The 72089-nt window shown below is 41.6% G+C and overlaps 1 protein-coding gene across 1 annotated transcript; it reads left to right on the top strand.

Moving 5' to 3' along the window:
• Positions 1-34776: 34776 nt before the first annotated feature.
• Positions 34777-67496, top strand: LOC149454127 (lymphoid-specific helicase-like). The gene is made up of 21 exons (XM_089687731.1): positions 34777-34900; positions 41192-41310; positions 44444-44566; positions 44726-44786; positions 51558-51616; positions 51711-51752; positions 51854-52075; positions 53804-53986; positions 54474-54617; positions 54764-54960; positions 55050-55146; positions 55315-55476; positions 55574-55722; positions 55812-55950; positions 56128-56211; positions 56332-56451; positions 56543-56659; positions 57489-57648; positions 64553-64649; positions 66726-66802; positions 67137-67496. The coding sequence occupies exons 1-21, from the start codon at positions 34867-34869 to the stop codon at positions 67217-67219; spliced, it is 2469 nt and encodes an 822-aa protein (XP_089543857.1). The 5' UTR covers positions 34777-34866; the 3' UTR covers positions 67220-67496.
• The last annotated feature ends 4593 nt before the right edge of the window (positions 67497-72089 follow it).

Here is a 72089-nt window from a genome sequence, read left to right as displayed (position 1 = left end):
AAGACCGGCCCAGGTTAGGTGAGTGACAATAGAATTCCTGGCAGAATGTTATTGTGCATCCCAACATAGAACAGGATCCTATAATGACGATATAAGTGAAAAGAAGAGTGCAAAAAAGGTGGAAAGGAGAAGAAGTAGAAAAAGAAGAAGACAAAAAAGGGAGAAGGGTGGGAAGATTGTTAGGCCTCAAAGCATGCCATGCCAACACTCCCACGACCCTACACTGTGCACAGGAACGTGCTATAGTCCAGTGGTTGAAAAACTAACCAGTTAAACCAAGTTTTGCGGAACTGCTCCTCAGTATGATTAGCTTCTGCCATCAGGTTTTCCATGGTTCTGATTTCATTGACTTTGCTTATCCAGAGGCTAGGAGAAGGATGCACTTGATGCACTGCAACACAATCAGCAGTGTGAACACGCACTAATAGCTGGCACTGTGCATTGTGATTATACAAAGTGATTAAGAAGTAAGCCATATTTATTTTGGATAGATTAGCAGATTACACTAATGTTAGGTAAAAGGTAACAGGCAGACATTTACATATTCCTCAAATGTAGCCTCTCCCCTTTCATCTATGGAGTACATTTGGCTATATGCAGTTTGAAACTGTATTTCCCTGTTTAATTCAGTTTTAAGTATAGGTAAACCCATTCACAAAAATGTAATTAATGCTTTAATGTTTTAATGTAACTTCAAAGGTAATTTTAAATATCTTAAAATCTTCAGCTTTCATTAAAATAATATCTCTGATCCTGCCAAGAAAGTCATTTTTAAGGCACCTGTTACATGGTGATAGTGCTCTGTTTCTGTCTCCCAATTGTGCACCTGCATTGTCATGCTGTAATGTGCTGCCCCAGTGGAAACTACAATCGTTTATGCTGGCACACATTACACTGGAATATTCCATCAGAAAAAATGGCAATTGTTTATTGTATACAGTATTTTAGTAAACTAAATGTCATTCAGTTAGGGTTTACATCACTGGCATAGCTATAGGAGATGTAGGGGCTGCAGGGGTCGCAATTGCAAACCAACCCCACATTCCAGGGGGCCCATGCAGCTCCCCTGTAACATTTGGTTCTATTGCATAGGAGGGGTGGCATATAGAGGAATCAATGCCCTCCATTTTCCTCCAACAGCCGCTGAATGCCAGCAGGAGAGAGAGGAGGAAAAGCTTGCATTCAGTGGCTGCAGGAGGAAAATGGAGGGAAATGGTTCCTCTATTTGCTGCCCCTGCCCTCCTATCCAGGTTATTTTTTACCTGCTGCCCCAGGGCTCCTGTGTGACACAGTTTGTGAATAAACGGGAAGCTGTAAACAGAATTATTCCTGTCCATTCGTTCTGTGCAGCTGAAGCTGCAAAGATGGAGACTGAGGGCTGTGTCTTCAATCTCCTTTCTCTGTCTCAAAAATAAAACATCAGAGGTTTGTTTAAACCCCTGATATCTCACCAAGGTCCCCCCAACAGGGCTGCTTAAAATTTGTAAAAATATTAATAAATACAATTGTGGAAAAAAAATAGTAAAAAAATAAATAAATAAAATAACAAAAACATAACAAAACAAAATTATTGACACTGTCCATTGCCCTACTGACCCCCTCCACTGTCATACTGACAATGTGCACTGCTCTACTGACACCATTCACTGACCTACTGACACTAACCACTGCCCTACTGACATCATAAACTGCTCTACTGACTGACTTTGTCCAATGCCCTATTAATACTGTTCACTGCTCTATTGACTGACACCGTCCACTGCCCTTACTGCTCTACTAACATATCCACTGCTTTACTGACACCATCCACTGCTCTGCTTACACTGTCCACTGCCCAATTGACACTGTCCACTGCCCTACTGACTTACACTGTCCACGTTTAAGGTATTCTAAGTTCATATTTTTACAGTGACATTTGTTTTATTATATTTTCCTTACTTATAGTTTTCCTTATTATCTAGTTAGGCCTTAATTTCTTTAAATAAAAAAGGGTGTGGCAGCCCATCTTTCATGTTGTTCAGATAGATCTCCACCTCTTGCTTGCCTACCCCTGCTCTAAGGTATTCAAATTGGAGAAGTATGTCAGAATGTGGACAGTTTCTTCAAAATCTTTTGAAATGCCCTCTCATTATGTAAATAAACATCTGAAATAGCTCTTTAGGCTCTTAGAGTATCTTGGCGCATGGTGGGAGTAATCTGGCGCACTGTGGAAATGGCGGGTGGTAGTGGGAAGACCCTAGGTCAACTTTTGCATCAGGGCCCACAAGCATCAAGGTATGCCTCTGGTTTACATGTACTTTAATGGCATATGGGGGTGACTATATGTACTTTATAATACGGCAAATAAAATTCAAGGGCAAAAGTATAGGATACGCTGCTCCAAAGCCCTGAATCATCATGAAAAACTGAGTGCTGAATGCCAGCAGGGGCTTGTACTATGTCCCATAGAATTGCAAAAATCCTAAGGAAAAGACCGCCTGCAAAAATTCAAACACTGGTAACTTTATTCATTCAAAGAACATGAACAGTCACCGCATAGAACCTTCTTCTCTGATGACCCATGATTAAGCCCAGCCTTGTGGGTGAAAGGCATCATGAGGAAGAGGTAGTCCTAGGCAGGGACAATGTTCATGTTGTCCAGATGAATGAAGTTACCAGTGTTAAAATTCTATTTGGAGTGTAGCCAGTCTTTTCATTTAAATAGAATTCAAATGTTTACATGTTGCATCACTTCTAATTTGGCTTGTGACATACAAAGGGGTCTATGTATACAAATTCTGCCATGTGGATGTCTTAAACATTCACAATGAATGATCCCAGAATATTGATAGTATCATTATCTCATATGAGAATCAGCTCCATATAGTGGCCATAATGTATTTTTTTTTATTGAGGTATTTCAGAAAATACTGTATTATGGCCCCTAGATATAGCTGATGTTCATAGGAGAGAATCATATTAAAAACAATACTGGGGATCATTTATTGTTCCTGAGCAAATGCTTAAAGAATAAGTTCACCTTTTGGAATATGTTACATGTTCCACCCGTTTTTAGGGTGGAACATGTAACATGTTCCCAATGCTGCAGCTGCTGCCCGTTGCCCCTCCCCCCACCCCGACAGCAGCACAGGGAGAATTTTCCCGTACTAGCTGTCAGTATTTAAAAACAGCACAGCTGGGGCCAGGGCTCTGCCCACACAGCCGTGTCATTCATTCACAGTGTTCCCAATAGTCTTAGCTGCTGTCTGCTTGTAGTTCTCAATGTACTACCACGGTGCTGTGCAGCGGCAGTTCATTGATTCTTCCGATCAGTATATCTGCTTGCCCATACATCCCATACGGGCAAGAAAATATACTGACAGATTTGCAGGAGACCTGCATGGCACCAGCAATCTGCTGATACATATTCCCCAAAGGAACACCTATATAAATGAGCCTAAATATTTTCATGACATGACAACATATACAGTGAATACAAAATGGTTACAGAGTTATTGTTTGGCACTTGATGTTCCCACTACAAGCACTAGACATCTGGAATATGAAATATATCTTTGAATGATCTCATCAGCATATTTCAGGCTATTTTTGGTGCTCTAACCTAATGTTCTCCAGTTCTACAAAAACTGCAACTTGTTGGTTGCCAAACTGATGAATAACAAAAGAACTGGGAACAATGGTTTTAATGTATATTTTACTTCTTGTTTTTACATTCAACAGATGTACAGTAAATGCGAAAAACAAGTCAACTGACCGGGACAACTCAATAGTTTGTAAAATGTCACAGATAAACCAAGGCAGAAGATAATGACAGTCTACGTCTCCCATTTCTGCAAGTCTTTAAGCTAATATGCTGATTCAGTACTATTTGAATAACAGCTTTGCATGCATATGTGGAAGTAATGTGGTAAAAAATGTAATTTGCCTGAATATGCAGGTGAAGCCCCCAAAGGCATTTACGAAGAGTACTAAAAAATGAAGGCAAGAAAGTCTTATCAAATAATGATTTGTTTTTCTGTGTTATAAATACATCAGAATGGTCTTACTTTCTTACTCCTTATCTAGACAAGGGTGATATAGCCTAGAGGGCTGCAGGGCCACAGGTGCCACTGCCAAAATGTTGCAAAGATAACAGGAGACATCTACAGGTCTTGGATCTGTGCCTCAGGTGCTCAAACTCTGCCTGTGATTTTTTATAGGTTGCAATGGCTTCAGTAAAGAGATTGGGGGTTATTTAGTAAAACTGGAGAGTACAAAATCTGGTGCAAATCTGCATAGAATCCAATCAGCTTCAAGGTTTTGTAGTCAAAGTTTAACTGAACAAATTGAAGTAAGAAGCTTGGCTACCATGCACAGTTGCACCAGATTCTGAGTGCTCCTCAATTGTCTGGTAATGTAATACCATACATCGCTGCGACCAGGGCAATGTATAATCAAAAATACATCTCACAAGATCTCCTAAGACCCATGTGTGAAATCATTGGTGAACCATCCTCAAGAAGCAGGAGAAGAAGCCAGTTAATAATGGAAAAAAATGGTGGCACCAGATGGTGGAGCACGTAGTACTATGGGTGGGAAAGGGGCGCACCAGAAGTGAGCAATATATGTTCTTGGTTACAAGGAAATTAATATGAAATGTACTATTATAGATAGCTGTCTGTCAGGGAATTAACTATTTGCATTATATATAATATACTGTATAATATCTATTAGGGATGATGCACAATTTACTTCTTTTTTTCTTGGTACTATCTGAAGGTAAGCAGGCTCTCTTGATGTTAGTCTGACCATAGGACAGACTTTCAGAAAATGGGGGCTATAGACTTCTGGAACACTATATACTAATCTGCATAAAAGTGTTATTAAGCCCAGACTATGAAAAACTCTCATTATATAATATACACTGCTTAAAAAAATTAAAGGAACACTTTTTAATCAGAATATAGCATCGAGTCAATTAAACTCCTGGGATACTGATATGGTCAGTTAAGTAGCAGAGGGGGTTGTTAATCAGATTCAGCTGCTTTGGTGTTAATGAAATGCACTAATTGGGCAACAATGAGACAACCCCCAAAACAGGAATGGTTTTGCAGGTGGAGGCCACTGACATTTTTTTCCCTACTCATCTTTTCTGACTGTTTTTCACTAGTTCTGTATTTGGCTAGGGTCAGTGTCACTACTGGAGGCATGTGGCGATACCTGGATCCTACAGAGGTTGCACAGGCAGTCCAACTCCTCCAGGATGGCACATCAATACATGCTATAGCCAGAAGGTTTGCTGTGTCTCCCAGAACAGTCTCAAAAGCATAGAGGAGATTGCAGGAGACAGGCAGTTACTCCAGGAAAGCTGGATAGGGCCATAGAAGATCTTTAACCCATCAGCAGGATCGGTATCTGCTCCTTTGTGCAGTAAGGAACAGGATAAGCATTGCCAGAGCCCTACAAAATGACCTCCAGCAGGTAACCGGTGTGAATGTCTCTGAGCCTCACTACCCAGGACCATAGAGCTCGATTGGCATTTGCCATTGCACACCATAATTGGCAGGTCTGCCACTGGCGCCCTGTGCTTTTCACAGATGAGAGCAGGTTCACCCTGAGCACATGTTACAGACATGAAAGGGTCTGGAGAAGCCACGGAGAACATTATGCTGCCTGTAACATCGTTCAGCATGACCATTTTGGTGGTGGGTCAGTGATGGCCTGGGGAGGCATATCCATGGAGAGACACAGACCTCTACAGGCTAGAGAATGGCACCCTGACTGCCATTAGGTATCGGGATAAAATCCTTGGACCCATTGTCAGACCCTACGCTGGTGCAGTGGGTCATGGGTTCCTACTGGTGCACGTCAGTGCCCGACCCATTGTGGCGAGAGTATGCAGGCAGTTCCTGGAGGATGAAGGAATTGATACCATTGAATGGCCCCCACGCTCGCCTGACGTAAATCCAATAGAACACCTCTGGGATATCATGTTTCGGTCCATCCAACGCCACCAGGTTGCACCTCAGACTGTCCAGCAGCTCAGTGATGCCCTGGTCCAGATCTGGGAGAAAATACCACAAGACACCATTCGGCATCTCATTCATTAGGAGCATGCCCCGATATTATCATGCATGCATACAAGCACGTGGGGGCCATACAAATTACTGAGTACCATTTTGAGTTGCTGCAATGAAATTTCAGCGAAATGGACTAGCCTGCTGCATTATTTTTTCACTTTGATTTTTGGGGTGTCTTTGAATTCAGTCCTCTGTAGGTTGATAACTTTCATTTCCATCAAATGATGGGGCATCCTTACTTTCCAAACACATTACCCAGTCCATATCAGTATAGATATCCAGCATGATATTTTTCCCCATTGAGATCTGATGTGTTTTCAAAGTGTTCCTTTCATTTTTTTGAGCAGTGTATATCCTCATCACTGGCTGTGATTGACAGCCTGCAGTTCCTGTTGTTGTGTCTGAGCCAAAGGGGAGGGAGAGAGCCGAAAGAGCCTCTGCTCTCCTACACATCACTGGATCGAGATCAGTCTCAGGTAAGAATAAGGGGGGTTAAGGGGGGAGCTATATGCATTATATGCATGCAGGTAAGAAACCTGCTGCATTGCAATGTGAATGGGACACATAGGAAACAATTGTTTCCTGTGTGTCCCTGCGGTGACAGCCGTTTTACCATGCAGTAAAATGTCTGTTACTGCCATAGTGTGAACTGCCCATAAAAGCAGTGGGGAGGCAATGTTTTAAACATGGGTCATTTTAGGCTTTACGTCTACTTTAAAACTAAGAAATAAAGTAACAAAAATATAATAAAGAAAGTAAGCATTGTCAAACTTTCCAGGAATTTGATGGAGCCAATGAAAAGTTCTTCTCCCACAACTTATCAAATAAAAAATAATGGTATAACTGAATGTACTTCCTGACTTTCAGGAATCAGTGATTATTACAAGGTTATATAGACATTTTTGTTGGCAGCATCCAAGTAAAGTGAACTTGTTTTTTCCAGAGTTCGTGTAGAATCCAAAATCTAATGACAAAGTCTTTTACTGGTTTCCCCTTAAAGTAGAACTATAGGCAAAACCTTTTTTTTTTCTCATTTTAGATTAAGTAAGGGTAAGGTTGGGTAATAACCCCTCACACAAATGCGGTTAACCTGACAATAATCACTCCAAATATTCCTAAAAATCCCTATAGGCAAAAGTTCCACTTTCTTCCCCGAAAGTTCCAAAAATCAGTATAATAATCTTTCAGTGTCTGTGATATCCTCAAAAAAATATTACACGTGCTCCCAGATTTAATCCACCTTCATGAAGATATTTCTTTTTTTTTTTAATTTAAATATTTATTCATTTTTCATTTAAAAAACAATACACATTTCCATATATTGAAAATATAATATTACAATTTCTCATAAACCATTGGTTTCGTATCATTTTCATTTTCTCCCCATAGCTCCCTTAACCCATTACCCGCCCACCTCCCACCCCGCTACTATATACCCCTGACATCTGACTGATTGGCTTGTATCTCATATTCTCTGGAAGCCTAGGTTTGAGAACCGAAGAGAAAGACTAAGAAAGAGAGAGATGCTAACTACTATATTCTCTCCCTTTTCCTAATCCTTTCCCCACCTCTTTTCTCTTCGTTTCTTCTTGTCCTCTCTTTCCCTTTTCTTTATACTTACTTACTCAGTACCTTTCTTTACCTTTACTTTGAACTCCTCCCATTTCTCCCATTTCGCATGGTACATCACCATCCTATCTTCCTGTAGATAATAGAGTTTCTCCAATCTAGCAATCTGATCTACTCTATTCATCCAATCTTCTTCACTCGGTGCCTCGACCTTACGCCAAAACCTAGGAATCAGACTTTTTGCTGCGTTTAGGTAGCCCAGTATACCCAGTTCTTTATATTTATTTCCAGATATCATTGAGTTATGGAAAAGACAGATTTCAGGATCCAATCCTATCTCCACTCCAGTGAGAATTTTGATTTGGTTTGTAACTTTTTCCCAGTATATGTGTATTTTTGGACATTCCCACCAAATGTGATACATCGTGCCCAACCCTCCACATCCTCGCCAACACCAGGGTTGCTTCTCCTCACTCATCTTGTGCTCTATCACCAGTGTGACATACCACCTTGTCAAACATTTAAAATTCATTTCCACTTCACGCATACTAATATTTTCATGTACCATTCTATATATTTTCCTCTGTGTGTGTTCTTCCCACTCCACACCTAAATCCTTTTCCCATTTTTCTATATACTTTAATTTAAACTTACTATCTAAATCCGTGAGAGCTTTATATGCTTTGGCAGTGCTGTGTTTCCCATCACCTCTATCTTCTAAATATTTCTCGAGTTCATTCCATTCTTTCCTAGTTCTAAGGGGCTTCGTTAATTTCTCCACAAATTGTTTTAATTGATTATATCTCCATTTATCTATCCCAGTGAAAATCCTTCCCTCTTCCTTTTTCAAATCCTCCAGTGTTCTTAAGTTTACCCCCTCCATTACATCTCTCAACTGAGCGTCTTCCTTCATAATCCATCTACCTGAGATTTCCTCTTTACCTGGGGGAAAAAAATCTGAATTTCTTAGTGACATTAATAATGAATTAAAATCCCATTTCCTCTGTTTGTGCATTTTATCCCATTCTCTTATTACAATCCTCGTGTATACACTCGTGCTCTCCTCTAATTCTCTAAATTGTGGTGGCACCCATACGCTCCTACCCAAATCCTTTCTACTAAGTGTATTTTCTATTGTGACCCAATGTTTACTCTTTAAGTTGTGTGTCCAGTCAAAAATTCTCGCTAGGATGGCTGCCCTGTGGTATCTTTTGAAATCCGGGACTCCCAACCCTCCTTTTTCTTTATTTCTGCTTAGCACTTCATATGATATCCTAGGTTTTTTATTTTTCCATATATATTTAGTAACCATTCGCTTGATTGTCCTAAAATACACCCCTGGAAGATTAATGGGAATCATCTGGAATTTATACAGTATCTTAGGGAGAATTACCATTTTTATCAGATTAATACGGCCCAGCCAGGAGGGATTTCCTCCACCCATTTTCCTCAATTCCTCTCTGATTTCATTTAACATTGGGATATAATTAGCTTTATAGAGAGTCTTCTGTGAGGGAGTGAGTTTTACTCCCAGGTAATTTATTTCTCTATTTTTCCATATAAAGGGAAATTCTCTCTGTATATTTTCTTTTTCACTTTTTGGAAGATTTATATTTAATATCTCTGTTTTGCTCGGGTTAATTTTTAAATTTGACATTTCCCCATATTCCTTCAGTGTTTTCATTAAGTTAGGAAGTGTTATCCTTGGGTTTCCAACATAGAATAATAAATCGTCCGCAAATGCGGCTATCTTATGTTCTATCCTTCCAACATTTATTCCCTTTATATCTATATTTTTCCTAATTGTTGATAACAGGGGTTCCAGTGATAAAACAAACAACAGTGGGGACAGTGGGCATCCCTGTCTGGTTCCATTTGACATTGGAAAGGTCTCTGATCTCTCTCCGTTTACCATTACCATCGCAGACGGTCCTTCATACAATCTTCCAATCCACTTTCTCATCCTACTACCCAGTCCCAGGACCTCCAGTGTATCCATCATAAAACTCCAGTTAACCCTATCAAACGCCTTCTCCGCATCTATCGAGAGCAGCACTACTGGATTTTTTTCCATTTTACTCTTCTGTATAAGCATCAGGGACCTCAACCCATTATCTCGACCCTCTCTTCCTCTAACAAAGCCTACCTGGTCTCCATGAATCCAATCTGGCATCAGATCCCTTAACCTATTCGCCAATACTTTTGCATACAACTTCGTATCTACGTTCTATAGCGATATCGGTCTATAACTTGCACAATGGGTGATATCTTTACCTTCCTTATGTATTAGGACCACCTGTGCCAGAAGGGATTCCTCTCTTATTTCCATCTCTCCCCCCAACGCCTCCATATATCTCTTTAATTTAGGTAGCAGTAAATCACTGTATTTTTTATAATACCTCACAGTATATCCATCTGGGCCTGGGCTTTTTCCCGTCTTAAAGCTTTTTAATGCTATTTTTAGTTCTTCCTGCGTGATTTCGGATTCTAAGGAGTTTAATAGTTCTTCACTCAATTTTGGTAATCCTGCATTTCTTAAATAATCCCTTCTTTTATCAATATTTGTCATTTTATCTTTATTTATAACATCCTTAGGGGCAATATTATATAATTTACTGTAGTAATTTTTAAATACCTTTGCAATATCTTTAGTTGAATGGACTAACTCTCCCTTGGAGTTTTTTATTTTATCTATATAATTCCTATTCTTCTTTCTCCTCAAGGCTCTCATCAGATATTTTCCTGGTCTGTCTCCCCATCTATATCTTTCACCAATGATCTTATTAAAAGTTCTCATTTTTTCTTCCTCCATTACTTTCTCTAGTTCTTCTCTCTTTTTTATCACTCTTTGCTCTATCTCTCCCCTTATGTTATTTTTATGTAGGAGTTCCATCTCAGCTATTTCCTTCAAAAGCCCGCTGATCTTCTCGCGTCTTTCCCTTTTTTTCTTTGCCCCAATCGCAATAAGGATTCCTCTTACATATGCTTTATGTGCCTCCCACCCTGTAGCTAGTGATACATCCTCTGTTTCATTTTCCTCAAAGAACCTCTCTATCTCCTCCCTGATCTTCCGGTCGGTATCTGGATCTGTGAGGAGTGTCTCATTCAACCTCCATGATAAACCACCTGACCTTTTCCCTCCCCATTTTAATTCCATTACTACAGGTGCATGGTCCGAGATAGTTTTTGCTTCTATTTCTGCTTTAACCAAATCCTCAACAAGTCGATGGTCCAGCAAAATATAGTCCAATCTAGAGTATGTCCTATGTACACTAGAGAAGAAAGTGTAATCTCTCTCTCTCATGTGGACAATTCTCCAGCTATCCACCAGTTGGCACTCTTTCATCACCCTTTTCAATGGTCCCATGGACCTATTTCCCCCTCTCTGTGCTCCAGATGTTGTATCTATTTGTGGATCCATACATATATTAAAGTCACCCGCCACTATTAGATATCCCTTTCCAAAATCCATCAATCTTCTCATAACCCCTTTCAAAAACATCTCTGGCTTCTTATTAGGGCAATATATGTTAACAAGCGTACATTCTATGTCATGTAATTTACCCTTCAAAAACAAATACCTCCCCTCCGGGTCTGTCTTTCTCTCTTCCAGTTCAAACCTGATGTTTTTTGCAAATCCTATAGCTACTCCCTTAGTTCTCTTATCTGGGGAATCTGCATAATACCATGTCGGGTGTTGTCTAGAGTATAACTTAATATTTTTTTTTAACTCTAGATGTGTTTCCTGCAAAAAAACAACTGAGGCCTCTCTATGTTGTAGTTCTCTATATAGTCGAAATCTTTTACCTGGGCAGTTTAATCCATTTACATTATGGGTCACGAAGCGTATTTCCTCCATATTTTATTTACCTTCTTCCTATTTTACCATTTCCTTTCCTCTTTCCCTTCCCTATACCTCTTCTCTCATACCAGATGTCAGTTTTGAAACTCCCTATCCCCAATCCCCTCCCCCTTCTCTCCCTCCCCCTCTCCCCCCCCCTCCATCCCCCCCACCTCCCCCTCCCCCCCCTCCCTCCAACACCACGAACCCCTCCCCCCTTCCCCCTCCCCCCTAATAGGTTTTTTATTTGCCTATAAATCATCTGTGGAAAGAGTCCCACTTTTGATTCCTATCTGGGGGCTCAGCTCCGTCCATGTGCCGCTCACCTTCCCCCCCTCCTCCCCGTTGTCCCTCTATCTATTTGTTCTCTGTTTTCTCTTCTAACTAGCTGCCATTCTTCTTTTCCCAACATAAATAACTCTCTCTCCTCCTCTTCCCATCCCGGTATCTCTATTCTCTGCAGTTCAAATTTATTACAAAAGTCCTTCATATCTTCAGAGGATCGCAAAAAAGCTGTGACTCCATCTTTCCATCCAATTAAGCATGCTGATCGACCCCATCTATATTGCACATTCTGATTCTTCAACAGTTCCAATAATGGTTTCAACGATCTCTTTCTTCTCAATGTCTCGGCTGCTATGTCTGCAAAAATTTGAATATTTTTCCCTCCATAATTGATATTCGTTCTTCCTTTAATCTTCCTCCATATCTCGTCCTTATCTCTATAATTATGGAACCGAACGATTATATCTCTTGATTTTTCTGGGCCTTTTTCTTGTTGAAGCTTTCCTATCCTGTATATACCGTCTAGTTTATACATTTCCGCACCAGGTCTGTCCATTATGGCATTCAAAATTTTTCCTGTGATCTCCTTTAGATCTTCCCCCTGTTGCAGCTCTGGGACTCCTCTTATTCTAATGTTATTTCTCCTGTCCCTATTTTCTTGATCCTCCATCATATAAAGCAGTCTTTTTTGTTCCTTCCGAGTATCTAATATCAGTTTTTCTAATTTTGGGATAATTTGGGTATGGGATTTAACTGTTTCCTCCGTTTCTTCCACTCTAGATAGCAACTGTCCCATTTCTTTCCGAATTATCCCCATCTCTTGCTTTATAGATTTTTCTAAATTTCCAAACATCTCCGCCATTTCCTTTTTATTTGGCACTTGCAGTTCTCTTTCAGTTTCTCCTAACTCCATACTTTCCAGTGTTTGTTGGCTATTGTTAGCTGGTCCCAGGGAAGATCTTAAGCTATTGTCTAAGCTTATTTCCAGTTCACTTCTATCACTTATTTCCTGGATTTTTACTGGAGTTAGTTTTCCCTGCGACGTGTATTTTTTTATTGTTCCAGTTTGGGAGTTCTTAGGCATATTTCCTTTGCTATTTTTCCCTTTCATGTCGCATATAAGATTATTAGAACTTTTTCAAGATTCTGGGGTATATACTTAAAGCTGTCACTGCGTTCTTCAGACCCTCTCTGGGAATTCCCTTCTTATTCTTTATGTTGGATGTCAGTTGGTCAGTAGCACAGCTTGAAAAACTAACACTAACACTTGGGGGAGACCCACAGCTCTCACTCACCCTTCTGTAGTAGCTTCCGAGTTGCAGTCCTGGGATGCCCTTTCTCCTGCTGCCTTGTCCTCCTCTTCCAGGGAATTCCCTTGGGTCTCTTTGTCCTCCTCTGCATATACCCCGAGATATCCCTGGAGACAGCTCTGCTGTGAATGTCGGCTCTTCCCCTGCCTCCTAGGATGCCGGCCGGTCTCTTTCTCTCCCAGCTGTACACCTCGGCAGCCCACGTGGTATCGCCACTTCTCCTTGTCTCCTGGCAACCTCACACTCTCTCCCCAGGATCACCGCTTGCAGAGTTCATAGGGGAAGGACACGCTCCTTCTCTACTCTCCGGTCAACAGCCGCATCACCGCCGGGATCTCCCCTCTGCTCAGGTCAGTCTCCAGCCGCCCTCCGACTCAGCTAGTCAGTCTCTCGGGACAAATTAGGGAGGATAGGTGGGGGAGGCTATCAGAGAGTTCCTATACTCCGCTCTCCTGTGCCGCCATGTTCGGGCTCCGCCTCATGAAGATATTTCTTTTAACCCTTTGTGAAGAAGTCAGAAGTGACGAAACGCGTCAAGGAAGTGACGTTGGACGTAGACGTAAAGACCGGAAGTTGCAGAGCAGCCATCTTGACTGAGGTTTTTTATTCACTAATTGACATTTTACAGAGGATTCATTTTTCCCTATAAAAGGAAGAGTAAAATTTTTTTCTATTTTTTATTGTAAGCATAACTTTATTAAATTACATCCCTTTGAATATGACATACTACACCATAAAGATTTTGCTTTGACCCTCGTTATGCTACCACATGGAGAGTGAACTGAGCAGGGATGGTTGGATGAGGAGAGCTTTTCACGCTTAAGAAAGTGTTTAATCTGGTAAGGTGCATGGTGTGTAAGGTGACGGGAAGTGTAATTCACATTTACACGTGTACCGTGAATATTAGGGAAGCACTTTTTTTGTATCCAAAAGGATATTGCACTATTATTGGTTTTCTTTGAGGAAATATTGAAGAAAGAAAGAGACGGATTGGAGCACAGTTTTTGGAGTATATGATATTGAGAGCTAGAGACAAGTTTTGTTAGGGTAAGGGTGTTTAATACAGCCATTTAGATGTAGACACTAAGTGGGGTGACAAGTCAGTAACCACAGGGTGATTATATGATATTTTGTATATTTGTGTGGGATAATGCACTATAATGAGTTTTCTTTTTTTTTGAGGTTTTCACGGATTAAAAGAAATGAAGGTGGATTAAATCTGGGAGCACGTGTAATACTGGGTTATAACCCCTGTCAGAATTTGTTTGCCATCTGTGTTCCATTGCAGAGATTTTCCTTTACTTCCTGTCCCATAGCTAAGTGACAGAAAATCACTGCAAATTAAGAGAATTCCTTGGGGACCCCCAGGTCACCAGAACTAGTGATCCCATTGGAAGATTTCCTCCCTATTACTTCTCTAGGGACAACCCAAAATGTGGTATTTTCTTTTACTTTAACTTTCAATGATAATGATAAACAGGACAAACAGAGAGGGGGAATCTTCCTAATGGGAAAAGTTTGGCCTTTAGTTATACGTTAAAGGGACAATAGAGTGAATTTCAGGGAGTACAGATTCTGTTATTCCATAGGTAGATGTGTAAATGCTCCCCCTTTTGGCTATTTGTATGTCAGTGTTTCCAATTTGCTACATTAGGTTCCCTGTACAGGGCTGTGTTGTGATGCACTGTGGGTACATTGTGTGTTCAGACATGCTGTGTGCGCATTTTAAAAAGTTACCATCAATCCTTATATAATGTACGTTACTGAAAACTGCACCAAATATGCAGCTAACAGGACATCTTTCAACATGGCACACCTGCGATCAGGGGCGAACTGGCAACTCATGGGGCCCCCAGGCAGTAGGGGATCACAGGGCCCCTGTGTCCTCACACACACTGAAACCACACCCAAAAAATCCTATGAAAGGTACCAGGGGCATCTCATGGAGCCCCCTACTGATTGCGGACCCTCGAGCAGTGCCCGAGTGCTGGAATGGTCAGTCTGCCCCTGCCTGCGATGTACCTTCACCCTAAAAAGGTCATATATTGCAGCTCATCAGTCCTTTTTCTCTTCATTTTCACCCGTGAATAACTTCCTGTAACAAGGTACCTACACTCACTCCTTCAGTGTATCAATGGAGGGAGCCATGATTGCCATCCAGGTTATATCTATTTGCCTTTATTCATCTCTATTACATGGAGGACAATGGGATTAGTCATTTACAAACTAAGGTAAATCCAGCCATAGACTAATTGAAATTGGGACAGTTCAGCAGGAACAGGACTAATTTTGATCCATCTATGGGTAGGTTGGTTGTACTGAAGTCAATCTATGGACAATAGTTCAATATTTCCAAACTTTTCATCACAATTGTATAGCATTGGAGAGCCATAATTGAATAGTAGGCAGTGATTCCTGTCTGCAGAGAATACAAGCCCTGGCTTTGTTTACCAGGTGAAATAGGAAAGATGGAATTAAACATTAAACAGGCTGTATTGTCTCCATGATCAATGTTGGTGAATTTGTACAATATTCCCCACATTTGACTCCAGAAGGGCCTTATTTTTGGAGGACCAAATGACACAGAGGAGGGCCCCCTCCTGCTGTTTTCATCGCCTGCAGAGCTTGGAGGTCTGATGGTAAAATTTATGGAAGACTATTGGTACCATTGGGTCATTATCCTATAACCCAACTCTTGAAATTTGTTAGAAATTTTATAAATATAAGATAGTTACATTGTTCCAGGGTGAACTGGGTATTTTGGTCTCTCTCCCATATCCAAAAGAAAGGGAGGGGGTGTTATGGTGTTCTGTTGAAGTTGTATGATCATGATACTGAGTGATGCAGTATCCCCACTATAATACATATATTTTCAAAAGGAGTACGTGTATCATGTGGATTGAAGGTTTTCTCTAAGGAATTCAAAATGAGTAACTCATTTAACCAGGAGCATAGTTACCACAAGGCAAACAAGGCATTTGCCTAGGGCGGCATTTTTTAGAAGAAGGAACATATGCAGCATGGGGACCAGGTGGGACTAAGAGAGGCTGCGGGCTGCTTGATGGTTTATCAGAGCCCGCCTGTCATTCTTGAGGATGTCCAGAGCTGTGAAGGGGAGTGTCTTTCTCTCTGTTGCCAGGGGTGGGGATGGCGCAGTGTGTGTGTGTGTGTGTGTGTGTGTTTGTGTGTGTGTCCCAGTTTGGGTTACCAATTACTGGGCTCAAACCAGTGATGTTTTTGACAGTAAGAAAAAAGTTGGAGGCAGTCGCCACCTGTAAGGTTGTTCCTATGATGGGGTGTAATTCTTTTCAACCTTTAAAGTGATATTAAAGGCAATTAATCACTTGCCCTCCAGAGGATTTGCCCGCCGTCCTGACCAGGCCATTTTTTTGTGATATGGTGCTGCGTTTCTTTAACTGACAATTGTGCGGTCATGCAATGCTGTACATAAATTAAATGTATGTACTTTTTTCCCACAACTAGAGCTTTCTTTTGGTGGTATTTGATGACCTGTGCGTTTTTTATTTTTTGTGCTATAAAACATATCCAGTAAAAAAATTTAAAAAATCAAATTTCTTCATAAATTAACACCAAAATGTATTCTGCTACATGTCTTTGCTAAAAAAAAATTCCAATACATGTAAATTTATTGGTTTACATGAAAATGATAGCGTCTACAAATGGCGATAGTTATTCTGGAATTTGTTTTTTTTTTTATAGTAGTAATGGTGGCAAACAGCGACTTATAGCAGGACTGCGAGACTGTGGCACTGGGCAAAAACTGACTAACTGCCACTGACATCCCAATGACCCTAATACAGTGACCAGTGCTAATAAAAAGCACTGACACTGTACTAATGACACTGGGCAGAAAAGGGTTAACATCTGGGGTGATCAAATGGTTAACTGTGTGTTGTGTTGTGCTGTGTTGTGTTTTACTAGAGAAACATGCTGCTGTGTATTTCTTTGCTGTGCAGTGAAATACACAGCAGCATGTGCTTGCTGGCAGGAGAGAGACCTATGTTGTTTACACACAGGTCTCTCCTGTCAGTGTTACTCAGCGATCAACGGGTGCTGGCGGGGAATCTCTGGCCGAGACCCAGTGATTGACATGCCTAGCCGCCACTGACGGCGTGGGCAGGGTGGCGCAAGTGTGTGCACGCCCCCTACCGGAAATGCAAATCACGTCTATACAGTATATATATATATATATATATATATATACGTAATTTTGTGCAGCCCTGCTACCCTGTAGCAGTAGTTCTACTATAGGGCAGGGGAAGCAGTTAAAAAAAAAAAAATGTTATACTTACCTGCTTTCTGCAGTGGTTTTGCACAAAGCAGCTCCAAATCCTCCTCTTCTCGGGTTCCCCGCTGCTGCTTCTGGCCTCTCCCTCCTGCTGAGTGCCCCCAGAGCAAGCGGCTTGCTATGGGGTGCCCAAACAGGCTTGCTCCTGAGCCACTGCTCTGAGTGCCCATTCACACACAAAGCTGCTGCACAGCTTGGCTCTGCCCCCTCTCTCCTCATTGGCTCACTGACTGTGATTGACAGCAGAGGGAGCCAATGGCCGAGGCCCTTGTGCACATCTCTGGATCACAATGGGACTCAGGTAAGAATTGGGGGGGGCTTCTGAACCTATTTTTTGCCTTCATGAGGGTAAAAACCTTGAGACTTTACAAACACTTTAACACGTAAGGTTAGAAGCTGAAAGATATTCAAGCTAGACGTCAAGATTTACATAGAAATTCAATGGCCTATATATCTGCATCTGTTGATGAAATTTGACATATACTCTTTACTGAAGTTAATCTCTTCCTATGTTCTCATGCACACAGACTGAGTTTCTCAGCTTATACCAGGCCTATTTTTAACTCATAACAAAGCAGGGCAAGTGTGCATTTAGAGACAACCAACCTGCTCAAAAGGCATTGTAAGTAAAAAAAAAGCATAGACAGCTAAAGATAAACACAAAATGTTATTTTGTGTTCATTCAGGTGTTTCTGCTGGGAAAAGGAAGTTGTATTTTTTGCAGATCACATTTCTTAAGGTGAAAGGCACCGTGGAATGTTTAAATAATTAAAAGCCAGGGGAAAAAAATCTGCAGTGGTTTTGTCAGATAATTCTGGGGTACAGAAACAGATAAAAAAAAAAGCTTTACTATAGTGTACTGACCTAAGTCCAAAAACCTTTGCCCATAATTTGTCAGATTTGGGTGGGCGTTGATGTGCCAAATCACTTTCTTGTATCCCTCAGAGATGCCATTTGTGGTAGTTATAGTAGTTTTCCTTGCCTACTCATAAGGCCATGATGTAGGTGTCACTTTCCTGATCCTGCACTTCTCAGTTATTTATTTTACATTATGAGGGCGAGTTTGATTCTGTCATTTGATACTGTAATGGCTACTGTGTTTGCAAGGCGGTGGAATTTTTTTAGGAATATCACTGAGAGATAGAGAGGTCGGAACCACCCTGATTACAAGCCTAAACACATAAGTGTCAATTAAAGGTTTCTGTTAAAAAACTGAAGGTCCAATATCCAGCGGTGTAGATATGGGTGTGATAGGGGGTCCAAAACCCCCCCAAAGGATCCGCGGTGCAGAAGTTAGTGTTGACAGCCGTGGTGGGATCTGTGTGATATATACTCTGTGCCAGGGGCGGACTGATCATTTAGCAACTCGGGCACTGCCCGAGGGCCCGGGTCAGTAGGGGGCCCCATGAGATGCCCCTGGTACCTTTTTCATAGGCTTTTTTGAGTTTGGGAAGGACACAGGGGCCCCATGATCCCCTATTGCCCGGGGGCCCCATGAGTTGTCAGTCCGCCCCTGCTCTGTGCATTATGCATTCCTGTATACTGTGCGATATACACTCAAGATTTAGGCTCCTTCCACTGTTACCCATGATAAATGCTTAGTGGCCCCCGCTCAGACCAATAAGATCACTGACTAGTGAGGGTTCAGGCTGGGGATAGGTTCATCCAGCCCCAAAGCACGCTGTAGAAATAAGAGGAGATAGCCTTTGCTCGATTCATCCAAGGCAAGCCATGGCTTGGATAATTTGAGCTGACACTGCATACCTACTAACCTCTCGAGCTGGGCGAGGGGTGCGGCGACCGGACTATCTCCTCCTGTTTCTACAGCACCCTTCCATTGTTACTGCAACTCTTGACTGACATTCTAGATTGGCCTAATGTATGGCCAAGATAAGAGTTTCTTTGTCCAAAAAACTAGAAGAGGATAAAACTAACATGCATCTTAAAGCAAACCTGACATGGGAAAGTTACAGGGGAGCAGGAACAAGAATGCAAGTCAAAGAAAAAGAGTGAGCTTTCTATCTTCATGCTTGTTCTTAGCAGGTGTCTTAGTACCTAAATACAAGTACAAAGCATGAGGGCAGACAGCTAGCATTTCAGAAGTTGAGCAATAGCTGTTCCTGCTAAAAATTATGAGATAATATTTACTATCAATAATGTACAAACGTAAAATATTAACAAAAAAAGTAAACGGGAAGATCAGAGGCGAATATAAGCTATTACAGCAGGAAATTTATTATTGGTAATAATTGTAATAATGCATTTTTGGTAAACTTTTGATTGTTATTTGAAACTGAAAACATTTATTTAAAACTTTTAAGTTTCATTCATTCCTTACTCTTATGTATTTTTTTTCTTACAAGTCTATCTTCAGCTTTGAAGGGCTGTGAAAATGAATGACAATAATACGTAGGCTGCTTCCACCTCTACTTTTTTTTTTGTAACTATTTTTGTTTAGAAGTGTAGATGTGTTTCTAAATACACAACATATGAATGTAGCCATATAGTTACATAGTTCATCTGGTTGAAAAATAACATTAGTCCATCTAGTTCGGGTGTCGGCAACCCGCGGCTCTTTTTCACCTTTCCTGCGGCTCCGGAGCACACTGCCCACCAGGTGACAGGCAATAGGGTCGGCAAGCCGCGGCTCTTTTAATGCAGCTCTTCTGTGTGCCGGGCGCCCGCTGGCAAACATTGGCTGTCAGGATGTAGGGGGGGCAGCGTGACGAACTCCTCTCCTCTCACAGTCCGCCCTGAAGACCAGAACGGCGCGGGAACACAGCGAGAGGAACGCGCGGAGCAAAGGTAAGTGAATTGACACAATATGGGGAATGAATTACTATATGGGGGATGAATTACTATATGGGGGATGAATTACTATGGGGGATGAATTACTATATGGGGGATGTATTTTCAGTTTTAAAAATGTTTCTCTCAAAATAAATTTCAATCTTGGTTTTGGCGAGATTTGGCTCAGTTGAAAAAAAAGGTTGCCCACCACTGACCTAAGGCTATGATTGTGATTATGACGATACACTGTGGCCCTGATTAACCCTTTGCTTACTGGGCCCTTAAACCCCCTTCATGACCAGAGCGCTTTTTGCAATATATGCAGTGTCGGATTTGTTTTAAATGTTGCAATGGTTTTGCGGCTCCCAGTCTTTTTTTCCCTCTCGGAAACGGGTCCAAGTGGCTCTTTATGTCTTAAAGGTTGCAGACCCCTGATCTAGTTCAACCAGTAGAAAGGAAGAAACATTTAAACAATCCTATATATACAATCCTATACCCACAGTGTAGATTGTTGACCCAGGGAGTATGTGATTGTCTTTGAGATCAGGAAGGATTTTTTTTTTCTATTGAAGCAAATTGAACCACGCTTTATAAGTTTTTTTTGCCTTCATCTGGCTCAAATGTAAAAGCAGATTTTTCTTTTATTTATTTTTGTCTATATAGTCATCACTGTCCTCTTACAATACCCATTAAATAATCTTTTTTATACCCTCATTAACTTTATATGGAAACAGAACTGAATTATAGAGAAGGGGATGGGTTGTGTCTGGCCCGGTCTGTGTGAATTGCAGAGCTGGTTCCCATTAAATTGGGCATATATGGATCGGAATTCAGCCGGTTCAGCAGGGACTGGCTGAAATTAAATCTGTGTGTGGCCCTTCCTGTTTGACATGCTGGAAAACCCTCCCTGAACAGACATTCTGGGAAACCTTTTGGTGATCTGTGGCTATGTGTGGCACAGCACAATATCCTCGCTGTGCCACACATAGTCACTGATCGGCGAATTCTGACAGCAGTGGGAGCCACTGCCCTAATGCAATGTTCCAGCAGGGGGTTATTCCTCCTTCCACCTGGCAGCGCTAAGGTAATCAGCTCAGATCCCAACCATGACACTACCTGCCTGGAGTTTGCATGTTCTCCCTGTGCCTGCGTGGGTTTCCTTTGGATACTCCAGTTTCCTCTCACACTCCAATAGCATGCTGATAGGTTAATTGGCTCCTGCCCTCTTGGCCCTAGTATGTGGATGTATAAATGGGAGTTAGGGACCTTAGCTGTAAGCTCCTTGAGGACAGGGACTGATGTGAATGAATAAATATACATTTCTGCGTAAATTGACAGCCTTATTTAAGTACCTGTAAGAAATACATTACTGGGGAAAGAAGAGCAGGAGGATTACAATTTTATGCAAACATATCTAAAGGGAAAGAATTTTATTGATCATTTATGCAGGAACTTTGTTCCAGAACAAATTCCTTGCCTTTATGATCTGAAATCGGTTTATCGGTCTGCCCACCACATTTTCCTGGCAACCCATGTCTTCAGGATGGTTGCACAGCGGTAGAACTGGATTGGAGTGTCGCAGCACCAGACTATTTTGGAATTTATAAACTTTTATGAACTTTGGTGAACTTTTTATTAATTTAAATGAGGAGCACATGAGCACTGTTTTTGTGGTGATGCACGATAGCACTTTTATGAAAAAAAGTGGGTTTACTACCACTTGAAGTCCAATTAAAGTCCTAACCCAGGGAAGAAGTCTGCTACTAAATAATAATAGTAATTAAAGTGTTAAACTGCACAAACACAACATAAAGTCTAGAAAATAAAAAATATCTGACAAACTGAAACTGTTAACAAACTTTACAGAACATATTGGTATAGAACAAGACACAGTACTGTATTATAGTGCCATCTAGTGAACAAATGCTGGTTAAACAACGTACACTATATTGCGAAAAGTATTGGGACACCCTTCCAAATCATTGGATTCAGGTGTTCCAATCACCTCCATAGCAACAGGTGTATAAAATCAAGCACCTAGGCATGCAGACTGCTTATTTTTTATTTATTAATACAGGTACTTATATAGTGCCGCAAATTTACGCAGCTCTTTACATTTATATTGTACATTCACATCAGTCCCTAACCCTCAAGGGGTGTACAATCTAAGGTCCCTAACTTACATTCATACACACACATACTAGAGCCAATATAGACAGGAGCCAATTAACCTACCAGCATGTCTTTGGAGTGTGAGAGGAAACTGGAGTACCGGGAGGAAACCCACTCAGGCAAAGGGAAACCGTAAATTCCAGGTGGTACCTTGGTTGGGATTCGAACCAATGACCCTAGTACTGTTAGGTGGAAGTGCTAACCATTTAACCATTGGGCTTCTACAAACATTTGTGAAAGAATGGGTCGCTCTCATTAGCTCAGTGAATTCAAGCGTGGTACTGTGATATGTTGCCACCTGTGCAATAAGTCCATCTGTGAAATTTCCTTGCTGCTAAATATTCCATGGTCAACTGTTAGTGGTATTATAACATTGTTATTGTGGTATTGAGGAAGCAAATGCGAACAACAGCAACTCAGTCACCAAGCGGTAGACCACGTAAAATGACCAAGTGGAGTCAGCGCATGCTGAAGCACACAGTGCGCAGAAGTCACCAACTGTCTGCAAAGTCAATAGTTAAGGACCTCCAAACTTCTTGTGGACTTCAGATTAGAACAAGAACAGTGTGTAGAGAGCTTCATGGAATGTGTTTCCATGGCTGAGCAGCTGCATCCAAGCCTTACATCATGAAGTGCAATGCAAAGCGTCGGATGCAGTGGTGTAAAGCAAACCAGCACTGGACTCTAGAGAAGTGGAGACGTGTTCTCTGGAATGACAAATCACGCTTCTCTGTCTGGCAATCCGATGGACATGTCTGGGTTTGGCAGTTGTCAGGAGAATGGTACTTGCCTGACTGAATTGTGCCAAGTGTAAAGTTTGGTGGAGGGGGGATTATGGTGTGGGGTTTTTTTCAGGGGTTGGGCTTTCGCCCCTTAGTTCCAGTGAAGGGAACTTTTAAGGCGTCAGCATACCAAGACATTTTGGACAATTTCATGCTCCCAACTTTGTGGGAACAGTTTGAGGATGACCCCTTCCTGTTCCAACATGACTGAGCACCAGTGCACAAAGCAAGGTCCATAAAGACATGGATGAGCGAGTTTGGGGTGGAGGAACTGGACTGGCCTGCACAGAGTCCTGACCTTAACCCAATAGAACACTTCTGGGATGAATTAGAGGGGAGACCACGCCTTCCTGTCCGACATCAGTGCCTAACCTCACAAATGCGCTTCTGGAAGAATGGTCAAACATTCCCATAGACACACTCTTAAACCTTGTGGACAGCCTTCCCAGAAGAGCTGAAGCTGTTAAAGCTGCAAAGGGTGGGACAACTCAATATTGAACCCTATGTACTAAGACTGGGATGCCATTAAAGTTCATATGAGCGTAAATGTAGGCGACCCAATACTTTGGGCAATATAGTGTTTGTCAAATCTAAAAAGTTTTGTAGTTATTTAAAGGGATTAGGCTAACTATATCGAAGGAATAAGTAAAAAACTGTCTAGCAGAGTGTGTCATAATCTACTTGTGTGTGCTCATTTATGGCAAAATTGCTATTTATCCTAACCCATATCAATAGATTAAGAGTATTTACTACTAAAACGGGTGTGTGTCTATTTACTAGTACTAGCCTTGTGTGTACGGGGCATTACATATAATCTTATCAAAGATTAGTAAAGAAAAAAAATAATAAAAAATGAATAAAACAGTATCAATGCATGACCATATAATTGTATGTACCAAGAGGGGAGAACAGAATACCAAAAAAGAAATCTAACAAAAGGTCTAAAGGAGAAAGAAAATCAAGATAAATGTAAATCGAAATTCCATCTCAAATTTAAACCATGAGGGGCTCTTGTGTTTAATCTAGAAATCCACCATGCTTCTCTTCCCAGAAGCCTTCTAGCCATATTACAACCTCACGGTGGTGGTAAATCTAGAAAAGGAGATATTACCAGAATGACGTTCTCAAAAATTACAGGAAACATTTGAAAAATGTTTAGCATTAAAATTGTTTGCATCACAATAGTTCTCCCCAATCCTAGTTCTTAAACTTTGTGTAGTGAAACCAAAATATTGTAGGTTGCATGAGATACAAGTAATCAAATAAATTACAAAACCGGTGCCACAATTAATGTACTGCTGTATGTAAAACTTCCCTCCAGATGATAATGAAAAAAAAGATTTACCTGGCACAATGAGATGGCAATACCTGCTGGTCTTATGTAGCACTCTCCTAGATAGCTAGAGGGAGCTACATTCTAAATTGGTAGTTAGATGCTGAGTAGCAGCCTGTGGTAATAGATAGTCAGAGAGTGGTCAAATTCAGGTCACAGCTGAGAGGTTCTGCAGACCAGCTCTCGGGGACTTCTTCCTGCTCTAGAGTTGCTGGAGAAAATTCTAGAAGCAATGGTAGGGGATGAAGAGTGGCTGGTCTGCACCCTTGAGGGATCCTGACCAATCTCCAACAGGAGGTTTGGCATGGAGTCAGAACAGCCCTTAAGAGAGACAGGGCCTGCTCACCAGCAGGGAGAGTTCGGGAGGAAGATGGAGAAGTGAGAAGCTGGAGAGCAGGAGCCTGGGAGGGAGCCCAGATGGGAAGGGACTCACCTACAGGCAGGAAAGCTTGGAAGGAGGAAAGCTCAGGACTTCACCGGGCTCCAGGGCGAGGACCACCTATGCAGCAGGGAAGGAGCGGTCCAGCAAAAGGCATGAGAGCAGCCACTGACCCATCAGCTCATAGGAGAAGATATGAGTGAATAGACCTGCTTTCCCCTGGGCCAGTAAGTATCAGCTACTACCAGGGACTCTTTTCTCTTAAGGTGACAGGCATTGGACCCCCTGCCCAGGGATTCACCCAGAACAGCTGGATAAAGGAGTATTTGTAGTCTGTTGTGGTACATCAGGAGATGCTTGCAAGCTCTTCAGAAGACTTTTTGCTGTAAAGACTTGTACATAGTTGCAAAGGAGTTTGTCCTCTGTTGCCATTACCCTTGGGCATCCCATATATTCTGCTGATCTCTCCTTTTTTAGCTTTACTGCCATAGAAAGGCTGTCACACTCATTGAGATGTGATAGGAAGAGAAGCATGGTGGATTTGTATATTAAACACAAGAGCCCCTCATTAAATTCAGTCTGAGATGGGATTTAGATTAACGTTTATGAGGGGTATCAGGTCAACCCAGGACTTTTAATTTTACATTTATAAAAAGGGATGCTAGCATGGCAGTACTAGTGGCAAGTGTATCCTATTACCGATAGATTAAACAAATTATACCTGTGCTCAAATCCCAATAGCTAGTACATGTATTTATCCAACAGGTGCTAAAGGAATGTAACCAAATATTAACACCAGAAATTCTGAAGGGCCCTCTGCACACTGGTATATACCCTTTCCAGCAAACTTTGCAATACAAAATAGGGATATTAGGTGCACACATATTGCAATACATGTTTAAGCTAGCCAACTGCATCAAAGTAATCCCCCTATGGCCAGTCCTACTCTGCTCTGCCTACGCAAATGCTACTGTGGACACAATGCCAATATAGCGGAGCTCAAATCCCAATAGCTAGTACATGCATTTATCCATCGGATGCTAAATGGATGGCACTGTGTCCACAGTAGCATTTGCATAGGCAGAGCAGAGTAGGACTGGCCATAGAGGGATTACTTTGACGCAGTTAGCCAGCTTAAACATGTATTGCAACATGTGTGTACTAAATATCCCTATTGTTTATTGCAAAGTCTGCTGGAAAGGCTATATAGCAACGTGCAGAGGGTCCTTCAGAATTTCTACTATTGCTGATAGGTGGCGCACATGTAGCAGGCCAGTCCATTGACAGTTAATCAAGATGGCAGACAACAGTGTTAGTGCGTGCATGGAACAGCATGTGGTGATGAAGTGCCTAGTGAATGAAGGCATAAAACCCATAAATATCTACAGAAGACTTCAAGCACAGTATGGTGATGAGATGCTCGGCCACAGTAATACATTTGAATGGAGTAAACGTTTCAAAGTGGCGATATGTCCATCAGTGATGATCCCGGCTGTGGTGGTTGCCAGCCTACAGCAGTCATTCCTGTGAGCATTCAGCGTTTGGAATGCCTGATCCTGAATAATTGGCACATAACCTGTAGTGAAATTGCACAAGAGATGAATCTTTCTGTGGGAATGGTGAACACAATCATGACGAAGCGAAGCAGGCTGTCCAAGGATGCCTCAGGCATACTGACAAATCTTTCTATGCTGAAGCTTTCCAGACATTAGTTAAACACTGAGATAAGTGTATAAACATAGCAGGAGAGTATGTCAAAAAATAAATGCAGTTTTCACTTTTTGAAATTTGTTCTTTTATATCCCAGTTTGACTTAAATGCCCCTCGTATGTTGATTCTCTTCCTTCTTTATCGCTTTTGTTACATTTCTTGATTTTTTTGTTCTCCCCTTTTGGTACATACAATTATAGGGTCATACATTTATACTGTTTTATTCATTTTTAGTTCCTAATCTTTATTATTTTTTTTCTTTACTAATTTTTGATAAGATATGTAAGTTTGAATAGCGGTTTATACATGGACTCTGTGATTGCTATATCAGTTGTCTTGCCCTTACCATTAAGTGGTTGATTAGGACAATCGCAAGTTGGAGCCCCTGTTTATACTGCTATATATTCTATAGTTTCATGTTGTATTGTGAGTTATGACTAAAAGCTGATTCACACGTGCGGTGCGGATTGAAGCTCAGGTTTCATAGCTAATTGATACAGTAGTTGTTCAGTAGGTTTAGATCAGGTTTTTATCCTGTTCACACATTTTCGATTTAGAAATGGTTCCATAGAAGTCAATAGCCTGTAATTCACACCTGAAACCGGACTGCCAGTGCACCAGACATATGTGAATAGGCACCATCGAAAGCAATGTTATTTCACATGTAAAGCAGATTGAACGCGGTTCAAACCACATCCAATCCGCATATATGTGAACCGGCACTAAAGCTGTGTAGGCTGAAACACGTCAACTTTCTGTACTTGCAATTTATACACGGTCGTTTCTGAATAAATACAAGATTTTAAGAGCAACGACGATCATGAGGATCTTTTCAACCAAGTATTGTATACAGCCGAGCAACTGTGGATCAGGCACCTGCAAGCTCTTTGAATCCAGGATATATGGGCAGTAACACCAATATTGTGTTTGTGTCTGGACATTTTACACTTGTGTCTCTACTTGTCCATTTAGTGATGTTTACTCAACCAGGAGTGTCAGAAGGGCTGAGGTTCTTCTTGGAGTCACGGCGCAGAGAACACAAAAGGTACCAAGCGGTCCTTCATGGATGTCAAATCAGGAGCAGCAGCTGTGTCCATGTAGCCGCTGCATCCAATTTGAAATGAATGAGACTGCCTGCAGGGAGATGCACAGAACGCCTGTGAGAAATAGAATCCAGAAATAATACAAAGCTTTCTTACAGTTGTAAGATTAGCAGCAATAATATAGAATGCTATGGGAAAAGTTTCTGGTAATAGTAAACAGATGGGTAAAAATGATATTGCAAAAAGACTTTATTAAGCAAAAGAGTGGAAAAAGGCAAACAGTATTGGCCAACCCAGAAAATGATGAAGAAGGGGGAAACACCTGCAGGAAGCCATAACTCTGCACAGGTTATTGCACGGATGATGACTGTAGACATTTATACAGTGATCAGAATCTTTTACATTGCTATTTATGTAGTATGTACAGATACTTCCTTTAGACTTTGCATCAGTTTTATTTCCTGCTTTATTAGATACCCAACTACCATTCATATGTTAAAGATAATTTACCCATGCAATTAGAGATTCATAAAAACCATCATCCTATAATAGAATCACAGCACAGACAGCGTTTAATTGGCCTCTTGCTAAATTATACCAGCTGTACTCCTGTGATAGGATAGATGCCAGGCAATAGTACGCACCATCCACCCTAGCTGAGGGTAGGTTCACATCTATGGGTGTGCAGGACTGCATGTATTCCTGCACCCGCAGATAATGCGCTGCTGTTTAGCAGACGTATAGGGGGGTGCCAATAATTCTTAATAGCACCTCCACACATTGGAAACCACAGTGCATTTTCCAGTATGCAGAAACACACTGCACCATGTGGCTGCTTTGAAAAGGTGCATTGACCTGTTCCCTGCATTTCCCACAGGTACAGCAGCCCATTAATTTCCATAAATGCAGCTGCAGGTAAACCGCATCGAAGTGAACCTAGATTGAGATACAAACAACTCATCTTATTTTTTGATTCCATTCCAAAACTTTGGGTTCAAATAAAATTCATAAATTTAATATCAGCTCTCCCAGTCATTTTCTGGCTCCCAAATATACTTTAATTAACCACTTGCCTACTGGGCACTTTCACCCCCTTCCTGCCCAGGCCAAATTTCAGCTTTCAGCGCTGTCACACTTTGAATGACAATTGAGCGGTCATCCAACAGAGTACCCATATGAAATTTTTAGAATTTTTTTGAGACAGCTTTCTTTTGGTGTTATTTAATAACCACTGGGTTTTTTATTTTTTGATAAACAAAACCAAAAATAACTGAAAACTTTGAAAAAGAAAAAAAAGGTTTTTTTTCTTAGTTTGTTATAAAATTTTGTAAATGAGTAATTTTTCTCCTTCACTGATGTGCGCTAATGAGGCTGCAGTGATGGGTACTGATAGGTTGCACTGCTGAGGAGGCACTGACAGGCATCACTGGTGGGCATTCACAGACATCACTGATGGGCACTGAAAGGCAGTACTCATATATGGCACTGACGGGCACTGAGAGGTGGAACTGATTGGCAGCACTGATAGGTGGTACTCAAAGGCAGCTCAGATGGGCACTGATATGTAGCGTTGATGTGCACTGGTAGGCACTGAGATGTGGCATTGATGGCCACTCACAGGTGGCATTGATGGGCAATGACAGGTGGCACTAATGGGGCTACACTGATCATCAGGGCACTGATCATTGGTGCCCTGATGATCAGTGTAGATGTCCCCTCTGAGGAATGCCAATTACTGTCTCTCCTCACGAGCTGTCAGTGTGACAGCTCATGAGGAGAGAAATGCCAATAACCGGCATTTCCTTATTTACATGCAATCAGCTGTGATTGCACACAGCTGGTCACATGACACAGCCGAACTCATCTCTTTGCGCTGATCGGTGATCCGCTGTGTCCCAGGGACACAGTGCACCACCGATCGCCACGCTGCACGGCCCCAGGGGTCTGCATGTTCTCCTTGTGCCTGTGTGGGTTTCCTCCGGGTATTCCAATTTCCTCCCACACTCCAAAGACACGCTGGTAGATTAATTATCTTCTTTCTAAATTGTCCCTAGTATGTGTATATATGAATGTACAATATTATTATTATTATACAGTATTTATAAAGCGCCAATAGTTCGCTCAGCGCTGTACATTACAAAGGGGACAGAACATGTGACAGAACAATACCAATACAATGCAAAACATGAGGGGATCGAGGGCCCTGCTCTTTCAAGCTTACAATCTACTCTACATATACTCTATATATGTAAAGAGCTGCGTATATAAGTACCTGTAACTAACATTAACCAATCCAGTAAAAAAAGATGTAAATCTGCTATTCTACTGATACTACAGAGGTCAAACTTTTAACATTTCAAACAGATTCTGCTCTTTTTTCGGTATGCACGTGGTAACAGACTAGTGACTAAGGTATTCCAATCTGAAATGGTTATCAGAGAAACTCCTTGTAGTTATTGAATGTTGTAGCAAATCTAAAGCCTTGTATACACAGCAAGTTTTTTTTTTTTCCATTCAGCCCACTGGGGCTGAGGAGAGCTTGCAAGGAGATCTCTGCATTAACAATGTACCCCCCCTCCCTTCCCACCAGAACACACCAGTGAGCGCAGTCATTGGCTGAGAGCGTTGATCAGATGACAATGGGCTGCTGGTTTTCCAGCAAGCTCATTCAACAGAAGCAGTCTGTGAGATCGGCTTCTGTCAAACAAGGGCCTATATGCACAGGTCGAATGTCAGCCAGTACCTACTGTACCGACTGATTTTGGCTGACATTCAGCCCATGTGTAGGGCCCGTTCACACATGTGGATTAATTTAACCCTTAACTGTAACATATGACTTTGGACACCTAAGGTTCCTGCACAACTTTGATGCTACTTAAGTGCCAGAGAGTGTAAAGTTGCATCAAAGTCACAATAAATAAACAGAACTGTCATGCTTTCCTATTAGCTCAAAAAACAAAATTCAGAAAGTACCAGAAAAACGCATCAACCACAACCTGCATAGATGTGAACCTAGCCTTAAGATCGGCGCTCAGCCATGAGCTTACTTTACCCCTCGTCTACCATGCCATTTACAGTGAGGAACAGAAGGATTTGAACACCCTGCAATTTTGCAAGTTCTCCCACTTAGAAATCATGGAGGGGTCTGAAATTCACATTGTAGGTGCATTCCCACTCTGAGAGACAGAATTTAAAAACTAAAAATTCAGGAAATCACATTGTATGATTTTTAAAGAATTTATTTGTCTTGCACTGCTGAACATAAGTATTTGAACACCTAAGAAACAGCAAGAATTCTGGCTCTCAAAGACCTGTTACTGTGCCTTTAAAAAGTCCACCTCTACTCCACTCATTAATCTAACTTAGTAGCACCTGTCTGAGCTCTTTAAAGACACCTGTCCACCCCACAGTCAGTCAGACGCCAACTACTACCATGGGCAAGACCAAAGAGCTGTCAAAAGACACCAGAGACAAAATTGTGGACCTCCACAAGGCTGGAAAGGGCTACGGGGCAATTGCCAAGCAGCTTGGTGAAAATAGATCAACTGTTGGAGCAATTGTTAGAAAATGGAAGAGGCTAAAGATGACTGTCAGTCTCCCTCGGACTGGGGCTCCATGCAAGATCTCACCTCGTGGGGTATCACTGATAAGAAAGGTGAGGAATCAGCCGAGAACTACAAGGGAGGAGCTGGTCAATGACATGAAGAAAGCTGGGACCACAGTTTCAAAGGTCACTGTCGGTAGAACACTACGCCGTCATGGTTTCAAATCATGCATTCCCCGGAAGGTTCCCCTGCTCAAGTCATCACATGTCCAGGCCCGTCTGAAGTTTGCCAATGACCATCTGGATGATCCAGAGGAGGCATGGGAGAAAGTCATGTGGTCAGATGAGACCAAAGTAGAAATTTTTGGTCTAAACTTCACTCGTCGTGTTTGGAGGAAAAAGAAAGATGAGTTGCATCCCAAGAACACCATCCCTACTGTGAAGCATGGGGGTGGTAACATCATGCTTTGGGGGTGCTTTTCTGCAAAGGGGACAGGACGACTGCACTGTATTAAGGAGAGGCTGAATGGGGCCATTTATTGTGAGATTTTGAGCAACAACCTCCTTCCCTCAGTCAGAGCATTGAAGATGGGTCGTGGCTGGGTCTTCCAACATGACAACGACCCGAAGCACACAGCCAGGATAACCAAGGAGTGGCTTCGTAAGAAGCATATCAAGGTTCTGGAGTGGCCTAGCCAGTCTCCAGACCTAAATCCAATAGAACATCTTTGGAAGGAGCTGAAACTCCGTGTTGCTCAGCGACAGCCCCGAAACCTGACAGATCTAGAGGAGATCTGTGTGGAGGAGTGGGCCAAAATCCCTGTTGCAGTGTGTGCAAACCTGGTCAAGAACTACAGGAAACGTTTGACCTCTGTAATTGCAAACAAAGGCTTCTGTACTAAATATTAACACTGATTTTCTCAGGTGTTCAAATACTTATGTTCAGCAGTGCAAGACAAATAATAATATATAACGACCCCCTCCTCCTCGGTTTAATATGACATTAATAGCATGCGACATCCCCCTCTGTATGATATGATATGACATTAATAACATGATGTCCTCCTCCCCCTCTGTATAATATGACATTAATAACATGTGATGCCCCCTCTGTATATGACATTAATAACATGTGATGCCCCCTCTGTATATGACATTAATAACATGCTGGTAGGTTAATTGGATCGTGTCTAAATTGGCCCTAGTACGTACTTTAATAACATGTAATGCCCCCCCCCCTCTGTATAATATGACATTAATATGTGATATCCCCTCCCCCTCTGTATAATATGATATTAATAACATGTGACGTCCCCCACCCCCTCTGTATGACATTAATAACGTGATGTCCCCCTCTGTATAATATGACATTAACAACATGCGACGCTCCCCCTCTGTATGATATGACATTAACAACATGTGACATCCACCTCCCCCTCTGTATAATATGACTTTAATAACATGTGATGTCCCCCCTCTGTATGACATTAATAACGTGATGCCCCCCTCTGTATGATATGACATTAATAACATATGACGACCCCCTCCTCCTCTGTTTAATATGACATTAATAGCATGTGACATCCCCCTCTGTATGATATGACATTAATAACATGTGACGTCCCCTCCCTCTCTGTATAATATGACTTTAACATGTGATGCCCCCTCCCCCTCTGTATAATATGACATTAATAACATGTGATGCCCCCTCTGTATAATATGACATTACTAACATGTGACATTCCCCTCCCCCTCTGTATATGACATTCATAGCATGTGATGCCCCCTCCCACTCTGTATGATATGACATTAATAAACATGCGATGTCCCCCTCTGTATATGACATTAATAACACGTGATGCCCCCCTCTGTATGATATGACATTAATAAGATATGAAGACCCCCTCCTCCTCTGTTTAATATGACATTAATAGCATGTGACATCCCCCTCTGTATGATATGATATGACATTAATAACATGTGATGTCCTCCTCCCCCTCTGTATAATATGACATTAATAACAAGTGATGCCCCCTCCGCCTCTGTATAACATGACATTAATAACATGTGATGCCCCCCTCTGTATAACATGACATTAATACCAACGTGATGCCCCCTCTGTATAACATGACATTAATAACACGTGATGCCCCCTCTGTATAACATGACATTAATAACACGTGATGCCTCCGCCCCCTCTGTATAACATGACATTAATAACACGTGATGCCCCCTCCCCCTCTGTATAACATGACATTAATAACACGTGATGCCCCCTCCCCCTCTGTATAACATGACATTAATAACACGTGATGCCCCCTCCCCCTCTGTATAATATGACATTAATAACACGTGATGCCCCCTCCCCCTCTGTATAATATGACATTAATAACACGTGATGCCCCCTCCCCCTCTGTATAACATGACATTAATAACACGTGATGCCCCCTCCCCCTCTGTATGATATGACATTAATAACACGTGATGCCCCCCCCCTCTGTATAATACGACATTAATAACACGTGATGCCCCCTCCCCCTCTGTATGATATGACATTAATAACACGTGATGCCCCCCCCTCTGTATAATATGACATTAATAACACGTGATGCCCCCTCCGCCTCTGTATTACATGACATTAATAACATGTGATGCCCCCTCTGTATAACATGACATTAATAACACGTGATGCCCCCTCCCCCTCTGTATAACATGACATTAATAACATGTGATGCCCCCTCCCCCTCTGTATAACATGACATTAATAACATGTGATGCCCCCTCTGCCTCTGTATAACATGACATTAATAACACGTGATGCCCCCTCTGTAAGATATGACATTAATAACATGTGATGCCCCCCCCCTCTGTATAATATGACATTAATAACACGTGATGCCCCCTCCGCCTCTGTATAACATGACATTAATAACATGTGATGCCCCCTCTGTATAACATGACATTAATAACATGTGATGCCCTTCTCTGTATAACATGACATTAATAACACGTGATCCCCCCCCCTCTGTATAACATGACATTAATAACACGTGATGCCCCCTCCACCTGTATATTATGACATTAATAACGTGATGCCCCCCTGTATGATATGACAATAACAACATGTGATGCCCCCCCTGTATATTATGACATTGATAACACGTGATTCCCCCTCCCCCTCCGTCCCAGGCAGGATACAGGACATGTTCAGACTCTTCCCTCCCTGCTGCTGGCAGCCCAGCATTACGAGGATTATCCGTTCTATAGAACAATACATAGAACTCGTGTCATCATATCATCTGTCATCTCCCATCTCTCCCCGGGGCGCCTCCCGGCCTCCCATCCGCTGAACAACAAATCCCAGCACGACCTGACAGACCTCTGATAACACACGTATCTGGAGAAGTCCCTCATACAAGTCAATGAGCACCTGAGAAACTAGAACCCCCGTCCTGCCTCTCCCCTTCATACTCGGGGATACCCCATTTCTGACCCCAAATAAGAGGTCACATGACTCCGCCGAGGAGAGAACACGACAAAAAACTCGCGCCGTTTCCACACACATGAGCCCGCTCTCGCGATGTTTCCATCAGAGAGATGGGCGGGGTGCGGGAAAACTTCAAGGGGAATGGGGCGGGGTCTGGCGGAGTTTTGATTGGGGGCGCGAGATCTGTGGAAGGATTTGGCGCGAGTTGTCTGTGGTGGAAGTGAGTGTGAGCTGTGTGTACCAGGACCGCACCATGCCAGCTGTTGAAGTGCCGCTCTCCGACCCCGGTAATGTCCTGTGTAGTCTGGGGGCTGTCACCGGGCCCCTCGGGGATCACACAGCACGTGGCCGCCTTAGGGCTCTTATATCCTCAGAGTGCTGGGTATAAAGATTGTAGGGGGAGGGGATGTATTGGCTGACATGGTCATACTTCTGGACATTCTAGTTGCCTGCCTGCCTGTCTGTTGTTGTAGTCCCTCATGTGGCAGGATCACGTACGGGGGCTCCGGTCCCTCATGTGGCGGGGTCATGTACAGGGGATGGACAACACATGGGAACCCCACATGATTGCAGGTGTGAGAGTGAGAAGATGTTTTGTGGAAGTGATAGAATATTCTTTTACTTCCGCTGTGTGATGAGACACCTAGCTAAGAGACTGAGCTCTGCAGTCACTTTAGCAGCAGTAGTTTTCTTATTCCGGTCACAATCCTGCACAATGTCCTTTTTCTCTCTTGGTCATGTGACCGTGACAACCGCATTTCTGCGTACCCAATGGCGTTTTCCTAGGATCTGTATATGCCGTCATAACCTTTAATACTGTACCTCGCGACACGGCAAAGACATTGACAAGAGGAGCCTTTTGGGGTTTGCAAGAATGCAGAACCATCAGTTTAACATGGCTTCCTATGGGGCCCATTCACATCGCTGCAGTTTTGGCAGAGGTGCAGGGTTTTTGTAGAAAGGCAGTCCTGGACCCCCATGTGTGAACCTAGACAGAGTCCTCTACCAGACTGTCATGTCAGTGCTGTGTGATTGTGCAGGAAATATTGGTGTACAATGTAATGGGAGACAATACAGTTCAATACAAGAGGGCTAGGAGGGCCTGATCTTTGGAGCTTACAATCTAAGATACATGAGGGTGTCAGCAGTATAGACACACACGGGCAGATTTTCATCTGTTCACGTCTACAGTCATATTCTGCCATTAACCAGCTGTATGTTTCCCTATGACATGTAATACTGAACACTTATGTCATGCAGAGGGAATGCAGTCTCCATGCATAGTGTCGCTTGGTGCCAACTGTAGTCACCTATCTTGCCTTGTTGCTGCACACAGACTGCCAATACAAGTGGATATGGCTGCATGGACACAATTCTACATGCCTGTAGAAACCGGTCCATGGATCTGACTACAAACGTTTGCATCCGTGCTCTCGCTGCACATGCCATGTTTTTACATGCAGTTGTGTGCATCCACTGGTATAGGTTTGAAATCACTTGCAGACTGAGAAAACGGGGGATTGGTCTGTGTCAATGCCCATATGAGCCCATGGTTCATGTATGTGTGGGTCACATAGCATATGTTCTTGACCAGCACAGAAATGCGCTGCTCTTTAGCAGACACGCCTAAGTGCATTTTTGTGTGCTCAAGACTGCAGGGCTATGTGTTTTCTGTGCAGTATGTTTTTTGAAAGGATCAGGGACTTCTTTCCCTGTATTGTACCTGCACCGTGCGAGTGCAAACATGCATATGTGAACCTAGCCTTTCTAGACTACCATGATGGTTACTGGAGTACAAGAAGGAGGGAGAAAATGAAATCTCCATGCTGATAATCCAAAAGGAATTTGAACCGGAGTTCCAGTGCTGCAAGACAGGAGCGCTGTTTTGCTGTCAACCATTAACAGAATATTTCTTACATTGAAGCCCCTCCCACTGTTTTCAGACTTCAGTGGATTCCGCGCACCTCCTCTAGCAGTATGTTCTAATCTGCAGAAGATCGCTCACACCACACCATACAATATTTTCACACAAAGATTCTGTAGTTTGTTCCAAGGTCATCGCCCCATCAGCACAAAGAACCTACTTAGAGCAGGGTATAGATCAGGGGTGGGCAAACTTTTTGACTTGAGGGCCGCAATGGGTTCATATATTGGACCCGGGGGCCGGACCAAGAGTAGATGAATGATGTGTATGTGTCATCCATAGTAAGTATAGTAATATTCCCCCATAGTAAGCATAGTAATTCATCCCCCATATAGTAATTCATCCCCCATATAGTAATTCATTCACTTACCTTTGCTCCGCGCGTTCCTCTCGCCGTGTTCCCGCGCCGTTCCGGTCTTCAGGGCGGACTGTGAGAGGAGCCTAGCTCCCCTCACGTTCATCACGCTGCCCCGCCTACACACATCCTGACAGCCATCCTGACAGTATCACGCTCCACGGGCCGGATTAAAAGGTCCGCCGGGCCGTAGTTTGCCCATTGCTGGTATAGATATTGCTGTCTTCTGGCTGCTACATCTCATTTCTTACCATTCATCAAATACAGGCTATGTGAAGCAGAGGGGTGTATAAAGTTGCAGAGGGTGTTGTTCGATTGGAGAAGCCGTAGCATGACTGCTGCAAGCCCACACTGCAGCTTTATACAGTGCCCCTAAAAGTCATGAGCGTGCATCTGTGACCAATGCATGGGTTGATGCTGAGGTACTGGAAAGCGATTGCTGACAAACTGCCCCACTAGCCTTGCCTTCAGCTCATTCCCATACAGCCTTTGATTTACTTAGGCGGTCTAACGTGTTAAAGTAGAATTAAAGGAAAATCCCTTTTGGTCCTTAACACCCCTGTCTTTTTTTTTATATAGCACTGATCACTGTATTGGTGTCACTGGGGATGTCAATGTCGCCAAGTCAGATGCCCACCACAGTCCCACTATAATTCGCTGATCACCGTCATTACTAGTAAAAATAAACTTTAAAAATCCCAGCACATATACCGCCATTTGTAAACACTATGACTTTCACGTAAACCAATTAATTAACATGTATTGGGATTTTATTTTCTTTAGCAAAGACAGCAGAATACATTTTGGCCTAAATTTGACTAAATTTTTTTTTTCTTGACATGTTTAATAGCAAAAAGTCAAAAATATTTTTTTCTCAATTTTTTTTTCTTATTTTTTATAGCACAGGCGATCAAATACCACCGCAATAAAGCTCAATTCATGGTGGGGGAAAAAAACGTAAATTTCATTTGGGTGCAGCGTTGCATGACTGCGCAATTGTTGATGTATCGCAGCGCCGTAACGCAAAAAATGGCCTGGTCAGCAAGGGGAGTAAATACTCTAGAGCAGTGGTTCTCAACCTTCCTAATGCCGTGACCCTTTAATACAGTTCCTCTTGTTGTGGTGACCCCCAACCATAAAATTATTTACCCAGTAATTATAATTCATGAGTGTCGTTTTACCTCCAATACTGCTGCTTTCAACACAGTAGCTGCTTTCAACACAGTAGCTGCTTTCAACACAGTAGCTGCTTTCAACACAGTAGCTGCTTTCAACACAGTAGCTGCTCTTTACACATCGGAAATATGTGTTTTCTGATGGTCTTAGGGGACCCCTGTGAAAGGGTCGTTCGACCCCCAAAGGGGTCGCGACCCACAGGTTGAGAACCCCTGCTCTAGAGGGCAAGGAGTTAAGGGTTAATATAGCCACTTATTTTGATTTATAATCCTTCCCCAGCACAGTATAATGTGTGTATAATAATTGCAACTTTGTTTTCTGAATAAAGCTTGTGACAGGATTGTTTCTGGTACAGCAACCATAGCAATACATTACTTGAGTATCTGGTTCCCCAGTGTCAATCACTTTCTGATATTTGATTGCTATTTAACTACTTGCCAACAGCAGATAGCCGAATGACGGCTACACTGTGGCCGGCCAGCTCTTGGAGGGCGTCATATGACGTCCTCCCAGAACGCGCTCTCCTGCGCACCCTGCGATCTCCGTGATTGCTGTGTCCTATGGACACAGCTCATCACGTGATGTGGTAAAAGGCCAATCACAGCGGCCTTTTACCACGTAATCAGCCGTGTCCAATGACACGCTGATCACCGGGAAATGCAATTGCCGGTTCTCGGCTGCACTTTCCTCACGCTGTCAGAGCACGAGGAAAGTACTGCCGAGAACCAGCAGTTGTCAGAGCAGGGATCAGCACTGATGATCAGTGCCCTGATGATCGGTGCCTAGAGGTTGCGCAAGTCATTGCCCAGCAGTGCCACCTATCAGTGCTGCCTCATCGCACATCAGTGAAGGAGAAAAATTACCTGTTTGAAAAATTTTATAATAGAAACAAAAACTTTTTTTTTTTATTTAAATTTTTGCAATTTCTTTATAGCGCAAAAAGTAAAGCGCCCAGCGGCGATTAAATAACACAAAAAAGATCTATTTGTGAGAAAAAAATGATAAAAATTTCATATGGGTACAATCTTGCATGACCGCGCAATTTTCAAAGTGCGACAGCGCTGAAAGCTGAAAATTGGCCTGGTAAAGGGGGTATAAGTGCCGGTAGGCAAGTGGTTAAACCCAATTTCCATACACTGGGGCAGGTTATGACAAAGGAGGTTTTCCCTTTGACATGTGTTACTGCACCCTACACCACCCACCTCTCCCAGGCACACATGGGGATCACCACAAGGCTGATTACAGTGTTCCAGGACCCAGTGCTCCGGCCGGTCCTTGACAGCTGTCAGATCAAACACCTCCTCTCTCCTGGCATGAGAAGAACTTTGTTTGCAGCTTTGCTCCATCTGCTGATGTCTCTGTGCTCCTCCTGTGCTGGACACCTGTGTTTTAATGTAAGCGTGCTATGTTTTTATTTTCAATAAATGTGTATAAATGCTGATGGAGGGTTTGCGGTGTTGCCACTTTTGTTTGAGTACAACAGAATCCCTAGTTGTCCAAAGCTCACCAGAACCTAGTGTTCCATTGGAAGGTTTCCCTCTTTTTCTGGGACAAAACAATTTGGGGTTTTCGTTTTTGCTGTACTTTAACCATTTGCTGTCCAGTGTGTGCATGTGTATACTGTATGTCCTGGACAGCAAGCGGTTCTACAAGGATCATGGCTGCAGCTGATGAGATCACTGCTACACTTGATTAATAACTGGGTTCTCAAAGGTTGTAGTGCACACAGTGCGATTATCATTTTGTTTGTAGTGGAGTGTATTTACAGAACCAGACAGATATTAGTTCTCATTGAGAACTGCAAACTCTTTAGCATATGAGATGTAGCAACAAGGACAATGTATGTTTGCCTCATGTAATAGCAGAATTCTTTAAACCAGGGGTAGGCAACTGTAGAGGTGGAGATGTACTTGAACAACATGGGAGAAGTCAAAGATCACCTGGAACGGTGTCACCTCCTCACACCTGATTTAAACCTCTAATTGCCATACTACCTTGTCACAATCGCATGCATAGCATGGCAATCATGGGTTTACATCCGGCGGTGAGGAGGCACCATATTGCCTTCTCACCACTTGTCAAACGCACTGGGATCACTTTGCAGAGGAGAAGCACTGCACCTGTGAATTAGCTCTTAGTTGTAATTGGCATTGACACCCTAAGAGCTTGTTCACATGTAAAGTTGGTGGGTGGTAAAACCCTACGGTTGAATCATGGTTTTACTGCCCTCTAATCCCTACCTTTAGCTTCTGAGGCAGCTGCTAAGTGTACAAATGCTGCAGCAGGAATTGCACCCCCTGTTACTTTTGGTAGGTGCTACTGCCTGTCAACCAAGACCCATTCAAGTAAATGGGCCACTCTGAAAGTGTCCTGCAACTGCATGCTTCTGCAGGGTCAAAGGGCTTACAGCAGGTGGCGAGAAAGCAATGCAATGCTGCCTGTTTAACCCCTTGTTTGCTGTACTGTACAAGGTTACAGGGCAACTGCAGAGCAGCCTCATTCATTTAATAGGTCATGCTTGGCTGGTGCTACACCTACCAACCATGACAGGGCATAGGAGACATCAACTTGTGCAGTTCCTGCTCCCCACTACAGATCCAACTTTAGTCCCTCTGCATTGCACTCTGTTGCTCTGGGATGGCGGGTCAGCAAGCCCAGACCACGATCTACCAGTCACCTGGCCAAGATCTACTGTCAGATCACGATGTACTGGTTACTGACCCCTGCTTTATACCATTACTAACCTTGAAAATTAGACCTTATGGAGAGAACTACATAACATACAATGAGCTTCTGTGTTCAATAACTGGCAGCTTTGTTTTAGAATACCACCATTGTATAGCCCTAAAGGATTTCCACCAAATATGTGACCAAGAAAGTTTGAAACACTGAGTTCCATTGATGGAACATGAATGGAATGGGACTTTTATGTTCCCTCCTAGATTGTAAGCTCCAAGGAGCAGGGCCCTCCTTTCCCTCTTGTATTGAACTGTATTGTCTCCCGTTATATTGTAAAGTGCTGAGCAAACTGTTGCCGCTATATAAATCCTGTATGTTTCATATCTAAACCTCACAGCTAAATGTGACTACCATTTTGTAAAACAAATGTTGCTGTCTTTGCAGCTTCACCGGCGTCTGAAATGGATCAATTAATGGATGGATTAATAACTCCAGCAATGTTAAAGGAAGAGGAAAAACTTGAGAAAGCAGCTCAAGTTGAGGAGCGAAAAATTATGGAAAAGGTGGAAATAATTTTCTGTTTGTTTGTTTTTGTTTTTTTTTAATTTTTTTTTTGTATGCTTAGAAAGTAAAATACCTTGAATGAATGACCATGTATCATACCATGTGTAAAATGTCAGGTATTTATGTGCTCAGGGATGTTGAATTTGTATCGCCTCATTCCTGGGACGTAGTGTGGGTTTTTTTTTTTTGTTTTTTGTTTTTTTTACACCGAGTGCAAAAATGGCTTTGGCATCAAAAAGGATAAAGGCTAAGCCTGACACTCCCCTTTTCTGACAAGCACCCAGTCGGTGCTCATTACACTGTAAGGTCTCTCTCCTCCCTGCTAGTCCCTGGGTGCGGTGCTGGAGATGGGCATGGAGGGGAGGAGGAGATAAACAGCGCAATGTTAAAAAAAAAAAAATAAAAATAAACATTTTAAGTTGCCATAGAATCCCTTTTTGATTTAAAAGCCCCAGACATTCCTAACAGCACCTCAGATACGGTTTTGGTTAAAATTGTGTGGTGTTTTTTTTTTTTTTTCCACACCCCTGGTGCTAAAGTGGGCTAACCAAAGCAATATAGACTTTCCTTGCATATTTGTGCTCAAACAAGATGATGAACTGAAACCTGTAACAAATTAAGTAGAGTTCAGGTGTGTTCAAAACACTACAACAAAGCCTATTTTTGAGTTTTTTTTGGTGTTTTTTTTTTTTTTTTTTTTCTTTTATACTACCTGCAACATTTTTCTCCCAATTCACCCAGGTTGTTGAGTCTTTGCAAACTAGCTTGAAGAAAACATGCTATAAAAACATTGCTGCCAATGCTGATGGCTTCTTAAATAAAAAAATGTAGTAGCTGAAATATTCTGACACATTAACAGCAAGCAGGAGCCAAGTGGGGGGGGGGGGGGGGCTGGTGTGGTTGTGTTTTTTTTTTTTTTTTTTTTCTTTTGTTTGTTTGTTTTTTTTAAAAAGGTTAAAAAAAAAAAAAAAAATTATGTTTAGAACCACTTGACTTCAAAATTACCACTTCTGTGTGATGCCAGTTGTAATATTCATGGCAGGCATTTGGGGGGGTTTTGAGGCTCAATGAATGCTGCTTAACCACTGGCCCTCTGGAAGACCAGGCCATTTTTTTTTTTTTTGTGCCATAAAAGACCAAAAATATCAAAATGTTACTTTTTTTTCTAGAAAACCAGCTGTAACCTAACTTTAGAGTTTTTGATTTCTGAGAATATTCTGCTTCAGCTTACTAGCAGATAGGGGTGTGCGAGGGCTTGTTTGAAGTATTCCACATATCCCTTAGTAAACTATTTTAATGTTCATAGTCGAGGCACTGGTGCAAGCTGCATGTAGTCTTCATCGGACTGCTGGAACTTGCAAGATCCAGCCACTGAGCGATCAAATATGTGTTTCAACGTTTTTTGTTTGTGTGCAAATGGCTGAAATATAGGTAGTGCTGAGCACACATTCCTGGTGCCCCCTTATGTCTTTTGATGTTTAGTTAAAAAAGGAAATTTTAAAAGCACTGCTGCTACAAAGTTCATGACTTTTCAGATTAAGACTCTCTGTGATGCCAGACAGTCCTTGCAAGGGCATGGTGGATTCCTAAATTGCTGCAAGCTTGATTTATACAGCTCCTTGTAAAGGCTTGTCGAGATGTTCCCCTCTGGGTCTGTAGGTTTGTCTTGGGTCTTTTGTCATCAATCCTTGGTGGCTCAATTGTCTTCAATCTACATGCAGTAGCATGAAAGTTATGCAGACAGATGAGGGAAACTAGGGCCAAGACTTAAGAACATGAAGAAACTGTGCTCTGTGATGTCTGATCAACTACTTGAGTTATGCTGCCACCTTTAGTGTTGAAATTAAAATTCTGTACCAAAAATTCAGGATGCACTTGGCCAAGAACTGAAATGGACAGGTGCTTGTGTTTTGTTTTGTGTTTTTGTTTTTGTTTGTTTTTTTTGTTTTTTTAATATATACACCATTGCATTCGGCTTTTTAATATCACAAAGTTAAATGAATATGAATTTTAAAATACAATTTAGTAACTCAATCACTTGAAGGCAACACAAAATTTGGACAGAAAATTAAATGTATCTAAAATTTAAAAAAACTTAAATAGGTGTGTTTTTGCATTGAGGTCAATGATATGCGATTATGTATCGAAGTCCATTAGCATTATGGGCTGTTTTACCAGGTGGATGGTTTTGCCCTTGCAGATGCCTCCTGGAGACCGGTCGTGTAGGCATCTTACCAATGGGGTTTTTCCTGTTCTGAAGGTTGCAGTATAACCAAAATCATGAAGAAGACACCCTGTGTCCTGTAATGCATGGGGGGGGGGGATCCCTGACAGTACAATATTGGGCGGAACAATCTTGACAAGCACTACAGAGGAAAAAGATTTGGGAGTACTCATCTTGGATCGTGAACAAACAGTGTAGCCAGGCAGTGGGAGATGTGCATAGATTTTTGAGTCATTAGAAGGGTCACCAATAGAAGATTCCTTTAGTCCTGATTCCTTTATGTAGTTCTTTAGTTAAGCCTAGTACACACAGAGAAAATCTGACAAATGCATTTTCGAAGCGATAATCTGGTTGTTGGTACACAGCTTTCAAGAGCCGATTACAACAGTTCAAAATTATTTGAAGGGAGAAGCACAATTTTTTTTTTTTTTTCTCTCTCTCTCTCAAGATAACCGAACAATATTCAAATTGGTACAGTGTTCCTCTGTATTAAAAAGTAGTGACCCAAGATTGCGCATGCTCGGAAACATACCTTGCATCATGGGAAGTTGTATTCTGTCTTAAAAAAATTTTTGTAACTAACTTATTCATTTTTCGGTATGTGACAAGTATGTAAAAAAACCTATCATTTGTCTGATGTTTTCCTCATGTGTGAGGCTTTAGTCCTCCATGTAGAATACTGTCCAGTTCTGGAAACCTCACAAAGATATTGATAGAACGAGTTTATGTATTGCTTGGTACAGACTGAAAGGATATAGACCAGAGATGCAGTGATTCTGCCCTGTCCAGGTTTTTAAAGGCAGGACATGTACAGTACTGCAGAGTAAGATGTGTACCCCCATTGAACTTGCCAAACATGTACAAAACCATTCTTTTTCTGAGATTCCTTTTTCTAATTCTTCTTGTAGGCTCAGATGTCTTGGGAAAGAGACTCTAATGAAATGCGGTATAAAAGGCTCCAGCATTTGCTTGAGAAAAGTAACATTTATTCCAAGTTCCTTTTAACTAAAATGGAACAGCAACAGCTGGAGGTAAGTTATATTCGTGTACAAAATGCACTGTTAATGCACAGAAAAACAGACCTGTTATTCTGTGCTGCCTAGGTGTGTTCTGTAGAGAACACAAGTCAAAGCTGAAAGTTTAACAGTGTACCTTATTCATATATTTTTTTTTTTTTTTTTTTTTTTTAGGAGATTAAAAGGAAAGAAAAACATGAAAAGAAAAAGCAGAAAACCACACAGGTAGACACTGGTTTCATTTTTATAAAAACTTTAAATGCCTAACTTGCATGGCACTGAAGTTTCCTTGCCGTCTGCCAATTAATATTAAATGGTCCTATTTAATACAGTGCAAAAGATATTTATTGATATTTGTTTATAGCATTTCCCATTAAAATCTGAGCACTGGAAGTAAAAAAGTAAATGTCATAGCTGGCTCTAGCTCCCTCCTGAATCCTAATATAGCCGTCCCCATACAGCAACCACTGAGCCTTGCCCCCTCTGCATTCTGTAGCATTGTCGCTTCATCTCCCCTTATTAGTACAGAATCTGGATCTGCAAACTGTTCAAGGAAATGAAAACTGACAGGTTTTGTGTTGTGAATTATTGCAGCTGGAGAAAAGGGCCCTCGTTCACAAAAACACATGCTACTACACTTGTCAAGTAGCTCAGTGTACTATCTGGCTTGTGCTGTTATCAGCTTGTGTTTTTGTAAATGAGTCCAATTCTCCAACCGCCATCATTCATTCACAACATAACATGACCGTTGTTTCCACTCTTACCCCTGAATGGCAGACTATAGGTCTGGACTCTGTAAACTAAACTGCAGAGATGAGGAGACCGATGAATGAATCTGTCTGGCATCTTGGGAGGAGAGCAGGTTATGAGCTGTCTGGGCTTTGTGTACATTGCTTGTCATGCCTCCTTTCCTCCTGAGCTGTTGATCAGTGTTGTCAGCTTGGTGGGTGGGGCTAGATATTCAACACCACATCTTGGCAATCCCTGCACAGGCTTTAGATGGCGACAAGTGCTATATGCACAGCATCTCCTGGGGTGTTTAACAAGCCCTCCCCCTTCTTCTTCTTTTTTTTTTTTTTTTTTCCCCCCCTAATGGTCAGGGGTCTTCTTTAATCTGGCTATTCACTAACTCTAACAGATGACACTGCTCTATATGCAAATATTGTAAATGCATGTAATTTTTCAGGGGTGCCATTCAGTGTTTTACCTGCACTTTTTAGTTGTGGTAAATTTAGCTGCTTTTTATATAAAATAAAATTCTCTGCATACTCCAAAGGTATGTAAGGATTGCTAAACCTGCTTTTTTAAAGCAGGAAAATTAGGGGTACATTCATACCTACGAATACACTTGGCTACACAGCATTTGGCTGCAGGAGGAAGCTCCTTTGGAAGCAATGGGTGGTTGTCAGCTCCCACAGCTAATGTCGGCCACTTGCCTGTGATCGCTGAGCCTCCTCTTCCAGTTTGCTTTCTGGAACTTCAGGAAATTCGGCTGTCTGCAGCTTTGGACCAGTCCTACTGGAGAGGTGCAGATCAGATCCTATTCTTGGTAGAATTTGATGTTCCAGCCTTGTCAGACCAGCACATTACAGGTGTAGATGTTTGGCATGCTGACTTCTCACCAGGAGCCCCTGAGTCCAGGAGTAGTGGTCCCTTCATGTGAATTGTTCCTTATTGCTTCTTACTGGCCCAGACAGCTGACTTTATAAAGACAAACACTATGTAGGCAGTGCCACATCTTATGTTTCACCAAACTGCTGTCCTGCCTTATGGTTGCTAGCGTTAATAGCAGGGCTGTTGAAACCAATGTTCTGAGGGACAAGGCCATCTGAATCTCATTCCTACATGCTAAAAGCTAGGCAGTCTACTTCTGCAAGGACTCTCATTGCACATGGAAGACCTCACTTGTTAGTCTTGGTTTCTACCCCAGGAGTTTCTTCATTGGACTAATTCTCTTTGCTTCCGCTGGGTCTGTTTCAGAGATTGCTTTCCCATACTTTAAGACCTTCTGTACAGGGGGACTTCATGTAATGCTCCCTTTTTAGTTACCCCGTGACTCTGTAAAATGTGAGTCCTGTTTTCTTCTGCTCTTCGGAAACTTCCTTTTTAAACCCATCACAGACCTTTCACGTCTCGCCCGCAAGGTTGTTTTCTTGTAGCCATGTGGGGTGAGTTTGTCTCAAATGGCAGCCTTCTTCTGCAAAAGTGTGTGTGTGTGTGTGTGTGTGTGTGTGTGTGTGTACCTGTGTTGGCCTAGGCGCCCATGCGTGTGCACACAGGTGTTTGTGGATGTATTTGAAGAGGAGCATTTATAGACAGAAGAAAAAAATGCAGCAAAGACACATTCTGAGAGGAGCTTTTGAGCTGGAAAACCCAGGTGTAAATGAAAATGTCCAGTAAAATGCATTTACGCTCAAATGCCATATGTGCTTGCATAATGTAACACTGGAGGCATAAAAAGGTTGCTCATTTTTTATATGCCAGTTTTTCATGAGACCCTAAAGCTGTAGTAAACTGCAACTTTAAAAAAATATTTAAATGCCCTGCAAGGTAATGTCAGAACGTGCTAGGATGAATCACATACTAGCACATTCTAAAGGGCTTTCCTTAAAACTAAGCCCTCCATCGGCGAGCTGTCAACGCTGACAGGGCTTCCATCTTCACCTGGTGTTCCTTTTTATGGGTTCGCTAGCTCCGGCCAGTCTGACTAGCTGAGCAGCAATGACACCACAGCACGGTGCTCTGGAGGATCGGCACGGGTATGCCATTCCTTCAGTGCTTATGTGCCGGCTGTCGTAAAGGGTGAATATCTTTTAAACGATGCACATTTCAGCAAATATTCATTTCACCTACAGGTAAGCTTACCTACCTGTAGGTAAAAGATTCAAAAGTGGGTTTACTTACACTTTAATGTCATTAAAGATTTACCTTTTTTTCTTTTTCAGTCTGCAACCACTGTATTTTTCTGGAAAATTCATTGCAGTGTGACAGCCTGGCCCAGAACTTTCTGGCTAAGGTAGTTTCTCACCTCACCCAGGACCTTGTTCTTCATCCCTGCAGTTTAGGCTGAGTATCTTAAAGCCAGACTTTAGGTTTTGGTTTTGTTTCATCCCAGGTGGACCTTCCCTTTTTTTTTTTTTTTTTTTTTTTTTTTTTTTTCCCCCTCTTATTCCACCATCTCTAGGTGGTCTAGGCAGACTAACAAGTGCCCTATATAATATACATTTTCTAGAGCTCAACCTCTGTAGCTGTAGGCAGACCATCATCCAAGCCTAAAATCTGGTATTGGCTCTGCTACTTGACAACATGCTATCGAAGTCTATCAAATATAAGTTTCATCCTTCATCTCATGCCAGCTTTGGGCATCGGGTTCTTAAGGCTGCAGGCTTGTACCCAATTCTGTTGATGTTTTTATGGACATTTCCTTTGTTTCCCACACCTCAAACTGCTTTTGGACAGCACAAAGGTGTAAAACATCTTTGTCTCTCTGAAACAGAAATAGGATTTTTGTACTCTGTGAAATCCTTTTCTTGGAGTCCATTGAAGGATGAAGTCCTACCTGTGTATGATCATGCTCTTACCACGGTTTTGTTACAAAACTGAGGCATAGTGGGACTAGTTATTCTGAGCTAGCCTAGTTTCTTTGCCAGTGTCCATTCCTGTAGGCAGCAGTATAACCCAAAGTTTAAAACTTGCTGTTCACCTCAAATCAAAGGACCTTGTTGAGTACTAAAATCATCATGTTTTGCCTGCACCTCATTTACCGTGCCTTGAAAAAGTATTCATACCCTTTGAAATTTTCCATATTTTGTCATGTTACAACCAAAAATATAACTTTATTTTCTGTGATAGACCAACACAATGTGGCACATAATTTGAAGTGGAAGGAAAATGATAAATGGTTTTCAAACTTTTTTACAAATATTGGGAAAGTGTGGTGTGCATTTGTACTCAGCCCCCCCAAATCAGTACTTTGTACTCTGCAATTACCGCTTCAAGTCTTTTTGGGTATGTCTCTACCAGTTTTGCACATCTATAGTGACATTTGTGCTCATTCTTCTTTGCAAACTGTCAGATTGGATGGAGAGCATCTCAACAGCAGTTTAAGTCTTGCCACAGCTCCTCAATTGGGTTTAGGTCTGGACATTGACTGGGCCATTCTTACACATGACTATGCTTTGCTCTAAAACATTCCATTGTAGCTCTGTCTTAGGGTTGTTGTCCTTCTGGAAGATGAACCTCTGCCCCAATCCTGAAGTCTTTTGCAGACTCTTTTTAGGCAATCTTCTAAGATTGCACTGTATTTGGCTCCATGCATCTTCCCATCAACTCTGACCAGCTTCCATGTGTCTGACAAAAAGCATCCCCACAAAATGATGCTGCCACCACCATGGGGATGGTGTGTTCTGGGTGATGTGCAGTGTTCAGTGAGACCAAAATTTTAACTTTGGCCTAGAAGCAAAACTCTGTGTGGCAAAAAACTGACCAGAGCACCTTCTTCCATGTTTGCTGTGTCCCCCCACATGGCTTTCTGCAAACGGGACTTCTTACTTCTTTCTTTCAACAATGGCTTTCTTATTGCCACTCTTCTATAAAGGCCAGATTTGTGGAGTGCACAACTAATAGTTGTCCTGTGGACAGATTCTCCCACCTGAGCTGTGGACCTCTGCAGCTCTTCCAGAGTTACCATGGGCCTCTTTGCTGCTTCTCTGATTGAATGATCTCCTTACCTGGACTGTCAGTTTAGGTGGGCGGCCATGTCTTGGTAGGTTTGCAGTTGTGCCATACTCCTTTTTTTTTTTTTTTTTTTTTTTTTTTCCTTTTTCAATTTTTGGATGCATTGATCAGTGCTCCATGAGATGTTCAAAGCTTGGGTTTTTTTTTTTTTATAACCTAACCCTGCTTTAAACCTCTCCACCTCTCCAGAAATCTGGGGTCTTAGACTCTCTCCTTGGCCCCCTGATAAATTGGTTTGTGTGTGTATATATAAATGCTTTGATCCACAATCCATGTATACAGATCTTCCGTGAAGAAAAGCGGCTCCAAAAAATCAAGGAGTAGGTAAATTTGCTGTTTCCACCTGAATTCCAGGTTTGGGCAGTGAATGGGGGAAGTACGAGTGCTGTCGCATTTGTGGGCTGCTAATCAGGATTTGCAAGCACATCCAGAAGGACACTATGGGCCTGTGTTCAAATTCTGGCGGCTGCAGGACCAACATATACTACACTTATAGGACTTGCCACATCCCCAAGTGATACTGCAGTGTTGGTATGTATAAGACCAGTATGTACTAGGCCGTTGGTGCTTACCAGTTCACCGAAAGGTAGAGCGGCACTAGTACTGGTACTCTGCTGCGTATGAGAATCATCATCATGAAATTGTACCACTTTAGCAGCCTGGGAACTGGGTTGGGTACACCTGACCTTAGTTCAGACAATGGAGTAGAGGTCCCTGCTATCTGTCAGGTGCTGCTGCTGTCTACAGGCTCGTATTCTGAGGCAGATTCTGTCAATGAGGCTTTCACCTGACATGGTCGGAATCCTGTAGGCCTCTTCACTAGAGTACCTTTTCTTGGACATTTTGGCCACTAAATTTATAGGTACCTATTGTGGCTCATGGGAAAAAGAGTACTTGGCTATTGGACTGCTTGAACCACAACAACAAAATTTACCTGCAAGTGCTAGCGGAGATCAGGCCTGATTCTGCGAACACTGCGGTTTTGTGTGCAATGTATCAAGTGACAGTGTTCTACTTACACTGCACTTTTCGTGGATGAAAGGGGGGGGGGGGGGTTCTAAGTGCAGGGGTTAAACGCAGGTGCTGGCAGATGCCATGTCTCATCTACCAACACTGCGTTTTTGGGGACACTTTATTATTGTGAATGCCAGTATAGTTCTGATCAAAGTTGCTGGTCTGTTCAGACACTATACTAGCAATGGAGGTTTGTGTACAGGAGTGTTCTGGCAATCAAAGGATTAAATGTGATAACTGAGGTAGTGGCGGCAATCTAACGCTATCTGGGATGGACGGTAACGGACACCAACGCTATCTGAAGTCACCGGTGACACTAATACACTGATCAGTAAAAAAATTTGTACACTGTACTATGATACTGGTGACAGGGTAGAGAGTGAAGGGGGCTAACTGGGGGGGCTATCAGGGGCTTAAATGTGATCTGTGTGTGGTGCCTTTACTCGCATACTGCTTTCTTCTCTCTGGAACAGAATGTGCCCAGGGAGAGAAGATTGCATCATTTCCTTTACCTGTGTAAATCTACACAGGTAGAGGAAGATTTGGGATTAAGGCAGGGATCAAGCAGCAGATCCAGGCTGAACATCACTGTTTGAGCACCGACTCTATAGCTAAAGCGGGTAAATTACACACAGGTGCACTCTATTTACTAATTAGGTGACTTCTGAAGGCAATTGGTTCTGCTGGATTTTAGTTGGGGGGGGGGGTGTATTTGAAGTAAAGGGGGCTGAATACAAATGCATGCCACACTCAGATATTCATTTATAAAAACAATTCTGAAAACCGTTATTTTCCTTCCACTTCAGAATTATGTTCCACTTTGTGGTGGTCTATCACATAAAATTTTGTTTTTGGTTGTAACATGACAAAATGTGGAAAGTTTCAAGGGGTATGATTACTTTCAAGGCACTGTTGATGAAGTGTTCACTCTAAAGTGAGGGAAAATTTTCACTTTGCATTGTGAACTTAGACTGTCAATGAAGTGAACTTGTGTTGACTTAATCATCCAGATCCAGCAAAGCAAAAATACTGTGTATTTGTAAAAAAATCTGTTTATAAAACATGTTCTACTCATTTAGTGAATCAAACCCACCGTGTGAATATAAGATGTGTTTACATATTTATTTTATTTTTTATTAGCCAAAAAATGAAACTTCTGGCAAAACAGTGAGTGTGGTGTGTGTGGTTTGTTGTTTTTGTTTTTTGTTTGTTGTGTTTTTGGAAATTAAGGGGTGCTTTTTGCTTGTTCCTGTAGCTCAATCAAAGAAAAGACAGCGTGAAAGCTATAGTATCTCAGATGTCATGTCAAAAGAAGTAAGAGCATTTTTAGCAAGAATTACAGCACTACAAAATATTAAATTCGAATCTGACTTTAAATCTCACTTTTTTTTTTCTTTCTTTTTTTAAGGATATTATAACTGCCTCCAAAAGATCCAAGCATGATTCTGAGGTATGTGTGAATAAATTGTTCAGTTATATCATTTTAATAGATGTTTTTGTTTTTAATAGTTCCCCTCATATTTAATTTTTTTTTTTTTTTTTTTTTTTAAGAATGATTCTTCCTGTAAACTAACATCTGAAGAGATTGAGCAGATGGGAGATTCTAACACAGTAATTAAAGATCGCCTGTCTCAAGCTGTGAGGCATAGCGCTAAGCATATGCTGGACCCAGTGAGGAAAGTAAATGGCCAGCCAGTTCCTTTTCAGCAGCCAAAATATTTTGTTGGAGGTGTGATGCGCTGGTACCAGGTGGAAGGCATGGAGTGGCTCAGGGTATGTTAACTTGGATAAAGGAATTTCATGAAGCTGCATGCATTTTAGAATTATCCTATCACATTAAATATTTAATATGGTCAGTACATGTACCTAAATGCTGTATAGGTATAGAATTGCACTTATTTGTGTAAGTTTGTATTTTTCATGAGGGTTTTTCCCCACCGTGAATGGCTCCATTTTCTGCTCTCCTTTAACTGGTACCCTGAACAAATTGTTAACACCAACAAAAGGCAGGTGATATATTTTAGAGAAAAGTGACATCCATGTGAAAAAGTTAAATTTAAAGCTTAACGCCACACTTTTCTATCCCCCTGAAGCTTTGCATTGCAAGGAGAAAATGGTTCAACTTCCGGTGGTGTGTGTTTTTGTTTTGTTTGTTTGTTTGTTTTAGAATATGTAGGGCAATGCACCAAACATGCAGCATTTTGGATTGTTGGTAAGCTTCAAAATGGTGGAGTAAGCTACTTGTTGCAAATTTGTTGGCCTTTTTTGAAGCATTGCGATCAATGGAATACAATATCAATTATATACCCCATTTTTTATTTTGACAGATATTTTAGTGGAGCTACTGACCACATGCCTTGTTTTGCAAATTTAATGTGGAGCGATTTGCTTATGAATATTTTATTGAAAAAGAGAGTAGTTAATGCTTGGAATAAACTCCCAGCAGAGGTATTAAGCCAGTCAAGGGTAAATGGCTTCAGACATGCTTGGGACAAGCATACATCTATGCTCAGACAAAAAAGGTAACCAAAAAAAATGGCAGACTATGGACTAAGGCTTTTTCTGCCGTGTGTGGTTTTTTTTTTTTTTTTTTTTTTCCCTTTCATATTTTGGCTTAATTGGCATCTGATATAAGAACAGTCTGCATATGTCTATCAAAGTACGAGTATCTAAGCTTCAGATTGTTTGTTTTGTTTTTTTTCTAATTCTATGGTATGGCAAAAAACATCAGTTCAGCTAACTGTGTTACCAGTGACCATGGGGATTTGTGGGACAGCCAGGCTAGCCTGTGGCACATATGTTACCAAAAATCTGTTTTGCCTGGAGTATCTCTTGGCTTTTATTGCTTCAGTAGTAACAGATTAGTGATTGTAAACCCTTGTACACCTATTCAGTTTAAATGGAAATGAAAGGCCAAACATTTATGTAACGATTATAAAAACATACTATTCTCTCAAAGGGGGAGGTGTGGGTGCAGGTCTGTTTGTAACATATGTTACACACTGAATATGGGCGTAACATGTAACAAAAGGTGAACTTATCCTTTTTGTGTGTGTGACTGTTTTTTACATGAGGGTTACAACCTATTCAGCTGTATATAGATATGCATTTCTTACTTTTAGTTCACAAAACAAACAAAAAAAATTTTCTGTTAGCTGCATAAGAGCTGGGGGCGAAGGAACAGCAGTACACTGATCTGATCTTGCCAGTGAATGGCTGAGTAGAGGAGTGTCAGGACAAGGCTAATCCCTGGAGAACAGGCTGACCACACACTGCTCTTGCCCAGTGTGGTCAGTTTTTTAATAGAGCAGAGGGACCGGCAGGAACACCATGGATTTCACACAAAGAAAAGCAATACAAAAGAACAGGATACTTTTTTCATACAAGTACATTGTACAGCAGGTGCATTTCAGGAATATCAAATGTTTGGGTTTACATATTCTTTGATTTTCTGTAGTAAACTTTTTTTTTTTTTTTGTCCCCACCCCTTCCATTTAACAGATGCTGTGGGAGAATGGAATTAATGGCATATTGGCTGATGAAATGGGCTTGGGGAAGACTGTCCAATGTATTGCTACTATAGCGATGATGATTGAAAGAGGTGTACCTGGACCGTTCTTAGTTTGTGGCCCTTTATCTACTCTTCCTAACTGGATATCTGAGTTTAAACGTTTCTCTCCTGAGGTAGTTATTTTAATCTGTATTGAACTATATGGAGTTTGTGTAATTGCGCATGCTTAGTTTCTTTTCCCAGTTCAAAAGTGTACTTGTAGATATGTGCACGGTGTACTTTTTTTCATTTATTTTTGGAAGACCTCTGGGGTGCCTATAATGGGCATAAAAGTTAAATCTACAATACTGTAAAGTGTGGATTCACACATGGGCAGTGCAAATTGGTCTGTTTTTCACAGCTAATTGATAGTGGTTCAGGTTAGGTTTACATTAATATCAGGTGAGAAAACTGGCCTGAAATCATGTTCATAAACTCATGATGTGCGATTCAGAAGCGGTTCCCGTAGAAGTCAATGAGCCTGTAATCTGCACCTGAACCAGACCGCACTGCTCAGGAATCGGACAGGACTTCTTCTTTTTTCTTTCTTCTTTTTTCTTTCTTTCTTTCCATAGTTTTTAATTTTTTTTTCCACTTACAAGTATATGTAATGTGTTGCAGATTCCTGTTCTGCTTTACCATGGTAACCAACAAGAACGTCGTAATTTGGCCCAAAAAATTAATAAACGAGACGTGGCTTTGCAGATTTACCCTGTGGTTATCACTTCTTTTGAGATTGCCATGAGGGATCGTCAGGTCTTGCAGGTACTGTAATGTGCGGATATTTACTTTTTATTAAAAAAAAAAAGGGGGGGGGTATACAAGTTTTTTTTTTTTTTGGTTTTTTGTGTGTGTGTGTGTGTGTGTGTGTGTCTCTCCTTACTCCTATTTTTTTGTTGTGAATTCTACAGCATAGGTCTTGGAAATACATGATCCTAGATGAAGGGCATAGGATTAAAAACATGAACTGTCGACTTATAAGAGAATTAAAGCAATTTCGGTCTGACAATAAGCTGCTCCTCACTGGGACACCACTACAGAACAACCTTGCAGAGCTGTGGTCTCTTTTGAACTTCCTGCTACCAGATGTTTTTGATGATTTAAGAAGGTAATGAAATTGTGACTGCTTGAATTTGGCGTAGTGGCCGTTTGTGCTGGCTTGCTTTCTCACACTTAATTTTCATCCATTTTCTAAAGCTTTGAATCCTGGTTTGATATAACTGGTATCTCACAGAATGCTGAAGACATTGTGGCCAGTGAACGTGAACAGAACATTTTACATATGCTGCACCAGGTAATGCCATATCTTAACTATTGAACTGGGCAGGCTTTTTTTGCATTTGTTTTTTTTTTTGCTTTTTTTTTCTTAATGTGCCATTTCATTGATCCCTGGTGTTCCAGAACAACCAAACTATATTTCCTTTTTTTTTTTTTTTTTTTTTTTTTTTTTTTTGCTTTTTAGATTTTAACACCTTTCCTGTTAAGGAGACTGAAAACTGATGTAGCATTGGAGGTTCCCCCAAAGCGAGAAGTTATTGTCTATGCGCCTTTAACAAAGAAACAAGAGGAGTTTTACACAGCCATAGTAAATCGGACTATTGAAAAAACTCTGGGACAGGACAAGGTAGTCACTAAGCTGTATTTTGATTTTGTTCTGCCTCTTTCACTTCTGCCTTGGAAAATTTTAGGTGTTTATTTTAATGTTTTATTATATTCTATAGTCTACAGAGCCAGTACAAATATCTAAAGGAAGAGGAAAAAGAAGAAGTCGTAAAGTGGTGAATTATAGTGAGCTAGATAAAGATACTCCGGATGGACTTGAAAAGTTTATAAGTTGCATGCTCAAACAGCAGGAAGCTGAGAAAGAAAGGTATTTTGCTATGTAGCTCTTGCCTTTCATTGGCAACCATTTTTACAGCTGTAGATGTTTGTGTGCACTAAATTATCTGTCATCTTCAGGCCTGTGATAGAAGTTAATTTGCCAGGGAATGCAGAAGTGAACCTTAAAATGAGGAATATCATGATGTTACTGAGAAAATGTTGTAACCACCCGTATCTGATTGAATATCCTCTAGATCCTGTAACCCAGGAGTTCAAGGTAAGCTTCCAAGAGGTGGTGTTTTTCTGCATTCTTTTAAGAAGGTTGTGTTTTAACTGAATTTTATTTAATTTTTTTCTGCAATTAAATGTGTATTTCTGTGAAAAATATAAAAATACATATTGCCATACGAGTCTCACAAATCCATTTTAGGTTTTGGTTTTGTTTCTTTGCCAGATTGATAAGGAACTGATAAATACTTCAGGGAAATTTTTGCTCTTGGATCGGATGTTGCCAGAAATGAAGAAAAGAGGACACAAGGTATTAATGCTGCTTACTTGCCTATAGATTGTGCAATTGTTTAAAAACTGATACTACAAAAATGGCTTTTTTTTTTTTTTTTTTTAAATTCCATTTATATTTTTTATTTTCCTTTTTTAGGTTTTGATCTTCTCACAAATGACAATGATGTTGGACATAATAATGGATTACTGCTATTACAGAAATTTCAACTTCTGTAGATTGGATGGATCTATGGCATATGCACAGAGAGAAGAAAATGTAAGGTTCCGCTCTGTATTCTAAAATATTGCGTACCTACTGGTGGTGTCTTTTGATGTCCCCTTAACTTTCCCTTTTTTGTTTCTCACAGATGCAGAAGTTTAATACTGACCCTGATGTGTTCATCTTTCTGGTCAGCACACGGGCAGGGGGACTAGGAATCAACTTAACAGCAGCAGATACAGTAATCCTTTATGACAGTGACTGGGTAAATGCTGTCGTGTTGTGTGTGTGTTTTTTTTTTTTTTTTTTTTTGTTTTTTGTTTTTTTGTCTAATACTTTTTTCTAGTGTCCATGGCAGGGTTGAATTGCCGTCCGTTTGTAAATACTACAAGTAGTAATTATATAATCTATACTGGCAACATAATTATTTGAAAAGTGTTTCATGCAATCAGATCCTAAAAACAGAGGTCAAAGAGATCTGTGTTTCTGTAATACTTCAGTCACAGGAAACCTGTTAGAACTGTGGAGGCTTTTGTTACTAGGATCTTTCTGAAATGCTAGTTTCAGTATCCGTTATGACTCTTGCTTCAATACTTTGTCACTTAATCAGAAACATGTTATAGGCACTTTCCTTGCTTTTTTCATTTCTTTGGTCTGCTAGCTAATAAGCCCTCCCTTCTGTGCATAGGATTAAGTTTAGGCCACAGAGATGTATGCCCTTCTGGTTTTTCCTTTGTGCTCTTTCTTACGCTCCTAGGGAGAGATGGAGTCTCCAAAAACCCCAACCCCCGCCCCTCCCCCCAAGGTACCATTCGCATACAGCACTACTGGTAAATTGCATGTATAAGTACAGGCTGTGTAGCATATCTCCCTGCTCACCAGCTGCAAGAGGTTGCTTGCCTTGGATCTTTGTGGGTGTCATAATTGTATGTACGGTTAAAGGGATTTACTTTATTGTGGTAATTGTTTTTGTTAGCATTATGCTTGCATATGGTGGCTGGGAATCTTAGATACTAGTTATGTCTGAATTTCATGCCTTCAAATGGTCTGAACTTGGTCTTTTTGCTTTTTTCTAAATGTCCTGTCTTGCACAGAATCCTCAAGCTGATCTTCAAGCCCAGGACAGATGCCACAGAATTGGTCAGACAAAACCTGTTGTGGTGTATAGACTTGTGACGGCAAATACTATAGATCAAAAGATTGTGGAAAGAGCAGCAGCCAAAAGAAAGCTAGAAAAGCTGGTGATCCACAAAAGTAAGGAGTTGCCTACCCTTGTCTTTTGAAATGAACTAAATATGAACTTGTAATATAGTACAATGTTTACTTGCAATGCCTGCTATCCCACACAATCTAATAATTAGTTCCAGATCACACTGAATAAAGCCAGAAGTGACTACTTCATCATTTTTCAGTTTGAGAGCTGTCAAACAGCCAGGGAAGCGGCGGATTAAGCCGCTCTGGGCACTGTCGGCTGCTTTGGAGTGCAGGGAAGACATGGGGGGTCTTCCCATTGCCTCCCCCCATTGCCTCCATAAAGGGTACCTGTCACCTGCCCAATGCCATCACCTGGAGTTTTAACCCTCTTTTGATGGCAATACAGTTTAAAAAATATAATGTATACGTAACCACTATTGCTATGCATGTGCCCACAATAAACATGAACCCCTTTCCCTGCACACACCCCAGCCCCCCCCCCCTTCCCAAACACTACCATGCGCACAGGGTGAGCATGTTTCTGTAAGCCATGGTTGCACCACACAGGTGAGTTATCACTGTGAAAATGTGATCAATAATACTAGCACCATAGCCATGTTTGTGTGTTTTATGGGTTTGTTTGTTTTTTTTTATTATTATTATTCTGCAGGTCTCTTGCTTTTCAGAAAATGTTCCGGGGCTTTAATTTTGGGCATAAAACTAGGTTTTGTGTGCAAAAAATGTAAAAACAAAATTTGTCTGCTGTACCATGTGCTTGTATGAATAAGTATCCTGACCTTTAGTTTTGCTTCCTTTGTGTGAAATCCCTGGTGTTGCTTCCAATCAGTTTGCTTTCCTTTTAAAAAAACAAAGCTGACCACACTAGGCAGGAGAACACAGTGCGGTCAGTTCTCTAGCTCCAATGATTAGACTTGTCCTGACACATCCCCCATGCAGAGTCGTTCAGTGGAAAGCTCAGTGTACTGCTGTTTCTCCTCCCCCAGCTCTTATGCAGCTGAGAACAGAATTTGATCACTTTAAAGAATAAGTTAAAAACTTTTTTTTTTTTTTTTCTGTACACAATTGAATGGATTTTTACAAGATGAGGGTTTACAAACTCTTTACACGAGAAGTTGACCTATTCGTTACATGTTACACCCATATTCGGGGTGTAACGTATAATTTTATGAACGTACCGGCCCCCTTCTTCTGTGTGTTCTGTGAATGAGAACTACACGCCCCAGCAACCTTTGCAGCTGTCAGCATGTAGTTCTCGGTGAACTACCACAGTGCTGTGGAAGTTAATTGAGTCTTCCTGAACGAGTATCGGCTTCCCTGTACTAGGATGCAGATACAGTGACCGGTCAAAGGGAGACCTGCATGACACCAGCGATCTGCTGATTGTTGGTGCAGTGCTTTTCAGTCTCCAAAACAAAATGCTAAATGCACTTTTTTTATTTGCCAAGAAAAAGCATTTATTTTTTTGCTGTAAGGTGAACCTAGCCTGTTTTAAATTTTTTTGTTTTTTTCACAGCATTTTATCAAACACAAATTTTCTGGCGGAAAGTAATTTTTAATTTTAGTAAACACAAACACAATACAATTCCAATTTTTTGGTAACATATAAAGATAGTGACTTGACATTTTCCACATTTTTGTCATGTTCTAACCAAAAACGTAAATGTATTTTAGTGGGGTTTTATGTAATGGGCCAACACAAAGTAGCACGTAATTCTGAAGTGTAAGGAAAGTGGCAAATGGGTCTCAAGTGTGTGTGTGTGTGTGTGTGTGTGTGTGTGTGTGTGTGTTTTTTACAAATCTGAACAGTGTGGTATGGATTTGTATTCAGCCCCTTTTACTAAAATCTAGGAACCAATTCCTTTCAAATGTCACCTAATTAGTAAATAGTCCACCTGTGTGTATTTTAACCTACTAAATCCAGCTATTCTGTAAAGCCCTCCAGAGGTTTGTTGGAGAACAATAGTGAAGAAACTGCATAATGAAGGCCAAGAAACACACTAGAAAAGTCAGGGATGAAGTTATGGAGAAGTTTAATGGAGGGTGTAAAAAAAAAAAATTTCCCAAAAAAACCTACCAAGACATGGCCATCCACCTAAACTGACAGGCCGGGCAAGGAGAGCATTAAGCAGAGAAGCAGCCAGGAGGCCCATGGTAACTCTAGAGGAGCTGCAGAGATACACAGGACATGTATTAGTTGTGCACTCCACAAACCTGGTCTTTATGAGAGAGTGGCAAGAAAGCTCTAAGAAGTCCTGTTTGCAGTTTGCAAGAAGCCATGTGGGGGGGCACAGCAAACGTGGAAGTAGGTGCTCTGGTCAGATGAGACCAAAATTTAACTTTTGACTGTGTGACGGAAAACTAACACTGCACATCACCCTGAACACCCTATCCTCACTGTGAAACATGGTGGTGGCAGCATCATGTCATGGGGATGCTTTTCTTCAGCAGGGACAGGGAAGCTGGTCAGTTGATGGGAAGATGGATGGAGCCAAGTACAGGGCAGTCTTAGAAGAAAACCTGTTAGTCTGCAAAAGACTTGAGACTAGAGCCAAAGTTTACCTTCCAGCAGAACCACTCTAAACATACAGTCAGAGCTACAATGGAATTGTTTAAATCAAAGCATATTTGTGTTAAAATGGCCCAGTCAAAGTCCAGACCTTAAATCCATTTGAGAATCTGTGACAAGACTTGAAAATTGCTGTTCAGACGCTCTCCATCTAATCTGAAGGAGCTTGAGCTATTTTGCAAAGAAGAATGGGCAAGAGTTTCACTCTGTGCAAAGCTGGTAAAGCCAAAAAGACTTGCAGCTGTAATTATAGCAAAAGTTGGTTCTACAAGGTATTGATTTAGGGAGGCTGAATAAGAATGCACGCCATACTTTTCAGATATTTTGTAAAACAATTTTTAAACCATTTTTATCGTTCTTTCCACTTCACAATTATGTGCCATTTTTGTATTGATCTATCACATAAAATTCCAATAAAATATATTCACGTTTTTGGTTGTAATATGACAATGTGGAAAATTTTAAAGGGGTATGAATACTTTTTTTTCAAGGCACTGTACCTAACGTGTTTTTTTTTTTTTTTTTTTTTTTTTTTAAATTGCGTATGCCCTTGGAATGGTGACAAACTGTGGTACCAAAAAAGATCTCCATAGGCAATGCTTTGAAAGCCGTTACAGATTACCAGTTTAGAGTTACACAGGTGGTCTGGTGCTAGAATGATTGTGCTCAATCTGACAATCGCGACAATACCTTCTGTGGTGCGATCTCCGTTTAGTGCGTGCAGGACTTGCTTGCTGGCATTTGCCCCGGGGCAATTTTTTTAATTTTTTTTTTTTTCTTTTAATTTTATTGAACTGTTACTGCCATCATACAGGATGATGGCATGGGACATGACAGGTCTTAATGGAGGTATGTATGTACAGTTCAAAGTCTTTACTACACAGTTTCCTTCACTGTAAAGCTCCTGTTTTAAAAAGCGCCCATAAGTTCTCAATACAGTTTAGGTCATGTGAGGAGGGGGGCCAAGTCATTCTATCTTTAAGGCCTTTACTGGCTAGCCCGCTGTGGAGTATTTCGATGCATGTGATGGAGCATTGTCCTGCATAAATATCATGGTAGTCTTGACATATGCGGACTTTTTCTGGTACCACCACTTGAAGAAAGTGTCTGTCTTCCAATAACTGGCAGTTGGTTTGGGAGCTGATTGTGTCCATCTTAAACCCGAAAAGGTCCAACTAGCTCATCTTTAATGATACCAGCCCATATCAGTACCACGTCTTCACCTTGCTGGTGCCTGAGTCGAAGTGGAGCTCTGTGCCCATTATGGATTTACCACAGGCCTGTCCATTTGATCAGTCAAGAGTTACTGTCCTCATCAGTCCATAAAGCCTATGAAAAATGTGTCTTCAGATATTTCCCAAAAAAGTCTTCAAGGAAAACCCATGATATAGGCACCTCTTCCAACAGCAACAGGAAACGCCATCACCAAGTACACTTTTTAAAAGGATGTCCCTCTGCTGAACTGGTCAGTTTGTTTCCTCCGGCTGGAGATGCGTCACCTGGAACCTGGATGAGAGAGGCCTAATGGTTTTTCTGGCTAGACTTTTTTTCCACTTGCAACCTTACCTACCTGGCTGCTCTGGGAACAGTTGGTAGGATTCTCTGCTAAATTGCCCTCCAAAACCACTCCTCATTTTGAAAGGAGGTTCACTTGGTTCTCTTTCTCCTTCTGTGCCTAGCAAAGGCCATGTCTGCAAGTAGCATACCCCCTTAACAAGGAGCTCCCCTTAACAAGCTTGGGCTCCCAGTCTGGGTGCATGCACTGTAGGGCACTTTTTAGAAGCTGCTCATGCAGTAGCTGCATCTTGGGTTTGTGGTCTGTCTGTGTTCCTCTTTGACTAGATGATGCAAGGCATTAATCCTGGTAGGGATAAAGCCATTTCCAGGTGAAGAGGCTCAGGTTCTAAGCCTAATTTTTGGTGCTGGGGAAGGGCTGGCTGGTTTCCCTTTTTTAAATCTAGCATTTCCTTCAAGCATGGGCAGTTAGGATGCTATAGGTGGAAGAGCTAATGCTGCATATTGGATTTTTCAATACAAACTGCAGCTCCGGTGGTTACTGGCACCAGCAGAACATCACAGGTAAGCTGGGGGTTGCAGTACCTACTTGCTTTGTTTGTCCCTAGGTTTTCACCTAGCCTGTAATCTGTCACCAGGGGCCCCTTGGGTTTGGGCTTATTGTGGCAGGACACTGGTGGGCTCTTGAGTCTCGGCTATCCTGGGACTCCCTCTCATTGGCTGAGACAGAAGCGGGAGCCATTGGTTCCCACTGTTAGTCACAGCCAGCGAGCCAATGGGAAGAGGGGGTGGAGCTAAGCCACAGCTGCATTTGTGAATGTGGTCATGGAGCAGTGGATGTCCCATAGCAAGCTCCATGGCAAGCTGCTTGCTGTGAGGGCACCCGACAGGAGGGAGGGGCCAGAAGCAGCGGCAGGAGACCCAAGAAGAGGAGAATCTGGGCTGCTCTGTGTAATACCACTGCACATAACAGGTAAGTATAGACATGTTGTTGAACCACTTTAACATGGCCCCTGAATGATCATGTATATCTCAAGGCACTGGGCTTTCTCACATTCATATACAAGGATATAGGCGGTGGAAAGTCACTGTAGTTCAGACCTAGTTATTCTATGTTAGGGTCTGTTGGGGCTAGTCCTTTTTTCTTTTTTTTTTTTCCCTCTACTTTGTCAAGTCTTTACCCTGCGGTGTTCTTCAACTTCAATTAGCCGGTTTCTTTGGCTACACAGACTTTAGGGGCATTTATTTGTCCTTGGTTGACCAGGGCCTCAGTAGAGCTGGCTTTTTCCTTATGGATATTGATTTTCTTGGAATCGGTCCAGTGTAATGTTGAACTTTCCTGATATGACTTGGTTTTCCCTGCAGCTAGCTCCCCTACCTCGGTTTTTCTCTTGAGAATTTAATACAACCAGATTTACCATATCTATGCTATTTTTGTCATCGCGAGGGTAGTAAAGGTCTTTGGACTTTTTTAATGACCCTCCCTAATCTGGTAAGTTCTTATTAATCATCTCCATGGGCTGTCCTGGAAGACTTTTTGGAAAAACCTGAGTTACTTACTGGTAACTGTTTTCAGGAGTCTTCCAGGACAGCCAGATTCTCACCCTTGTGGTTTCATTTTAAGCTTTTTCAGGTTTTCGTCTTTATTTTTTGGTTTTTAAAATAAAAAAAAAAAACTGACCAGTTCAGCAGAGGGACTTCTTTTTTAAAGTGTACTTGGTGATGTTTCCGGTTCCTGTTGGAGGAGGTGCCCATATCTCATTGTCCTGGAAGACTCCTGGAAACCGTTACCAGTAAGGCTGGCCATACATGTGTAGATTTTCAGACGAGAATATTTATAAGTAAAGTCGTACGAACATTCTTTGAACATTTGATGAATGGGTGAATGTTCGAAAATTCTTTTGATTTTAAAGGAATGTAATTTCTGAACGATAAGCACATACGCTGGCCGAAAATTAGTTTAAAAGGTTTTTCTTCCTGTCCCTTTGAATTTTCCCATCACTGCTGTTGAAAACAAACATCGATTTGACCCCACTAACTGTTAGAAAATCAAACGCATTTTCAACAAAAATTCTTGAACGAAAATCTATACGTGTATGGCTAGCTTTTAAGTCTAACTCTGGTTTTCTTGACCCAGTCTTGATGTTTCAACTTATGTGACTTGGCCAAGGTAAGGAGGGCTGAAACCCAACCATCACTGAACATGTCTCTCTGCACGGAACACCTTGTATTTCTGGGTACTCCATGTAGGTTGCATTTCTGGAATATGACAGCACTGGAGGATAATGGGTTCCTGGTAGCCTTACGTTTTTGGTTCTTAAAGTTTTTTTCGTGTGTGTGCACATAAGTGGTCCATATAGTGAAGTTTGTGGTGTTCACCTTAAGGTTATCACCGAGGACAAGGGGACACTTCTACCTCTGGAGAAAGAGATTCCATTTCTAAATATGGAAAGGCTTCTTCACAGTAAGAGCCCCAGTTCTGGTCAGCTCAGAATTTTTTTTTTATTTTCCTTATTCCTTTGCATGGATTTTTTCCTACATACATAGAATATAACGGGATGCTAATATTTGTAGATAAAAGTTGATCCAGGAAATATCAGATTGCCCCTTTTGGGATCAGGAAGGAATTTTTTTTTTTTTTTTTGTTCTCCCTGTTGGAGCAAATTGGGGGGGGGGTGTGCCTGTAATGTCAACTCTGCAGATTGAGGTGGTTCACTCTTGAATTTGCCAAGCTGCCTCTGATCTGTACATCTGTTGCTATAGCATTAAGTTTCTGTTTTTTGCATGTTTAGAATGCCACGCTTCATGGTTTTGAATATGCAATGCCCTACTTTAGCTTAAAGTGGTGTATATGTTTTCCAGATAAATTTAAAGGTGGGCACAATGGAATGAACCAGTCTAAAAGCTGTCTTGATAAAAAAGAATTACTGGAGTTACTTCAGTCCCGAGATCATGAAAGGTAAGAATAGAAGTTCTGTTTAGAATAAAATGTTGAATAGTAAGGGATGTAGACTTTTGTGTGTGTCCTCTTTTGTGATGACAGTTGTAATTGGAAAAGTTGAAGGGCAGCAATAGCTGGATGAGTTTGTTGGTTTTTTGTTTTTTGTTTTTTAATGGTCTGCAGACCATTAACGTCTGTAAATGTTTAACCACTTGCCCCGTCCAGAGGATTTACCCCCCTCCCTGACCAGGCCATTTTTTTGCACTATAGCACTGCATTATTTTAACTGACAATTGCACGGTCGTGCAATGCCGCACCCAGGTGAAATTTACGTCTTATACCCCCCCCCCCCCCCCCCTTATGAATTGAGCTTTCTTTCGGTGGTATTTGATCGCCTGTGTGGTTTTTGTTTTTTGCGCTATAAGCAAAAAAGCTGACAATTTTGAACATGTCCAGTAAAAAAAATTTTAATTAAATTTCATCATAATTTAGGCAAAAATGTATTCTGGTCTTTGCTATAAAAAAAAAAGATCTATATTATCCCAATGTGTAAATTGGTTTCCGTGAAAGTTATGGCGGTATAGATACTAGGATTCCCCCCTACTAGTAATGGCGGCGATCCACGACTTTTAGCAGGACTGTGGCGGGCATTCTGACGCTGGGGGGGAACTAACTTGGTGGTGTTGACATCCCCAATGATGCCAATACAGTGATCAGTGCTAAAAAAAAAAACAGCACTAACACTGGGCAGGAAGGGGTTAATTTGAGGGCCAATCAAAGTGTTAACTGTGTGTAGGAAGTGGTGTTTTTTTTTTTTTTTCTTTTACTAGAGGGCATGTGCTTCACAGTAAGCACACTGATCGGGATGGCTGTGCTGAGCAGTTTGCTCGAGCTGACAGGGAGGAAGACTGTAAACAAAAGTCTTCCTCCCCGTTGGTAATCACCAGGCGGGGCCTGGTGATTGACGGCCGCGAGTGCTGGCGCAGGTAGGGCACTCGCACACACGCCCCCTACCCGGAAATGCAAATAGTGTGTGTAATATATATTATATGTTTTTTGCGCATTCGTATCACTGTGTAGCAGTAGATCTGCTATAGGGCGGCAGTTGATAAGCCTCTAGCAACTTGGTCCTTCAAACATCAGCAGATATTGAACAATGCCTGTGTTTAGGGCCCTAGTCTTGACTGATAGTGTTGGCAGCTGCTAGAAGAGATGGAGCTGCAGAGAAAGTGATGTCTGTACCTCATTTAACATCACCTTCACATTTAAAGTGGAAGTAAATCCTAACTCTAAACCTGCTCTCCCAGCCACATTCTAAGCTTAATCTATTTCGCCTTGTAAAGAAGAAGACAAATCTCTTGCCTGTTCTGCAGCTGCTCATGTCCAGTCTCCAGCAGGGCCCTCTGAATGCAGAAGACAGCAGACAATGGGTGAACAATGCCTAGGAGGAGACTTCACCCATAGCGGAGCTCTGTCCTGTCAGCATCTTCTCTAATCACTAGGTCCCAGCTGTCAGTTGTTGGGCAGGACCCACTGATCAGCTTGTGCTGTGTCTAATCACATCAGTCGGAGCGGCAGGTGCGTGCCCTCTACCCGGGAGAGCTGGATCACGTATTGGGTACTTGACTCAGTGCAGGAGAGTAGCCTTGTATATATGCGTGGGCAGAAAGCAGTTGGAAGAGTCTGCAGGAGCCTGACACTGCACTCTCGATCCAGTGATCACAGGTGCCATGCTCTGCAGGCTCCTGAGAAAATGCTAATTATTTTAACCTCCCAGTTTCTTCTCATTCATTCATTTTTTTTTTTTTTTTTATTTTTTTTTAACACTTTTTTTTATTTTTCTGTGCCTTTTTTAAAAATGACACCTGGGACTTGGCCAAACAAGTATACTAAGCTTTATAGAACAGGCTGTGCAGCAGATCTGTTCCATTGCAAAGTATGGACAGAGTACATTTCAATCTTATGTGCATAGAGCATTTTGTTGTGTTGCAGAGTTGCAATTGCTTGAGTGCTGTATAATCCAAGTGCTGTGTATAGTGTTGACTGGCATCTTTTAAAAATTCGTTTGTGAGATGATTGTTTCTCTGCTCTCAGGGAAGTAAAAGGATCCAATGGTAAAGTCATGAGTGATAAGGACCTGGAATTATTACTGGATAGAAGCGACCTCCTTGGTGAGTTGAACCTTCTAGGCAATATAATACATAAAGAGAAATGTGCACGCAGGTTTTGTACTTCTTGCTCATGACATGAAAATAAAGGGCATGCACAGGCTGCCTGAGACCTGCCTGCCTTTTGGCTGCATTTAGTGCAGGAGTGCTCCCCATCGGTGCTTATAAAGTTTACTCGGCTGTCTTGACTGTTAAATGCAACATGCAGAATCTGAATTGTACATGTTCCCAGTGACATATTGCACTGTGTTTGGAACAATACATTTTGAGTGTTTGGGGAAGGAAGGGGGCACCCTACACATCCTGTATTATGGTTAACACTTATGTTCTTTTCTAGCACAAATGGAAAATAATCCACCTTGCAAAGAAAAAAGTGGAGCGTTTATGGTTCTGGAAGACATGGAAGAAATTGCAGTCTGAGGTATCCCAGACTAGTTCGTTCTGCACTTCTTTCTACTGTTTGCTTTTAACTATAGGTTAGAGAGCGATAGACCTTCCTTGTCACTGTAGAGGTTAACTTGAGAAGGCTCTTTTTAAACTACCAATGTCTTTCTAGAATTTTGAAATGCCATGCCTTTCACTGCACTTTTACTTGACTTCAAGGTTATGTTAATGAACAGTCTTCCTGTGGAAGTATTTTATGTTTGTTTTTCTATTTTTGTTACAAAACTGTTAATAAAAGTTTAATTAATACTAACTCACTGCTTTTATGGCACTGAACCTCAAAATGAAAGGAGTTGACTGCTAGCTGAGAGATGTCTATTTGATAAGGTGTGTGGAAAGATATAAATGAGATGTTGTAGATGCTAAAAGTTAAAGCTGCTAAAATCGTTATGTAATTCAACATGTTTTGGGAAAGACGCCATGTAAGCTAAATGGTGGCAGCTTTTGTGTTAAATGGTTATCAATCTTTAATTTCAGTACATATTAAAATTTGGTAAAATATAAAAGATGAGGCCATGGAATAAATTATCAAAACTTGGTGCACGCATCCAACTAGCGAAGCTATATCTAAAGTTGTCATGTTTGATGCTTTTAAAAGCATTTTTTTGAAGATCATAAATTAAGAGTGAATGAAGGACCTAGAAAATTTGCTTACTGGGGCATGTACGTAGGCCTGTTAAAATCTCTTTGGGTGTTTATGAATACCTTCATACTGGACGTAGGAATAGATTAAGACTGTGGGTTATATGCCGCTACCCCTCAGGTGATTGAACACTGGAAAACTCTTTACTGGGTCTGCTCCCTAGTATCCTTATTTAACCCCTCGGTTTATCCTTGGGTGATGAATGACTTTTCTTGGCTCTTTCCCTATGGGAACTAGTTCCTCCTTCCCTTCCTGAGCCCATGTACTAGGGCCTATACAGCACATTAAATTTGCACTCCACGTTTGAGCAAATCCACTGCTTAAATTTATGTTTCTCCCAAACTGGGTTGCTAGGTGACTGTGTCTCTCCACTATTGCTCATGTGGCTGTGTTTTCCCCCCCCCCTTCTTTTAAATGCCTGAGACCTGGTGCTGAATTGCCAAATGCCCACTCATAAGGTGGGTAGTGTGTGTAAAAGTGCAGGAGAGTTGTCCTTGAATGCGAGCTCTATCAGTCAATTTCTAATCCTTGCAACTTGGGGGCATCCCTTGTGAGGTCCTGAGAACAGGACAAACTGGGAATCGGGTCAGAGCTGTAACACTGAGGTATTCTTTAATGGCTCTGGCTACATCCAATAGAGATTCCCTGGGCTCTAGGCCAATGATCTTCTACTGGAAGTCGGAGCAAGAGAGAAACTTTCAATTGCACCAACTAGCCCAAAAGAACCTGGTACACACTGTCTTTTTGAGCAGATGAAGTCAGAATTTGCACTGGAGTGAAGCGTGATTAGCCTGACCCGAGACCAGGGGATTACCAAGGCTGAAGAATCCTTGGTCCTGGCTACAAACTAAGTTTGAATGTAAACATTCTAGGCTCCAGATTCAACAATCTCCCAATTTTTAACATATGAGACTGAAGATGTCCTGGGGAAAAGGGCCCTTTCACCTTGATCCAGATGGTGGTGCTTGAGGTAGTCTATTTTCCACTCCTGGCATATGGATTACAGAGATCACTGGACAGTGAGTTTTCAGTCCTTGAGATTTTGCTTGATTCTTTCCAGGCTTCATGCTGGTGCCCCCTTGATGGTTGATGTACAGCACAGCCATGGCATTGGCTGACTGCACCCTGATTGGGTGTCTTGGCAGAAGGACAAGTCCAGTGATTTAGAGCCAACTGAACTGTTCTGAGCTTCAGGATGTAGATGGGGAGCTTGACTTCTACTGGTGACCATGCTCCCTGAACAGTGATGGACAGGAACACTCTCTTCCTCCCCATCCTGAAAGACCGGTGTGTGTTATCACATTCCAATGATGGGATAGGAAAGACTTTCCTGTTGGGGGTGGGCTTGAAATCCACCACTATAGGGAGTCCCTTGCTTGGCTGGACAGGAGAATGGGTAAGTTCAGAAAAGGATCTTGACTGTTCAAACAGGATATGTTAGGAGAGATCTTGAATGATTTTGAAATTGGGGAAAAGGTACAGCCTCAAAGGAGGCTAGCATGAGACTGAGAACTCTCATGGAGAATCTCATTGTGGGATATCTTTGATCTCAAGTGTGGGTTCTGAGAGATCATGTTCTCTTCACCTGGAATACTGGGGTGTTTGCTTGGGATATGTCCAGGACCAAAGTGTGGTGGTTTTTTTGTTTTTGTTTTTTTTTTTTTTTTTTTCTATAGAAGAGAAGGCTGGAGAGCAGGGGTTTTTCTTTTTTAATCTCATCATACAACTGAGCCTGGGACATCTGCATTGCGCTGTAGAAGTTTGTTGATAGCTAAATGGGAGATGAGTCTATCAGGAGAAGGTAATTTTAGAACCACCTCTTGCCCTTCTCAGAAAGCCTGTGGCCAACATGCCATGGGTTCTAAGGCCTTTGTTCTCTGCTGCACTACACTTTGCCCCTGCAGTTTGTGCATACTGAGGATCAGCCAGACATTCCCATTTATCCACTTTATGTTCCTGTTACTAAACCCACAGCAATAAAATCAGTCTATATATGCAGTAAAGCATGCTTGTCATACTCAGTGGAACCTAAGGGGTTAATCCTCTGCATTGTGTGTAAAGGCTGGGGCACGCTGTAGTGTCTGTGTGCTTCACTGTAATTACACTGCTCTGGATGGCTGTGCACAGCCAGCCAGAGCAGTGTGTCTGAGCTGACAGGGAGGACAACTGTTTTGTTTACTGTTGCAGATGCTGTGTAATTACTGGCCGGGACCTGGTGATTGAATGGTGGGGCTTGTGCATGCCCCCTACACAGAAATGGAAAATCGTGTGTGTGTGTGTGTGTGTGTGTGTCAGTGGGAAAGCAATTAATACAAGAGAGGATTTTGCTCGCTTTAGAAGCTGCAGCTTGGCATTGCATGCCATTATAAATCTTGTGATCTACCAGAACTCCCAGATCCTTCTCCACCATTGATTCCACCAATTTTACTCGAAGCCTGTAGACTTTACTTTACAAATGCTTTTACAAAATTTAAATAAACCACATCCACAGCCACCCCTCTGTCCAAGGCTTTGCTCGCCTCCTTAAAAGAAATCAGATTTGTTTGGAGGAGACCTCACCCCCCCCCCCCCCCCCAGCCATTTTTTGTGTGATGGCACTGCATTCCTTTTAGCTGACAATTGTGTGGTCATGCAACACTGCACCCAAATGAAATTTTACATAGTCTTCCCCAGCATTAGAGCTTTATTTTGGTGGTATTTGAGTGCCTGTGGTTTTTTTTTTGTTTGTTTTTTTTTCCTCTATAAAAACAATTTTTTGAGAAACTATTTTTGGCTTTTTCTTATTAAACCATCCACTAAAATTTTTGAAAATCTAATTTTGGCTGCAATGTATTCTGGTACATGTCTGCACTAGCATTCTTTGCAGGGAAAGAAACCTATTGCCTATGGATTGTTGGTGCATTTCTTTTTGCACCACTTGCTGTCCCTCCTGAGTGCGAGAAAAGTCTGCTTCTCTCTCCAGCCTTTTTTCAATCCGTTTGATTGAAGGTATCTGTTGGCCATATATACCACCATTCCTGCATGGCGCCTAGCTACCCCTGATGAAGTGATATGGGGAGGAGTTGGACATCAGCACTCTTATGCTGATTTGACAGGCGGGGTCTTGCTTTTCATTTATTTATTTTTTTTATGCTTTAACAGTTACCATGTGAGTACATATGCTTTAATAAATATATGCCATTTTAAAGAAGCCTACTGCACTATGGTCTACTTTTGTGGTGGTTGAGTTTTATCCAGAGCTGGCTGTACTGAACTCGGGTGCCATATGTGAAGGTCCAGCGGTGATGTATAAGGGGAAGATTGCACAGAGGAGCAAGTTATGTGTTACCCCCACAAATAAGTGAGATGCTTTCCTGACCTGTGTTAATAGACTTCCAGGTGGACTCTCATATGGACCTGGATATGTTCACTGTGGTGATTCACGTTTATTGAAGATTTACAGCACTGCTTTTGGGTGCAATCACCAGCAGGAACATTTTTCACTCATTTGGATTTTTTTTTTTTTTTTTTTTTTTAAGAATTTCATTTGTGTTATCTTTTGGGACAATTGGTCACATTTTTGTCCATTTTTATATACATTGTTTTAGCAGCGCGACACTTATTTGTTTCATTTTGTTTACACGCAACACGTGTTGGCAGCAGCTCATTACTTGGTATTCATTCAGCTATTTGGCAGTGCATGGTTTTGTTTTTTTAATAGACTGGGGGTGCTTCAGCCTCATCACACTCTCAATCAACTAGGTTCTTTTTTTGCTCTAAGATCACTTCTCAGACACCACCACCTTTCCTTTTTATCTTCTGTGTGAAAGAGAACATAGCCAGGAATATTAATGGCCCAATCATGTGACAAGTGAAGCTAAGATTCAGCAATACCAATTACAGCAGTTATTCATGCACCAAAGATTCCAGCTTACCTATTTTGCTTGGCAGGCTTCGGCAAACAAACGCTTTAATTTATTGACACCTTGTGCACCTGTACTTTACATATGTTTTCTTTTTGTACAAATGGTACCAATTTGAGTGGTGGTTTGTAACATGGGAACCTTCTGATCACCTGCCATAGCCTTCTACCCACCAATAAGGACTGACCCCTGTCTGATTGGTCTGCTCCATTATAAATCCAATTCTCCATCCTAATTTTAAATACTCCTCCAGCTGTTGCATAAACCCCCACCACAGTAGACCACCTTGCATTTAGGTGCA

This window comes from Staurois parvus, unplaced genomic scaffold (assembly GCF_062004578.1).
Source record: "Staurois parvus isolate SC_StPar_1 unplaced genomic scaffold, SC_StPar_1.0 ptg000437l, whole genome shotgun sequence".
Classification (NCBI taxonomy): domain Eukaryota; kingdom Metazoa; phylum Chordata; class Amphibia; order Anura; family Ranidae; genus Staurois; species Staurois parvus.
Note: the sequence above shows the minus strand (reverse complement) of the source record. Positions and strands in the feature narration are given on the sequence as shown.

Coding starts and splice junctions, on each gene's coding strand:
- LOC149454127 (XM_089687731.1), top strand. CDS start 34,867: ATGCCAGCTGTTGAAGTGCCGCTCTCCGACCCCG. Junction 54,618..54,763: donor GGGATCGTCAGGTCTTGCAG/GTACTGTAATGT, acceptor TGAATTCTACAG/CATAGGTCTTGGAAATACAT. Junction 56,452..56,542: donor ATGCACAGAGAGAAGAAAAT/GTAAGGTTCCGC, acceptor TGTTTCTCACAG/ATGCAGAAGTTTAATACTGA.